This window comes from Bolinopsis microptera, chromosome 2 (assembly GCF_026151205.1).
Source record: "Bolinopsis microptera isolate Bmic1 chromosome 2, MBARI_Bmic_1.0, whole genome shotgun sequence".
NCBI classification, from domain to species: domain Eukaryota; kingdom Metazoa; phylum Ctenophora; class Tentaculata; order Lobata; family Bolinopsidae; genus Bolinopsis; species Bolinopsis microptera.
Genome location: NC_087073.1, coordinates 12,996,373 through 13,061,521, shown reverse-complemented (window position 1 = coordinate 13,061,521; position 65,149 = coordinate 12,996,373). Strand labels below are relative to the sequence as shown.

The following is a 65,149-nucleotide window of genomic DNA, read 5'->3' as shown; positions in this document are numbered from 1 at the left end:
GCTTCGACATGACGCCGCGCAAATTAATGTGCTATCTTTGTTTCAATTGTCATGTAACAATTTTGAGACAGTGATAAAACAAAAATTTTGTAAAACATATAATAATAAGCAATCCTTGCTTATTATCCATTTATCAATTACGGAATAAGTGTTTGGGCTCAGCGCTCAAAGACCAACCAAACGATAAGCTATTCATAATTAACTCAGAAACGTTGTATAAAAATTCTTTGAGAGCTCAATGCATACCTCGACAAACATGCCACTTGTGCACGAACCAGACCTTATACAAAACAGAGGCTAGGAGCTGCTTTTTTCGAAAAAGAGCACACCAAGCCCATTTTAATCGACTAAAATTGCTTACTTTTTTCGTGCAGCATCCTCTCAATCCTCTCAATCATCTGGTGGTAAGAAATGTGGTAAGAAATGTGGAACTTATTCCTTGATTCACGATGTCAATCCTTCGCAGCTCGGTGAGGCCGTTCCTACTAAATCGCTCGCCCAAATTTTAAGAAAATTCTTGTGAAAAGGCCTTTTAGGCAAAGTGATCTGGATCGGTGTATTTTTGGAAACTATTTATTGTGGCTCTTACTAATTCGCTCGCCCAAAAATTTCACGTGACTTTGGTTTTTATGGTTTTGCAGCCGTACAAAACGGAATATTTACATAAACCCTAATCCCAACCCTAACCCTAACCATAACCCCGGAGCTAACCATAACCCTTACCACAACCCTAACCCTAACCCGAGCCCTAAACAATCGAATTCATGGTTTACTAGCCTGTCACGTGACCAAAACGGTTTTTTGCCCATAACTCTCCGTGAAAGCATTTTTACCCTACGTACCATGTGGGGTGATTCGGAATCAGCGTCCTAAAATACACCGATTTAGATCAATTTCACAACCAAAGGGCCTTTTCACAAGAATTTTCTTAAAATTTGGGCGAGCGATTTAGTAGGAGCGATTTATTGTTATTAAAATGCTCATTGTAGCCAGTTATTTTTAAAAAGATTTTCATCATCAATATATCAAATTACGGTATAATAATAGTACCGTAATATAAAACTAACTTTAACTTTTCATCCGGCATCAATATGGCTTTCGGAAAAATCACTCCACAACTTATCTGATGTACGATCTGATGGACGAAATATATATGAGTAAATCTAAGTCTTATAAACCAGGAATCATCTTTCTTGATCTTAAGAAGGCCTTTGACACAGTGAATCATGAAATATTGCTTCAAAAATTGGCATATTATGGAATTGGTGGCATTGCTTTAACCTGGTTTAAGAACTTCTTATCTTGTAGATATCAATGCACTAGGATCAATGGCAATCTAAGCTCATTTTTAGAAGTTCTGAGTGGTGTACCACAAGGAAGCATCATTGGGCCTATATTATTTAGTATCTTCATAAATGACATCATTTATGCCTGTAACCTATCTAAGCCCTTTCTATTTGCAGATGATGGTGCACTATTCTTTGATCAAACCTGCAGAAGCACATTTATAAACATGAAAATAGAACTTATGACAATCTTTAAATGGCTCAGTGTTAATAAATTATCACTCAATGAAAAGAAGACTGAATTCCTATTGTTTGATTCTGTTGACCAACATGATGAAATAACCATTGATTGTAATGAGGTAACTTTCACAATCAAGGAGTGCAAAGAGACAAAATATCTTGGCCTCATTCTAGATAGTAAATTAAACTTCAAAAGCCATGTAGATTATATTATTAGGAAGGTCATGAAGAGAATTGGTGCCATGTATAGAAGTAAAGCACTGCTACCCATTAAATATAGGAAAATGTTTGCCAATGCACTCATGTTGCCACAATTCGATTATTTAGACACGATCTATTGTAGAGCTGGCAAGACAAAACTTGCTGAACTTGACACTCTGTACAAAAAGGTAGCCAAAATAGCTCTCAACGTTCCAAAAACAGAGAGCAGCCTTAATGTTTATAGAGACATGAAATGGTTACCACTCCATCTTAGACGACAACTCCATCTGTCAAATTATATGTTTAGAATCATCCATGACAATTGTCCTACAAACTTTATGAACAAATTTAGTTACATATCAGGAGGTAGTAGGAGCGGCGAAAGCTGCAACCTTTATGTCAATAGATCAACATCACATAAAAACTTTCAATACTTGGGGGCAAAATGTTGGAATAATGTTCCAACAGATCTACGAAATCTGCCCGATGTTGAAAGCTTTAGTGATTCGTATAAGAAACAGCTACTATCATCTATAACAACAGACCCTAATTATACCGTCGACAATTCATATGACAAATTTTACACTGCAATCATAGTCGCCGATAACTAAGTAACTTCTAATTCTTTTAAATCTGAGGCATAGGATACAAGGATACAAGGATACAAGGATACAAGGATACAAAAGTGATAATTATTTTATTGAATTCACAATAGTTATAATTCTGAAATAATTTAAGGTTACACAATTCTAGTTATTTACAAATGTGTAGGGATAAAATAGAAATGTTTTATAATACTATTTTTGAGGTCCTATAGCATTATGCATTGGCCAGTATTTGAGTGGAAATCTGGGCTCTTATAGTGGCATATATAAATGATGTATCGAAAAGATATTCCCTTTTTTACCACCTTACCATTCTGATTGATTTTGCACATGACTGACATGTTTTAACTGGAGAAGGGGTTCCCACAGTGGTAGTTTTATAAACCACTTTTAATTTATTGACCTATTATACTTAGTGGTAGTTTTATAGACCACATTTAATTTATTAACTTATCATACTTAGTATTTTTTTTTGGTGACTGTATCACCCAGTTTTAACATTTGATAATTGTACAGTTTATTGACGACACATTGACTGAATGTTATTTTATATTCTAATTTATATTCTAGATATTTTATTTATTTTGCAACAGACGACAACTTCCTGTTTTTTCTTCTATATTAGTTACTCATATCTCTTGTACAGACTTTTTTACAAGGACATTGACAAATGATACTCACATTAGGCATTCATTATTGCATCTAAATTATTTCACTTGCATTAGGCTTAGAAATTTATTCTCTGGTCAACAGATTTCAAATGTTTAATTAATTTGTAGTATGACAGTAAGGTATATAAGAAGTTATTTAATTTTGCTTGGGCTATTATATTGACTAGGTATTGAGGTTTAATGATGATATGGAATTTGAATTCTATATAAATTTACACTATGTGGTTGGGGCATTTTGCATAGTAAATATGGTTACTACTCATATATATCATATTATTTGATTGGTATTCGATTTCTGATTATTTCTCTAGGAATATGATTATTATATCTCAATTTGGCTTTAGGTAGGGTGCCCCGCTAAAAGAACTGGATTCTTCCAGGAAGCATCCCGTGCACAGAGCTTGGTCTACATATATATTAAATTATTAACCATTCATTCTGTATGTGCACGAAAATTTATTTCAATCAAAACTGTTTTTTCAAGAGTTCTGTTGCTTACAACATTGACACTTTTAGGTTGTAGGATTACTTTGTTGGTTGTAAGATTACTCTTGACTCCTAGTTTTCTTTTGAAATGTTTAACATAATTGAAAGGTTTAACAAAATTTCAAATCGTTTTATGCAATAGTATTTGTTATACTCACAATCAATTCATTGCAGGAGTATTCAGAAAGCCTTGGTGCAGCAACAAAAAATCAGCGAGGAATCCAGGAAGAAGAGTTTCTGCCGACTAATGCTTCTTGGGAAAGTTAAACAAGCCACCAAATTTGTTGACAGTTCCAATGACACCTTAGGAGTTCACAGCCTAACAGCAAACATTAAACAGGTCCTTGGGGAGAAACACCCTCCAGCTGTTAAAGCAGATCCAGTTGTTCTGCACCCTCACAGTACTCCTCCACCTCAGGAAGTGATATTTGAGAGGATTGACGCAGAGACTGTCAAGAGGGCTTGTTTATATTTGGATGGATCAGGCGGCCCAACACTAACGGACTCAGATTTGTGGAAGCATATCATCTGCAGCAAATCATTTGGCAAAGCATCAGTGACACTTGCTGAGTCTATAGCAATTGTTGCAAGGCGCCTTTGTAGAGAAGATATCCATCATAGCTGTCTGAAAGAGTTCACTGCATGCAGATTAATCCCTCTTGATAAAGGCCAGGATAAGAACGGGAAACCTGGTGTAAGACCAATTGGAATCGGCGAGATATTGCGCAGAATCATTGGAAAAGCAGTTATAATGTCTTTCAAAACTGATATACAATATGCTGCTGGCCCATTGCAGACCTGTGCAGGGCTCAAATCAGGAATAGAGGCTTCCATTCATGCAATGAGACAGATCTGGGAAGACAGTGACACTGAAGCAATACTACAGGTTGACGCTGATAATGCGTTCAATCGTCTTAATAGAGAAGCAGCCCTTCACAATGTTCATGAGATCTGTCCTCCGCTCTATCAGTATCTAAAGAACCACTACCAAAAGCCAGCAGACCTGATCATTAATACTACCGAGGACCACTACCAACTTAAGTCTGAGGAAGGTTCAACTCAGGGAGATGTAGCAGCAATGGCATTCTATGCGTTAGGGATCAAGCCTCTAGTAGATGACCTAGCCACAGCCTCCAAGCCCAGTGTTTGCAAACAGTCTTGGTATGCAGACGACAGTAGTGCTGGTGGAAAGATTGAAGGTATTAAGATATGGTGGGATACGCTGTTGGAGCAAGGACCAAAGTATGGATATTACCCAAAAGCCAGTAAGACCGTCCTGATTGTGAAGAATAGCGAGGACCTAGATCTTGCGCAGAAAGTATTCTCAGGCACTGGTATTAAAATTGAGTCTGAAGGAGAACGCCATTTGGGTGCAGCAATTGGCAGCGAAGCTTTTAAGAACAAATATGTCTCAGATAAAGTCCATAAATGGTGTCAGGACATCAAGCTGTTGTCATCAATTGCTGTTGAGGAGCCCCAAGCTGCTTTGACTGCATATACTAAGGGAATTTGTCACCGGTGGACGTTCATTCAGAGGACCATCCCGGGTATAAGTCACTTGTTTCAACCATTGGAGGATTGCATCAGAACAGATTTTATTCCAGCAATCTTGGGTAAGAACGTGTCAGACTTGGACCGCTCCATATTTGCATTGCCAGTCAGACATGGTGGCCTAGGTATCTCCAACCCAGTTGAAAACTGCAATAGAGAATTCACAGCCTCAGTCACCATCACAAAAGACCTCACAGACCTGATTATCAACCAGCAAAACACCCTTGAACATTACAACATGTCAATTCAAAATGACACTATAAAAAGTCTCAAGGCAATCAAGGAGAAACACTTATTTACGGTTAGCAAATCAATAGAGGACAGTGTAAGAGATCCCAACCTAAAGAGATCTCTCCAGTTCATCAAAGAGAAAGGTTCAGGATGTTGGCTTACTGCACTTCCATTGAAGAGATTTGGCTACTCCCTGAACAAGATTGAGTTCCGTGATGCTCTGTACTTGCGTTATGGTTGGGAGATCCCAAACACCCCATTTCACTGTGCTTGTGGAGAGAGAAATAATGTGAATCACACACTTATATGCAAGAAAGGTGGCTATGTTTCTATGAGACACAACAACATCCGTGATCTAAATGCAGAGCTGCAGCGTGAAGTATGCAGAGATGTAGTGACTGAGCCAGCATTGATACCCCTTGATAATGAAGAAATTGTTGGTACCAATGCTGATAGAGCTGCACCTGATGTATCCTCACGAGGTCTCTGGAGCACATTTGAACGAACATTCTTTGATGTCTGTGTTACCCACCCCAACTCACCCACATATGACAAAAAAGATATGGAACAGATCTATAAAGCTCATGAAATGAGGAAGATGAAAAAGTACAACAACAGAATCATCCAGGTGGAAAAAGGCACCTTTACCCCACTTATATACTCAACAAATGGCGGATGGGGTCCACAAGCCACAAGATACCACAAGAGACTCGCTGAAAAACTATCCCAGAAGAGAGGAGAAGACTATGCGGCTATTATGTGTTACATGCGCACCAGGATTAGATTCTCAATCCTCAGGAGCACCCTGATAGCGGTCAGGGGTGAGAGAGGGAGACGGCAATCGTATACATTGCCAGTCAGTGTAACTTCGTTTAACTTGATACCTGCCACCATGGACTATGAATGTTTCTAGACACTATCCTTTTGATATTGAGATATTGGTATCTCAGATCATGTGTACATCGTTCCTTTTTTTATGACACAGTAATTTATTGACACTCACAGCTATAATTTTAATCATTGAATCAGTATTTTTATCTATTAACTTATTACACATTTGTGCTCTGCTTTAGCATCACTTGGCTATTTTTTAAAAAATTGTTTGTTCGGGCCATGACCTTATAGTCAGCCAATTGGCCATTGCTATATTATGTGTATATTGTTTGAATATTCTTTTCTCAATTCATTTACAGATCACAGCATTATGTCTAGCATTCAGAGAAGTGTGCTAATGATATCCATGGTTCAACTTGCCTGTTGTAACTTCTTGGATATAGAATACGATAAAGACCCGAATCGCAATGTCCGTTTCTCACTTTACAACAAGGATGTTTTCAATCACACATCAAAGCATGACCTAAGGAATATTTGTGAACACCTACAGTCCCAGAAGATGGAGATGATATCAACCTGGAAGGCACCTGTTTATGGATGGTTCTCAATAAAAGATATATATCATGAGTTTCTGGTTTATCAAACTAAAGGTCCTTCTGATGTAACATCTTATTGGTCGATTGGAAAAAATATGGAAGGATTTGATCTGCAACTTAGCTCAAGAATATCAGATGTTGTACAGTACGTCAATTACAAAACCCGAGCATTTTCTTGGAAACCTCAGATGATCAGAGAATTCAAGTTTTCTCATCCCACTGCTTCAGCTCGCTTGTTGCATTTTTTGTGATGGTGGACTGAGCCTTGATGCAAAACAGACTGCACTCTACAACCCGTTTTATCATAATTGTCAACATTATGCTGAGGATGTATTTAAGATGGTGACCTGTACTTGAATAGAATTTACTAAAATTTTAATATCGAAATCTGTTAATTTCTATAAATGCTAGTTTCTAACTTTTGTTTTAAGGAGTTAAAACGCTTAACATTATATATATAATGTGTAAAATATATATATAATGTGTGTCAAAGTTTCATATGTTGTTTTGTTTGGAATATTAATGACTAATATATTGACAGTAAGATTGGTTTTTCAGTTATGGTAATGCTGAAATCTTGTTTCACTATAATAATTATGTCTACTTCACAATTCAAAAATCTGTTAATAGCTTTGACTTTGATTTTTAAGGTGGGTTTTTATGCAATTTCCTTTATAAATTTAAAGATATATTAATCCCCACAGATATATGTCACATTAACTTATTACTATTTATGATTGATTTTGGACACGAAGGGAAACACACAAATTTGGCTTGGCAACTTCGTTTAATACATCGCTAGAGCCTACAAAAAAGAAATAAATTAGTCAGATAAAATCAATCATAATACTCAGTCAAAGAGATTCAAAAATTTATAAAAAGGTCATGATTAGAGCTTTAGAGAATATTATGAAAGTCGATCAGAAATTGGAATACGATAAAATTGTTTCACTGTCAGCGTGGTAGATAAAATTTTAAAGAAAAATGACGCAAAATTGGCACAAAATTGGTAAAATTAATAAATTACAGATATTGGTAAAAACCACAAAAAACTATCTCTTAATTTCCATCCTGTTTAAACCCCAAACATTAGTCCTAAACTTTGCACAAAATCTAGCCTCTTCCCTATCTAATAGGTAAGGTTTAGTCTTTTTCACAATCCCGAATTTGAAACAGTCAAAACTGAAAGTGTCCTTGTGTACATCGTAACAATGCATTGATAAGGCTGAGTGCTCGTAGAGGGCACGGTCGTCAATGTTGAACTTGTTCCGGTGCCCATTGAGCCTAATGTGGAATGGAGGCAACGTCTGCCTAAAGTAAGTGTCCTCAGATCCCTCAATAGCCCTACACTGCTGGCATTGTGCAACGTAAATAATGTGCTTATCTTTGCACGTGAGGGATTCGTCTAGATTAAGCTCCATGCCGTTGACCATGATCTTAGAGTCAAGATCGAACAATACCGGGCAAGTCTTGCATCCAGGGGCTGAGCACTTCTGTGATGTTTTTTGGGGACATTCAGCCTTATTTCCAAGTTGTCGATTCTTCACTACCCTGTTCCCGATTGAAGGATGTTTTCGTGTGGCAAATATTACTATTTATTAATTTATTGACATTGTCATTATTTTATTAAATAATATAATATAAAGTTTAGTATCTAAGTTTATAAGTTATATGTTACAGAGTTTGGTAGAAGTTTAGAGTTGTGTGAAATTTTATGCTATTCCTTTCTATTCTACCTCATCTTATAGAAATGCGTATATAAATTGTATATTTGTACACGTTTTATCCAGTTTCCATTTTCACAATTTATTTTTTTTGCTAACCATCTATTTACTGTATAAATCAAAAAATCAATAAAATTATGACTGCAAAAAGTAAAATAAAATGGCTTTAAATTGTTTCTTCTCAATCATTCTTTTAAACTGATAAACTGCAAGATATATATTGGAGATAATATACTGGACTTTTTTTCACCATTTCTTAATTGTTGTTTCAGTATGAATGTACTGTCATCATCAGTCAGCCAGTTGTTCAAGATAACATCACGAGTTTGTCAAGGTTCAATATCATCTCAAATTGGAGTAGCATGTATACACACTTCAAGTGTGTTGGAAGGATGGAACCGAGGAGAAGGAAGGACCAGATGGAAGTTTCAGCCAACAACTCTACGTCGTAGAAAGCTTGACCGTGGTCGTACTTACTGGACCAAGACTGATTTTGGTAAACGTTTGAAACGAGAAATGAAGGACAGGAATCTTATGTTATCAGATCCATGGGTACAAAACCAATTGAACTTAAAGTATTTTGATCATAAACCTAAATGGAAAAGAATATGAATCTTTCGTTGGCTTGTTGATTCAAAGTTTCAAATTGTGTTTACATCATTTTAAAATATGTGGTCTAGACATAATGATGCAGTGTAACTCACGTCACTAGTTGGTTTTTAAAGAAGATTGGATGGGTGAACATTCTCTAATGTATTTTCTTATCTTGTAATATCAACAGTGAGAAATGTAATTTATTGCTAGTTTTAATTACTACAACAAAGTTTGAAAGTTTCCCCTATTATTCATTAACAGTTACTAATCACGTGACTTTCTTACTTTCATTTAATAGGCATTTAAAGTTTTACAAATGAATATCCTGATGGAAATTGTGATCAATTTGATATAAGCTTAAATCGATCACATCTGATATGCTGCCGTTTTCTGACAAATGTGCTTAAAGACCATTTTTGATATTCTGAATTCTTTAACCCAAATTTGGTTTTTGGGTCAAGAACTATCCCTGAAAACCATCAGAAGCCATTAAAACAAATGGCTGGCCTCCAAAACCCCCTTATGAAACCGCTTAAAATGCCAATATTTGTCATAAATGTGTCAAAGGTGCTTGAAAACCTCGGATTTTTGAGTGGTCTTTAAGCACTTTTGCCAGAAAACGGCAGTATCATACCTTTTATGAATGATGATTATTGACTAGTATAATTAGTATGATTAGTATGATTAGTATAATTAGTATGATTAATATGATTAATATGATTAGTATGATTATTACAAATCAAATAATTTAGCAGTACAGATTGATATGCTAAATGGATGATGAGGAAGATAACACAGTTACCGAGTTTGTAGCAACATCTACCGCGCAGCTATTTAATGTCTACACTGCAACTGACCATGCAGTGGATCCTGAGGGCAAAGTGCTGCTCCAATACATAAAATCAGTCCTGCTAGAAGCTCTCCACTCTGGTAAACCTCATGAAGCTCTGTCTCGCGAGATAGTGAGCACGTTGTCACGGCTCATCTGCGCAGGTAAGAATCCTGAAACAGAGCTGCCCCTTCTGAAGAAGGCACTTGGAGCTGGAGGTCCTTGTGGTAAGATACTCCAGTACAATGAGCCCACGTTTAGCTGTTTGGAGTGCGCGCTGGACCGCACCTGTGTCATGTGTATGGACTGTTATTACGCGAGTCCGCATCACACGGAGAAACACAACCTTCACGTCAACACTTCTCACGGTAGTGGAATGTGTGACTGTGGGGATGTAGAGGCTTGGAAATATGTGAGTTTAATTTTTGCCTTTTATTAACTTGAAAACTGCTTGAAGGTGGCTTTTTCGTCGAAACTACAATATGGAATGCACTGATATTAGAGTTGTAACGCATTTTAAATGTTGTTAATAATTATACAGAGGTTTAATAAAGGCACGTTACTGATCACAGATGATGTTACCATCGTTAGGTATTGTTGTGCTCATCAAAAGTACTTAATCTCTCATAAACAATGATTTATGATAGCTAACATGCTAATACCTGAACACAGGGTCACGCCTGCTCAGTACACGCTGGCAAAGGAGACGAGGAGGACGCTGCTGTGGAGATGAAGCTGCCTCCTAAAGTCAGGAACATTGCTACTATTGTCTTCAAGGTATGGTTATCTCTACTTTTAACACAACTATTTTATCTATTTCAATGTTCTGCAAACAACAGTTGTTTCGAGAGAATTATATGCAAACTCCACTCCTGACTAATTATAGATTTAAATTTCACAGTGGTTTAAATTACTAGAAATGTCATAACAATTAACATTATTCAACAGGAATTGTTAGAGCTGGCAATGAAAGCGTTCATTGAGAAGGGAGAGAGTTATGATGAACAGTTCGAGCTCCCCCTGGCAGTGTTACCAGCCTTTGGGGACTGTGTAGATGCCAGTGACAGGTGTGTTAATTCAATTTGGTTTGGACACATAGTAAGACAGCACAAATATAGGTGAATTCTTCGTATATTTACATCACTAGCCTATAAAAATAAAATTAGGTTAGACTAATGAAAGCAATTTAAAAGTTAACAACTTGAAAATTTAAAACAGATTTTAATCTGAAACTTTACTAAAGAGCTCAATGTGCTAGGTAGAATGGACAACAGAGCATAACAGATTATTCAGCGAGTAACTACAATCCTATTTAACCCAAAAATATTAGTTCTAAATTTTGAAATAAGAATGCTCTCTTCTCTATCAAGTGCTGTTGGTCGGACTTTTCTTACTACACCTAATTTAAAAACTCCCATAGTGAAATCAGATTTATGCGCTAGAAAACAATGCATGGAAAGTGCCGACTTCTCAAATGACAATTCATTATCAATTTTAAACTTGTTTCTGTGTCCATTCATTCTGATATGAAATGGAGAAACCGTTTGGCCGAAATAGGTATCGTCTTTTAGGCTCTGGGGAAGTTTATTACAAATTTGGCATTGGGCGACATAAATTATATTGCTGTCCTTACATGTCAACCGGAAATCCAGAGTTAAATCCAAACCATTGACAGTGATAACTTCGTTGGAGTTGAACAGTTGGGGACAGGTTGCACAGCCTCTCCCGCCACAGTTTTGGCTGACGGTGAAAGAATCCGTTTCGGAGCACGAACTGAGTTTTCTATTGCGCACTACTGTGTTGCCTATAGATGGCTGTTTACGTAGTGCAAACAATATCTGTACGTCTCCGCATAATTGTTTGATGTCCTCACTAGTAGAGTGTACCAACTTCCTAAGTTCAGTGACCTCTTTGAAAAATTTCACTGAAAAGACAACTTTGTCAGTGATTGGCTTCTTATCTTCCCTCTCATACAAATCGTGTTCTATTGATCTCAAGACTGCTTCAGGCTCTGTTTCCGTTAAGGTCCCCTCCTTGTGTCCACTTTTCATTAGGTCTTCTTTAAGTTCCTCCAGGTCCTCCACACATGTGTGATCCTGCGAATTTCGCTTGATCACTCGGATCATCTGTGAGAATACTACTGATTTAAAGACGTGGTTTGGGTGGAAACTATCAGTATTAAGGTAAAGCCTGGCATCAGTCTCTTTCTTAAATAGTCTGTAGTCGATGTTGTTGTTCTCCCCCAGGGAGAGTTCTACATCCAAGTAGTTAACTGATGGTGTGTTAATTATTATCTCATTATAGATTTTATAGAGTAATAATAGTTCGCTTTTTGTTGCTTAGTTAATACACTTCTAGTCGATCTTTAGCTTTCAATAATCTTATTTTTCAAAGAGATAATTCCTGATTCAAAATTTCGTATGTGGAAATCCGAATATCTTTCAATATCATTTATATTGCTTCTTTTCTGTAATTAGCGGCTTTTTACCGCGAAAGAAAATGACGCATTATGAGTTCAACAGAAATGTAATCTCAATTAATTTAAGCAACAGTTGAAGAACTGGATTCGCACGAGCGTAATTGTTTTATCACGAATTTCAAGTCACGAGGTGCAGGTTGATTGTGCCACACTACGTGTATTATTATGTATTTAAGCCCATTTATCGGTTTCCTGATGGAATCCTCTAAACTGGCACAGACTCAATATGGAGTTATATAAATTACAATGACTAAAAGATAATTTCCTCTCCAGATACGTAACAGTGATCTATAACGACGAAGTTCACAATTTTGACGAGGTTATCGCACAGTTCAAGCAGCTGCTGAAGAGTTCACACAGCGAAGCCTCTGCCTACGCCACGTCTATCGACAGAGAAGGAAGGATGCTGATACGGACTGCGGGCAAGGAGGAATGTCAGGAACTTACCAGACAGTTCCTCAGTTACAAACCTGGAGAACATTCCAGAATCAGATTCAACAAGGAACCTTTAGTCGTGAGTAGATAACAGCATGAGCATAGTCCCTACTTTTGCGTCGCATCAGGTGTTTTCCCATAGCATGGTGTTAAAACCATCAGAGTATAAAATTTCCTTTCCCTTAGCCAAAAACGAATATGCTTTTGATTTGTTTGGAGAGGCGAATCATACACAGTTTAGGCTCTTGAAATCTTCGAATTAAAAAAAACGAATATGCATTGTGCAAAAATATGAAATAAAGGATGTAGTTTTGATAATGTCTGAGGCGTATATCATCTGACAGCATAATGATGGTATGAGGGTAATATTTCAAATTTATAGTACCATATTCAGTATAACAGTACTTTAAGTGATATTCAGTATAACCATTTAAATGTTTCAGACGAAATCAATGCCGGAGTTTGTGTTCGTTCTCCAGAATATCATGGTGGACGTTGTGGACTGGTTGTCAGATCTAGCTCGATTAAATGCAGCTTTCAAACGGATCGCTTGTAACGTAAGCAGCATCTCTTTTCTGGAACATTCTGTGCTGTGTCACACGAAGTATTGAACCACATTAAACAATCTTCATGTTTCGCCTCTATAATTTACCTTATATGGACTACCATTTCATTTATTGTCAGCATTTTGCTCCCCAAAGTTCTTGACAGTTGATTAGAATGATCCTGATCTTTAGTTATTTGACAAGCTCCTCTCACTTCTCAGAACTACCCAGTCACCCAGTGATCAATAACTCAATTTATCAACCTCCCACTTGAATTAATCGCCCACAAATGACAGGTGAGTTTCAAAGAAGAAGACAACTCGGAGTGTTTTATTGAGCGGGTAATGTTACACGAACCTTACTTCTGGAAGAAAGTAAAGTGCGCCTGGCATAACCTCTTCATGTCAGCTTACTTCGGGGATTCTCTCTACAAGAAGGATATTGGTGTGCTCTTCATTAAGAATTACAGCGCGGTCTTTAGGTGGGTTTAGTTTTAGCACTTGTAGTAAACCTGTTCAATAACAATGTTGTTAAATCTTAATTTGTATGATGTATTTCCGTAATTAGCTTCTGAAATTATCATTGAAATTTTAAACTGAAATTGTTCAATATGACAGCAGTAATCGGTTTCTAATTAAGAGATAGTTCTGGACAATATATACAATATATAGTATTGTACTAGATAACTGCTTATCACGTGACATGACCGTTCCCCCTGACCAGGTCGTTTCTGGAGGATGATAAGGTCAGAGAGTTCCCCTACTGTATAATATCGCTCACAGTCCAGCTCTTCACTGTGCCCTCCATCTCCAATATCCTCATGACAGAGTACTCCGCACTGGAAATCATCTTCAGGCAGTTCGTGGACTTCTACAGCAAGTTTGTTAAGCAGGAGTCTGGCATCTCCAAGTTCCAGAACCTTCAGTCCAACTCTACAATCTCTAAACGGCGCACACGGATAAACCACGTGCTACTCGACGCTAAGTACATTCTTACAAACATTCCTGATGAGATTCCATCCTCGACGGAGGACGCGTTTCTGGCGTTCTTGCAGCTGTTCGTGAACTTCATTTCGTATATGCAGGAAATGAACCCTCACATTAGAGAAAGTGGTAACCACATTCTCCGAGAGAAGGAGTGGGACCAGTACTTCATCCTCGAGATATCTGAGATAAGGCAGATAATGTCGTATGTAGCACGGTGGTGCACGGCCACCCCACGTCTCTTTGTTAAGTCTCTGGAAATCTTGATTAAAGCGCAGCTGGATAACAGTGAGAAGTTTGAGTTATGTGACCCAACAGCTGTGACCTCTACAGTTTCCTTGGCATCCCTCGTTCGCTCCCTGGGTGGTGGTCCACTTACTGCGCAGTGGGAGCAGCAGCACCGCCAACTAGGTGATCAGCCTCTCTTTGCGCGCAAAATGTGCTACGTTCAGCACGACATGTTCAAAGATCCCGTCTCATTCCACATCCCGGTGACCAGGTTGTTCTCCATAGTGTTCTCTCACTTCCCCAAGTTTGACCTGCCACTAGAACTGCTTCTGAAGACCTTCACTCCAGAGGAACTGTTGGACCTACCTCTCCGGTCCATCCTCCTTAGTCAGCAGATTGAGGCGAGCATGTGGAAGAGAAATGGAACAACAATGGAGAACCAGAGTATGTGTTACAGAGATCACTACAAGTCTATAATGTGGGACAAGGATTTACTGGCGGTCCAGCTACTCCTCACACTCTGTCACCCAGAGGATGCAATACTGAAGATCGTTCAAAAATACAAGATTGAGCCGTATCTGGTGCTTCTCAGCTCCGAGACTAGCTATGATCCTCTTCTCAGAATGGCTGAGGCTTTCTCTTCTCTTCTTCTCTACGTTATTTGTGAGAGGTTTAGGCTGAACATTAGTGAGGCGAAGGAGTGTGATATTATTCGTAAAGATGCTGTTCACATCCTGGCCATTAGTAACGTCCCCCGAAGTAAGATAATTAAAACTCTGGAGGCTAACTTTGACCATTTTGAGGAAGACATTACAAAGACTGACGAGATTGATGAGATACTTGATATAATAGCGGAGAAGATCCCGGTGAAGGATGGAGTGAAGACAATGCTGAAACTGAAGCCAGAGTACTACAACGAGTTTACTCCCTTCTACTACCACTACTCTCATGGACAAAGACAGAGTGCTGAGAACACCTACTATCAGAGACAAGCTAACAACACTGAAGGGTTCAAACCTCCGCCTCTTCCTGGCTTCACTAAACTAACAAGGCAACTGAGACATTACCTTACATGTCCCATCATACAGCGCTTTATCTACGTGGTGCTCAAGAGATTCAACAGTGACACCTCCGCGCTCGTCTCAGACCTGCTCCTTCATCAAATTCTCTACTTGACCATGTTCGGAGTGTTGGACGAACTGAACACCCCTGATAATCCTCTCCCGGTAAAGTTCTCTCACTGTCTAACAAGACCTGACAACCCAGCGTACCTGATCCAGGAAGAGGGAGAGTGTTCTATTGTATCCCTCCTTAAAAACCTCCTTTCTGTGGACGTGAAGAGTGTTAACGAGATAAAGCCTCTTATCCGCTGGATCTTGAAGACGTGTGATATTCTGACTGACACAGCCAGCACGCCCGAGGGAACAGAAAGTGAGACGATTGTGGAATCATCCCCTAAATCAGGAGCAGATTCCCACAAGGAGATGATGAAGAAAAGACGCGAGCATCTGATGAAGAACTTTAAAACACAGCAAGCCAAGTTCATGGTAGAGAACCAGGAAGCGTTTAATAACATTGCTGAGGATGAGAACAAAACGGAAGAGGAACTGATGGAGACAGGAGAGGAAACAGAGCACTTCGTGTGTGGTCCAAACAAGGGTCCAATACCACGACCAGAGAGCAATATCCTGACCTGTATCCTGTGTAAGGACAGTGAGAAGGTTAACACTGGTTACAGTACTATGATGTACGGGTGTTTGATTGAGAAGAGTGTGGTGCTGAAGACGGATAAAGATAACGAGATATCAGATGATTACAGGATGAGTTATCTAGTAGGAGGAGAGAACCTGCATATCCAGTCATGTGGTCACCCAATGCATCTCAAGTGTCTGCAGTCCATCATGAAGCTGTCTCCTGCTCTCCAACACCTCCTTACTATGACCGGAGCTGATAGGAACCGCTACTCCTTCTTCCTCCCCAAGGGAGAGTTCTCCTGTCCTTACTGTAAGATGGCAGCTAACTGTGCTCTGCCAGTTGTGGGTTATGAACCACGTGACGTTCAAGATATCTCCACTGAGGACTTCCTTAAAGATGTGATCTACAGTTTGGAAGCTAACAATGATATAGAACTGATGGAGCTGGAGTTCTCTGAGTCCCCTGCCACAAGGAGCCCTACAATGCCAACTATAGTTGGTTTAGATCACTTGGCTGATGCACAAAACTTCATGGAAATTCTCAGAGATTCGATGCTCCATGACAGAATCAACCGAATGAGCGAAGAGCTGCCAGCAGCTGAATCTCCTGGTCCTGACCAAGTGGACCCTGGTACTAAGTTTAAGGAGGACATGAGACGGTTTTACCGGAGAGCAAAGAATATCCTGGACCAAGACGCTATTGGAGCTAGGTGCTATGCACCCTTCACTTTGAAGATGATATCCTACACTTTCTCCATGTTGGAGCGGATACTGAGGGAGAAGCCCCTGTTAGCCGGGCTGGCCGAGTACCAAGAGGGATTCTTCGAGTCTTTCCTCCATTCTCTTCACAAGAGCATGACGCTCAATGACCACCTCTACAACCAGGAACTCACTCGGGAATTGCTCTACGTTTTCTCCGCTCAGGTCTCAGATAGTGTAGATTTACCCAGTATCCTCAACACTGATATCTTCACTGTGTTCGTCGCTGCGAGGTTCGTTATCTTCAACGAAAGTAAGAGTTACGACAGTGCAATGGTTGAGTTGTGTGTCATTGCAAAGATCATCAAGATCCTACTGTCAGTGTCCCCGGACGATCTTGTTGGAGCTGACACTGGTGCTGATGACAGTGATGCTATTCAGCTAGCTACTTTGTGGGGCTATGTTAGGAAAATGTGCGGGCTCAGTTCCACTGATGATCCCTTTAAGTGCCCAACTTATCTGGTGTCTAAAGTACAGCTCAATCTACTTCCTCTCCTCAGAAAGTTGGCGCTCTTCCTCAGATACGCCACTTCCATTACAGGCTGTGCTGCAATGAAGGAGATACAGAGCCCACAGGGAGAGTTTAATCTGCTTATGCGTTATCTCAACATCTCGTCTCTCACCAACCTTCTTACTATCGATCCAGGCTACAAGCTGGATCTCATCCAAAAGTGGTGCCGGTCTTTGAACAGGGACAAGTTTATGGCAACTGTAGAGGTGAATAAAACGAAAAGGGAAGCAAAACTGATCGATTTACCTACAAATTTCGTCGATTTATTGGTGAAGGCATCCAAATACACCTGCCCTAAGATCAAGTTTGGTAAAATCCAGACGACGGCAGTTTGTCTAATTTGCGGGGATTTGGTCTGCTTCCAGAGCTATTGTTGTCAGGAATCTATAGGCGACAGTAACTTCGGACCGTGCAACATGCATGCTCACCGTTGCAGCGGAGATTTGGGAGTTTTCCTGACCCTGGAAAAATGTCAGGTTCTCTTTCTCCCCCTCAGGACTCAGGGTATTTTCATTAACGGACCTTATGTTGACAAATACGGAGAAGGATATAAATACACTAAGAATAAGGCACTGACTTTGTCCCCTCAAATCTACCGTAAGATAGAAATGATGTGGATCAGGCATGAGATTAGACCAATGGTAGCACGGAATAGCGAGGGGTTGGGTTTCTCCAGAATTGAACAGATCGGCCTTATGTACTGAAACTTTCGTTTTTGGGATGTATATTTTGTGATACAACTTCTCGTGATGCATTCAACTTATAGTTTTAATCACTTTAACTTAATTGTGTATATTGATTGTTTGGTTTTGCATTTCCATTCATCTTACGCGTTTATTTATAATCCTATTTATAGTATCTGAGTTACTTAATTCAAGATAATGAGTTCAACGTGATTTATCATGTTTTGTTGACAAGGGCTATGATAATTTGAAGATGCACTTGATAACTATATGGAATGCTGTTAAAATGTAGTAAAGTTAGGTCTCACGATTTCATATCTGTGCATAACGTTAACAGGTTAGTGAAGGTCGCGATAACATCAGGTCATAAGTTATACGTAGGTCTACTTCTTATTTGGCTGGCACGCGCGAGCAGAATTGTAGTATCACGACTACTTTGCGCGCACGAGCGATCTTTGTGAGTGAAACTAGCTAGACTGTAACGTACGTACGTACTAGATCAGACTGGATTTTATCTCCCAATAGTAATTCCTAATATGGGTATTTTTAAGCCAAAAAACAGACAGGTGCAGTGCCTGGTCGATAACTTTGCTTTGACCTCGGGACGGGAAGTAGTTGAGTGCGTCCCATAACATGCTGGTAATTAAACTGCCAGCACACAGAACAACACGTGGGGTTTAAGTATTGACGTTGGTATTGTCCTATCAGATACCACTAATCACACCATCCAACTGCTTTATCCGATCATAAAGAACTTCCTAGTTGTGTGCGCGGTTCAAATAGTCCCCCTTGGTTGTAGCTGAAGACTCGTTAGGCACATCTAGTCGCCAACTCTACTCATTCTTAATATTTAATGTACCAAAAACACGATCACTCCTCCTATGATAGGTATTTTTGATTTTAAATAAACATTTAGACAATAAGTTGGTCGCAGAAACGCAATTTGCATACGGTGCATGTGTTTGCATAGCTGAAGTTCTATTAAAAACATCACATTTCACACTATGGGTGGGTTGGTATTAGTCAGTTGTAACGACAACGACATGGCGAATAAAGCTACGAACGAGGGGCCTTTTCGTATGGCAGCATTGTCGGGACATAACCCAGTACATATCACATATGCACTCGTGTTATTTTCGCAGCTCTAATGAGAGCCACTACCATTCGCACCATGGTTTTGGTGAGTAAAGGCTTCCTTTCAGTTTTGGTATTTTACCCAACTGGGATTTAAACTGGTCACCTCAAGGCCAGGTCGGTAAGGAGTTATGTGAATTATAAGCCTCAATAGAATAGATTTCTTTATGGGATCTTGGTAAGGGCCAGGGGTCAGATCATGTCTTAAATATACGGTCCAGTTTAGAAGGTACTTGGCTGGATATTAACCAGAAATTTCAAGAGTAATCAAGACCCAACCCCCGCCCCCCCCCCCCCCCCCCCCCCCCCCCCCTTTCGAATATTTTCCCTGGAAATAATTTTTCCTTACGTTTCATGCTACCCTGATCATGATGAGCCGAAATCATTGTTATGATATCCGGCCAAGCACCTTTCAAACTACTTACTATAGTCGAATATCCGATCAATTTCTAAATTTTATCACTATCAGAGTGAAATTTGAATTAAAATATTGTCAAATTGTTATAATTCTAGAGGGTAAAAAAGGACATTTTTATTACGTAATCAACGAACAAACCCCCCCCCCCCCCCCCCCTCCCCCGTAGTCAACCGTAAGCATTCGGAAAACCCCTCTCGGCTGATTATGTGAACGAAAAATGTGAAGAAAAATCATACATTTTCTGACGTCTAAACAGGGGTTGAGAATTTTATTTCGTTATGATTATAATAATTAATACTGTGTATTTTAGTTGCCCACGTCAATATATATTGCCCACGTTAATATTGTTGTCATAAGGGGTCTTGATTACGGAGGATTGCCAAAAAGTGGATTACGCAACATGTGAGCGACCACTTGTAAATGTATTGCGAAGTTAAGTAATAGATATGAATATTAATTTTGTGTAGTAATATCTCATAATAGGAATCATCACGCCATATGTGGACCGCTCCGTTGATTGTGCCATTCAATGATTGAATGAGAGTTTCTAACATCACATATTCAGATCAATGAAGGCTTGTATGGGGAGGTTAAAGCTTACAAAATTTTAGTATTCCTATCATATTGATAAGAAATGGGCCACGAGCAATAAATTGCACGAAATATTTGCTATCACTTCTAAATGTATGTATTTAACATGACATAAAGATGGGCCATTGTTTTGCAGCCTCCTGAAACTTGAGTCTCACGTTAATATTAGATCTCCTGGAAGCAAGTCATAATGAGAAGGAATAGTGCACATTGATAGATCTGTTTGTAACTGCGGCTTCATCAGAACTATGTAGTATCACTTGTCCGACTGTTAAACTGCTAGCAGACCTATTAAACGTTATAACGTATGTCTACATACAACAATCACTTGAATGAAAAGGCTAATTAGACACGGTGAATGATCGACCGCTGAGCGTGACTTTACTACTTCAATGGAGTCAAGTTTGATAAGTGATCAGTAATGAACGGACATTTAATAATAAAGAAGATAATTCTTATTTCAAATATAATAAATAGTGTATTGTTCTGGCAACCGGTTTAATTAAAATCGTACAGTTGATACATTCAAATAAATCCATGTGTTAACGGAACAAAGTGTTCTCCTGTTTCTGATACAGCAGATTCGGTATATATTAGATTGTAAATATGAGGCTGCGTAATGATTTAAATTATGTTTATCTCAATATTAAACATACATGTAATAGGCGAAATTATGCATAATATATAATACTGACATATTGACTCGTTAACCAGAATCAGATGGCGATTCACAAATAATCTTGTTCGTTCATATTTGTCATGGTTACAACATAGTTGTCTATAAAGTTGTCAAATCAGATTTTCTCGTTAAGCAGTCCAGTTTACGTAGAGAGGGATGCTATCAGTATCTGTCTCTAATATAATCAACTCTTAATAATATGGCAAAACATACATTGGAAATGATGTCTTACAAGCCCTTCATTAAAGTTTAATGTAAATAAAGCAGGAAACCAAGCCACAAACTGGAAATCAGTCTGTAGCCCTGAGACTTGACAGTTCCATCTGGAACACACCCCGGCACGTCTCCCGTCCACCGTTGCCCTGAGTCACAAGTCAATACCTCTTTCCCGTCTAACTTAAAGTTGGGATCACACCTGAAGCTGACTCGTTCACCTATTGAGAAGGTCACAGTGCCGGGGGTATATATTGCAACCCCGTTTTTAATTTCTTCTGTTAAATCCCGGCAGCCGGCTGAAATATCGACTGTACTAATATGGCAGAAAGAGTTAAAGTCTATAAATAGTCAGATTGTGAGTGAGTTTATGGTAGTCGGGTGGATGACGGATGTATGACAATTTGGAAGGTTCTGGATACTCTGCAGTTAAAATACTCTGCAGTTAAACTCACTAGCACAGTTAATAAGTTGTAGAAGGATCGGCGACCACCCGAACTCAGTACAGAACACGTTTTTCTCTCCAACATCCCCAATCTTCTGGGAGTATCCGTCCTTACATTCTACACTTATCTCCTGTAATTTAGCGATGTGAGTCAGCTGAGCACATAGCACAGTGGTACTGGAGATGCAACCATAGTATAAGTTTCTAGGCGAGTAGGCGTGTATCATGTTTGAGAAAATATAAAATTATGGCTCCTAAATTAATACTAATATGGAGATTAAAACCATTCACGTTTTCAAGCTTTCGACTGATCAGCACACACCCCTGACTGAGCACTGGATTATGCAGCAAGATGGTTTTGTACAGCTAGTTTTTAAACATAGATTCCGATTGTAAAGATTTGCTAATATCATGGTGATAAGTTATGATTGTGTAAGTTCTTACAACTGCAAGAGCAAAGTATGTAATAATATTACCAAGTCAGCGTCAGCTGCAATAGGAACCCCCTTAGAGGCTAGACCCATAGAACGTTGAGTGTAGTTTGGGGCCCAGAAGTTAGTATAATCCTCGGGTATCGGGGCGCAGCCAACTGAAGGGGACAAATGTTAGATAACTGTGAAATTAGCTCTAGTGTTACTTAGCACGGTGCGTCCTTCAGTTATTTTACAATACGGAATACCTTGTCCATTCCCAGACCTTCAACTTAATCCGTTTTAGAGTAAACTTGCAGTTGCGGACTGTGGACTTATAGTTGTAATTATTACGGAATGTCCGTGAGCTAGAAGTTACGGAATTTTCAAGAAATGAGGGTAACATAAATGTGCAGTTTGGAGCATGTCATCCTATTGAACAGTGATTAGTGATAACACTGCTGATTGTGCGTTTAGGGATTCCGTTGTTTGATGGAGCTACTATGCGCATACCGTTCTTTGAGTGCTAAAGGTCACAGTGGAATGAATTTGAAACATTTCTAGACCTATTCATCCAGCATTATGTGTGATATTTATACTTGTAGCATTAATTTAGCCCCCACTCCCCAGTGTGATACTAGTCATGTTGGGGGACATCACAACCAACAATCCCCCTCCATCTCACATCTAGAGGATAGAATAAAAACTAAACCAACTAATAGTAATAGCTGGTTGATATCCGGTTGGCTATTTCAATCACGAGACTAATAAACAGCGAACTACTCCAACATTTGATAACTGAACTAACCTTCACACCAAGAATCTTGTCCGTTAAAAATGTCAGGTACAAAATCGTTTCCGGCACACTTCACCACGATCTGCTGTTTCTGTTCTCCAAACTTGTCCACACTATAAATTGTAAAACTCTATTCAATTTAATTAGAAAGCACTGCTTACAGAAATCTTGATTCCTCGCTGTATCACCTTTTTAAAACTATGCTAAAAGTAAAGATTTGCAAATCTTGAATTTCTGGGTCTTGCTTAATCATCCCTAAAAAGGGCCATCAAATAAACTACAAGTTTGATAAATTCCTAGCTCCATCACACTTACAGTCCTAGTTCACACTTACTCAATACTCACTAATCTATTCGGGTCTGGTCCACTGAGTTTAGAGCTCTGATGTTATTGGTCCAAGTCCGGTGCTTCTGGTCTATAGTAGGTTTACAGGACAAAGTGAGAACTGTTCCTGTTTCCCAGGTTACTGATCTCATTTGTGAACCTAGGGTGGTTTGTAGTAGGTTTACAGGACAGAGTGAGAACTGTTCCTGTTTCCCAGGTTACTGATCTCATTTGTGAACCTAGGGAGGTTTGTAGTAGGTTTACAGGACAAAGTGAGAACTGTTCCTGTTTCCCAGGTTACTGATCTCATTTGGGAACCTAGGGAGGTTTATAGTAGGTTTACAGGACAAAGTGAGAAATGTTCCTGTTTCCCAGGTTGCTGATCTCATTTGTGAACCTAGGGTGGTTTGTAGTAGGTTTACAGGACAAAGTGAGAACTGTTCCTGTTTCCCAGGTTACTGATCTCATTTGGGAACCTAGGGTGGTTTGTAGTAGGTTTACAGGACAAAGTGAGAACTGTTCCTGTTTCCCAGGTTACTGATCTCATTTGTGAACCTAGGGTGGTTTGTAGTAGGTTTACAGGACAAAGTGAGAACTGTTCCTGTTTCCCAGGTTACTGATCTCATTTGGGAACCTAGGGTGGTTTGTAGTAGGTTTACAGGACAAAGTGAGAACTGTTCCTGTTTCCCAGGTTACTGATCTCATTTGGGAACCTAGGGTGGTTTGTAGTAGGTTTACAGGACAAAGTGAGAACTGTTCCTGTTTCCCAGGTTACTGATCTCATTTGTGAACCTAGGGTGGTTTGTAGTAGGTTTACAGGACAAAGTGCTAAAGTGAGAACTGTTCCTGTTTCCCAGGTTACTGATCTCATTTGTGAACCTAGGGTGGTTTGTAGTAGGTTTACAGGACAGAGTGAGAACTGTTCCTGTTTCCCAGGTTACTGATCTCATTTGTGAACCTAGGGTGGTTTGTAGTAGGTTTACAGGACAGAGTGAGAACTGTTCCTGTTTCCCAGGTTACTGATCTCATTTGTGAACCTAGGGTGGTTTGTAGTAGGTTTACAGGACAAAGTGAGAACTGTTCCTGTTTCCCAGGTTACTGATCTCATTTGGGAACCTAGGGTGGTTTGTAGTAGGTTTACAGGACAAAGTGAGAACTGTTCCTGTTTCCCAGGTTACTGATCTCATTTGGGAACCTAGGGAGGTTTGTAGTAGGTTTACAGGACAAAGTGAGAACTGTTCCTGTTTCCCAGGTTACTGATCTCATTTGTGAACCTAGGGTGGTTTGTAGTAGGTTTACAGGACAAAGTGAGAACTGTTCCTGTTTCCCAGGTTACTGATCTCATTTGGGAACCTAGGGTGGTTTGTAGTAGGTTTACAGGACAAAGTGAGAACTGTTCCTGTTTCCCAGGTTACTGATCTCATTTGGGAACCTAGGGTGGTTTGTAGTAGGTTTACAGGACAAAGTGAGAACTGTTCCTGTTTCCCAGGTTACTGATCTCATTTGTGAACCTAGGGTGGTTTGTAGTAGGTTTACAGGACAAAGTGCTAAAGTGAGAACTGTTCCTGTTTCCCAGGTTACTGATCTCATTTGTGAACCTAGGGTGGTTTGTAGTAGGTTTACAGGACAGAGTGAGAACTGTTCCTGTTTCCCAGGTTACTGATCTCATTTGTGAACCTAGGGTGGTTTGTAGTAGGTTTACAGGACAGAGTGAGAACTGTTCCTGTTTCCCAGGTTACTGATCTCATTTGTGAACCTAGGGTGGTTTGTAGTAGGTTTACAGGACAAAGTGAGAACTGTTCCTGTTTCCCAGGTTACTGATCTCATTTGGGAACCTAGGGTGGTTTGTAGTAGGTTTACAGGACAAAGTGAGAACTGTTCCTGTTTCCCAGGTTACTGATCTCATTTGGGAACCTAGGGAGGTTTGTAGTAGGTTTACAGGACAAAGTGAGAACTGTTCCTGTTTCCCAGGTTACTGATCTCATTTGTGAACCTAGGGTGGTTTGTAGTAGGTTTACAGGACAAAGTGAGAACTGTTCCTGTTTCCCAGGTTACTGATCTCATTTGTGAACCTAGGGTGGTTTGTAGTAGGTTTACAGGACAGAGTGAGAACTGTTCCTGTTTCCCAGGTTACTGATCTCATTTGTGAACCTAGGGTGGTTTGTAGTAGGTTTACAGGACAAAGTGCTAAAGTGAGAACTGTTCCTGTTTCCCAGGTTACTGATCTCATTTGTGAACCTAGGGTGGTTTGTAGTAGGTTTACAGGACAGAGTGAGAACTGTTCCTGTTTCTCAGGTTACTGATCTCATTTGGGAACCTAGGGTGGTTTGTAGTAGGTTTACAGGACAAAGTGAGAACTGTTCCTGTTTCCCAGGTTACTGATCTCATTTGGGAACCTAGGGTGGTTTGTAGTAGGTTTACAGGACAAAGTGAGAACTGTTCCTGTTTCCCAGGTTACTGATCTCATTTGGGAACCTAGGGTGGTTTGTAGTAGGTTTACAGGACAAAGTGAGAACTGTTCCTGTTTCCCAGGTTACTGATCTCATTTGGGAACCTAGGGTGGTTTGTAGTAGGTTTACAGGACAAAGTGAGAACTGTTCCTGTTTCCCAGGTTACTGATCTCATTTGTGAACCTAGGGTGGTTTGTAGTAGGTTTACAGGACAAAGTGAGAACTGTTCCTGTTTCCCAGGTTACTGATCTCATTTGTGAACCTAGGGTGGTTTGTAGTAGGTTTACAGGACAAAGTGAGAACTGTTCCTGTTTCCCAGGTTACTGATCTCATTTGTGAACCTAGGGTGGTTTGTAGTAGGTTTACAGGACAGAGTGAGAACTGTTCCTGTTTCCCAGGTTACTGATCTCATTTGTGAACCTAGGGTGGTTTGTAGTAGGTTTACAGGACAAAGTGAGAACTGTTCCTGTTTCCCAGGTTACTGATCTCATTTGTGAACCTAGGGTGGTTTGTAGTAGGTTTACAGGACAAAGTGAGAACTGTTCCTGTTTCCCAGGTTACTGATCTCATTTGTGAACCTAGGGTGGTTTGTAGTAGGTTTACAGGACAAAGTGAGAACTGTTCCTGTTTCCCAGGTTACTGATCTCATTTGTGAACCTAGGGTGGTTTGTAGTAGGTTTACAGGACAAAGTGAGAACTGTTCCTGTTTCCCAGGTTACTGATCTCATTTGTGAACCTAGGGTGGTTTGTAGTAGGTTTACAGGACAAAGTGAGAACTGTTCCTGTTTCCCAGGTTACTGATCTCATTTGTGAACCTAGGGAGGTTTGTAGTAGGTTTACAGGACAAAGTGAGAACTGTTCCTGTTTCCCAGGTTACTGATCTCATTTGTGAACCTAGGGAGGTTTGTAGTAGGTTTACAGGACAAAGTGAGAACTGTTCCTGTTTCCCAGGTTACTGATCTCATTTGTGAACCTAGGGAGGTTTGTAGTAGGTTTACAGGACAAAGTGAGAACTGTTCCTGTTTCCCAGGTTACTGATCTCATTTGTGAACCTAGGGAGGTTTGTAGTAGGTTTACAGGACAAAGTGAGAACTGTTCCTGTTTCCCAGGTTACTGATCTCATTTGTGAACCTAGGGTGGTTTGTAGTAGGTTTACAGGACAAAGTGAGAACTGTTCCTGTTTCCCAGGTTACTGATCTCATTTGTGAACCTAGGGAGGTTTGTAGTAGGTTTACAGGACAAAGTGAGAACTGTTCCTGTTTCCCAGGTTACTGATCTCATTTGTGAACCTAGGGAGGTTTGTAGTAGGTTTACAGGACAGAGTGAGAACTGTTCCTGTTTCCCAGGTTACTGATCTCATTTGTGAACCTAGGGTGGTTTGTAGTAGGTTTACAGGACAAAGTGAGAACTGTTCCTGTTTCCCAGGTTACTGATCTCATTTGTGAACCTAGGGAGGTTTGTAGTAGGTTTACAGGACAAAGTGAGAACTGTTCCTGTTTCCCAGGTTACTGATCTCATTTGTGAACCTAGGGTGGTTTGTAGTAGGTTTACAGGACAGAGTGAGAACTGTTCCTGTTTCCCAGGTTACTGATCTCATTTGGGAACCTAGGGAGGTTTGTAGTAGGTTTACAGGACAAAGTGAGAACTGTTCCTGTTTCCCAGGTTACTGATCTCATTTGGGAACCTAGGGAGGTTTGTAGTAGGTTTACAGGACAAAGTGAGAACTGTTCCTGTTTCCCAGGTTACTGATCTCATTTGTGAACCTAGGGTGGTTTGTAGTAGGTTTACAGGACAAAGTGAGAACTGTTCCTGTTTCCCAGGTTACTGATCTCATTTGTGAACCTAGGGAGGTTTGTAGTAGGTTTACAGGACAAAGTGAGAACTGTTCCTGTTTCCCAGGTTACTGATCTCATTTGTGAACCTAGGGTGGTTTGTAGTAGGTTTACAGGACAAAGTGAGAACTGTTCCTGTTTCCCAGGTTACTGATCTCATTTGTGAACCTAGGGTGGTTTGTAGTAGGTTTACAGGACAAAGTGAGAACTGTTCCTGTTTCCCAGGTTACTGATCTCATTTGTGAACATAGGGAGGTTTGTAGTAGGTTTACAGGACAAAGTGAGAACTGTTCCTGTTTCCCAGGTTACTGATCTCATTTGTGAACCTAGGGTGGTTTGTAGTAGGTTTACAGGACAAAGTGAGAACTGTTCCTGTTTCCCAGGTTACTGATCTCATTTGTGAACCTAGGGAGGTTTGTAGTAGGTTTACAGGACAAAGTGAGAACTGTTCCTGTTTCCCAGGTTACTGATCTCATTTGTGAACCTAGGGTGGTTTGTAGTAGGTTTACAGGACAAAGTGAGAACTGTTCCTGTTTCCCAGGTTACTGATCTCATTTGGGAACCTAGGGTGGTTTGTAGTAGGTTTACAGGACAGAGTGAGAATACTACGAAAATTACGATTGTTATGATGACGGTAAACCAGTTTTAAACTGGTCACTAACCGGTGGAATCCCGAATAACTTTTGCTGCTTGAACCAAGAGTCCGTCTACAGCAGGAGTACACTCTGTTTTTACTCCTGTAGAATGTAGATAGAGGGTCATGTTATGTACAGTTTAATTTAAATTACTGTAGATAGTGAAAGTGAAACTTATTTATTCCATTATAGGGAATGTATTATGTACAGTGAAAGTGAAAGTTATTTACGTCTATTAGTATAGGGGCCATAGCCCATATTATGTGCAATGGAAGTGGAACGACCATCAGATGAAGTCCGTTATGATCGCGATTTGGATCGGTCAATAAATTGTAGATGGAATTGTTTGTAAAATAGGGCCAAATGGCAGAACTGAAGAAGAAGAACCGCTTTAATAACCTTTGGTATCCGCTGTTTTGGGGGAGATTGGGGAGAAACCTCATTTCGAAGCGACAAGAAGCTGGAAGCGGCCAGGTACGGCTATCCGACAAGTGAAGATTACTTTCCCGAGCTGCAGAATTCGTCATATATTCGGACGGAGCTGAGGCTAGTTGAGATCCACATGGATCTGTTCAGATAGATCCAGCGAAGAGCGTGCAACGAGAAAGCATCGGGTCACTGATCTGAAGAAGGAAAGGGCTGAACACACTCACGTCGACCACTACATCCGGTACGGGAAGGTCTGTAGCCGTGATAAAAAGATACCGCATTGACCATGAACTAATTCATGTCTCTAAAACACTTATCAGTACGAACGAGTACTACTACTATATGAGTTTCCGGTACGGGTAAGTTATCTGTATTTTAGAGACAATCGTGTGTTTACATACTTTTCAAAATCATTTTCATACTTCTCACAATCCATTATTTTATTCCCAGATGAAAACTGGGAGTGACATTGTTGAGACTTTTGGCGGCAATAAAACTTTTTTGTCCTTCTACATGGCTATATGCATTTCAGTCCATTTTTATATGTTTGTTCGATTTGCTGTACATATGTATATTTGCTATTTTTTTTGGTTAGGTATCAAATCAAATCATGTATACTTCGTCCATTTGTTTATGTCAGCATCCAGGATTTTAATGTGTCGATAAGATCACATTTTTCTAGAATGTAGAATTTTCTGACATTTTCTGCTGTTATAATTTCCGTGATTTAAACACTGTTTTGGACATATTGGATATTAATATGTCGAATTTTCCCTACGGACGCAATCACAAATTACATATTAGTTATTACGCATACCTACATGATTCTTTATCAGCTACTCCTGGCTGAGGTCAATTTTAATCTTCTGAGTCAGCGACGTCTGATATCCGAATAACTGAGTTGCTCTTTCTAAGGAAGCAGACTGCAATGAGCATGACCAAGTGTGTGCGAGAACTTCGAACAAGTTTATTTTTCTTCATCAATGTTAATATTTAATTGTAACTACCCCTAGTTATGAACATCGCGTAGATCGGCGACTTCGACGTATTGTATAATATAACTATATTGCTTTTTCTTACGAAGCAGACTATTAAGTATTAATATCTCCTTTATCAATCTCAATTCTAGGTTAAAACTGGTTTATATCAAGGTTATACTGGTTTATATCAAGCAGTTATATTGGACCTTCAATACGTTCAGAGTTGTGATAAAAGCTGATACAATGGCTGAGGGATGTTACCGGTAAAATTTGATTGACGATGTCAACCCTTCCCGATCGTTGCTCTGAAAATTAACAGAGCAACGATCTCGTCAGAATGATAGTTTGCGCAGCGCGTCGAAGCGGCGAAGTCCTCCAACAGTAAAATTGTGTCTAGACGACGAACCGATGCATTCATGATTTTACCTCAACAAGTAACAAGTAAATAAACTCCACCACTGATAGATATAGAGTCACGTAATTTTGTTGGGACAGCTATCAGCGGCTAGACCAATCAAATCTCAGTACCAAAACAAATGAACGCCTCTCACCAGTAGTAACCAATAACCATAGTAAGTGTAACCATGGTACCCACGTGCATCTTATCTCATCGAACGCTAAGATTTACCAACACTAAATCATAAATACTAGGAAGGAAGATTATGGACAAACCTGAACTCAGCATTGAGAAAAGGAAGAGAAAAGACAACATGGCTATCAAGCGATTATATACGGAAAGAAAAGCAGCTGAGGAAATATGTGGTGAGTTTTATAATATAATGGGGCAGGTAAGTGTACTTGTATACACAAGACAGGCATGTGTGATCAGGATCAGGAAATTATTGCAGCACTTTACACTTCCAAGTTTACTACATTTGTTGGTTACCTCAGGCTGCTCTACTATGACTATAAGTATACACTAAGGTAGGCACTGAACGATGGAAACTACCAGATAGATAGTCGCCGAGTACGTTGTTCACACAAGGAGTTTATCTTTGCGATTACTAAAAACGCAGTTATGGGTTTACTGTTTAGTTCACTTAAAAGATCATTGAAGAGAGAAGTTGGATTTAAAGAAGTGTAATTTACAGATGAGACCGGGAGTTTGGATAAATGTTCAGAGCTGTCGTTTGTGACACATACACATTATTGTACCTAACTGTGACGACAGTTGAATAGCACCTACAATCTACATGGTATGTGCTACAATAGTCACGTGGTAAAGCTATATATAGAAGTCACTTAGTCACGAGACCATTTAGCACGCATCATTTAACGGTTTTTCAATGACAAAGCAAATAAATAAAAGGGACGTTCGTTCCACCACACGTCTTTTAGTAGTTATTGTAATACTAATTGGCATGGTACTAAGCTGGCACGGTACTTAAGTTTCAACATAGTTTCAAACTTTCAAAGGATGGTTTCTCAGTATCTATAAACTTCCGCGAAACTGCACATAGTCCAGTTTCTATAGTTCTATAATATGATGGACTACTACTTACTACTATAAAGACTAGCTCTCACCCAGGATATTTAAATGTAGAACATGTTATCAGCAGCTTTAATAGCAGCTTGTTTAACTTTAATTAAAACCACTATGTTTTTCAAACCTAGTATACCATGGACCCAGGATAAGGAACCTTTTAAGGTGTTATCAGTATGGACGAAGATTGGGCTTATTGTGATTGAACTCATCATTCACTACACCTTATATATTTATAATGATAATGTTTTCTTTTTAACTTTAACTTCCAATATAGAACTGAAGTTGCTGGTTGTACTTGTAATCCTACCTAAAGTAAATAAGTAAATTGTTTAGAGAGTTCAGGTACTCACGTCACCGGCCACAATACCTCTTATTTTACCGATCCCTGAATAATTGGTTCGAAGCTAATATTCCGACAATTTTCCGGACGGTCTCTTCGAATTGTGGCTTTAGTTTAGTAAGCAACTACTTCTAAAATCACTCCTTGTCCTTTTATACCACTTATCAGAGGGTAATCCGTGTTCTTAATCGTTCAATTAAAAGTAATCGCCGGACCAATAATTTAATCGTTTAGTCCTGATTTGTGGATTATACGTTGGTGTGAACCGCATTGTCATGACAACGATAACTCTCATAGTTACAATAACTCGTACAATTTCAGGTGGTAAAGAGGACTGTGGTTACGAAAACAGAGCCCACGTGACAACCCACCTACTTCATTCTCCGCGGTTAGTACTTTACATTTCCTCCAATCACACACCAGCTCCAACCTCTTGTCCAATCACAGAACAGGACCTCCCTGTCGTCTGCCAATCACAGCCCGTAGAATAGAGTCGTTATACTTAAAGGCGTGAGGTAGTTAAGCACTATATTTCGAGTTTAATTGCCATGTCACGTGATATGCTCTTCCGCCTGATTTTAGCCAATCTTGCGAGGTGGAGTGGGCTAGGTTAGCAAGGTGGAGATTGTGGACTGTATTCTTCAGTCTTTCAAGTACTTTTGTCTTCTCATGGTAAGGGTGTTCTATGCATCGTCGTAACTTTCTGATGTTATCTTAATAAGTCTTGTTAGCGCGCGTAAAACCTTCCTGCAGCTAGCCCGCCAGCTAGGTTATCCGATAGTACTGTAAAAATAATCGCTCTAAAAATTCTTTCAAGAAAATTTCTGATTGTTTCTCTGAATGGACTCTGTGACGTCAACGTCCTAATGAAGGTCAATAGATAAAGCACGTATCGTAATTTTTACGTCATACTCATATATTCTGAAATTGTGTTAATTAAATTGTATTTGTAAAAAGGCTCAAAGCCAGCCTTTTTACCATTAACAACTTTTTAAATTACAGTTTCAACTCAATGTGTACACTGTACATGATCGAAAGGTGTGATGAATTTTCATGATCCACAGCAGTACAGTTTTACTGTTGCCTCACAATGGTCAATTTAAAGAGCAAACTTGAAGAATTCTTCACCTTAAATTCGCTATCATTGCCGATCTACAGGGTGAATTGCTCACTCACACTGTAGTTTTCACGTCTAATTTTAAACTTCGGTTACCATGGTTACTATGACCACTTGTACTGACACACCTTGTTGGTTATGCAGTAAATAAAACGAAATAAGTAGCTCTCTGTTTAATCTAGGGGACGGAAATGAAATGCTTTCTGCACCTTGGCCTTAGTTATAATTTTATGTTATGCTGTATTATACGTTCTGCATTCGAAGTACGATCATCGTCAGAACGATTGAAATATCACCGTCGACCCACCATTAAACTAAGGTTAACAATTAATTTAATAGTTAAAGGTAATGTTGTTACTACTTCATACTTGCTCACCGTTTGATCGGCAGTAAATTGCCTTTTAACTATTCGACATCTCAACGAATGCTTATACAATGTGTTTAACGATTTTAAAGCTTTGACATAAGGATTGGAAGCTCACCTTTTGATTGGCAGTAAATTGCCCTGAGGTCCTCGTTGTCACTTTAATATTTCTCTCCGCTAAATGGTGCACTCCGGGAGCCGCTTTGTGACTCTTTTAATGACATTGTGATATAAACTTATAAAGTACTTGTAACATCTCTCTATTTGATATAAAGATATGAAGTACTTGTTACATCTCTCTATTTGATATAAAGTACTTGTGACATCTCTCTAGTTGATATAAAGTACTTGTAACATCTCTCTATTTGATATAAAGTACTTGTAACATCTCTCTATTTGATATAAAGTACTTGTAACATCTCTCTATTCGATATAAAGTACTTGTAACATCTCTCTATTTGATATAAAGTACTTGTAACATCTCTCTATTTGATATAAAGTACTTGTAACATCTCTCTATTTGATGTAAAGTACTTGTAACATCTCTCTATTTGATATAAAGTACTTGTAACATCTCTCTATTTGATATAAAGTACTTGTAACATCTCTCTATTTGATATGATTATTTATAATATGATTTCAATGAATGCTAATATAGTGTGTTTAACGATTTCGAAGCTTTGACATAACGATTGGAATTAAATGGTTTAATGAGATGGTTTAAAGGGTTTGTCAATGTTGACAAGGCATTGTGCGGCATTATATTTGTTTGGTTGTAATGTCTTCAAGCAACCAGACTGACTGCTTTCTTTCGAATTAATGGAATAATTCTTGTTCAACAAACTTGAAGGCAGAACTTTTTCGTATTTCAAAATTAATCCGGTCTTAAGTTTTGTCCATGGTTTGTTGATTTTGAATTCCGCGTGCCGTGCATAGTTTCATTTAGCTGTATCATTGGTTAAATTGTAATCAAGGAGGGTCACGAGGGTGAAGTAACGGAATACCTTGTAATATCTAAGTGATTTGAGTTCATGTTGACATACTCAAATTGTTTGCTACAAGAAACGTTGAAGGTATTCTACTGCTTTTGTGTTGATAAACCATTTGCTGCAAATCGTCTTCGGGTGACAGATGACATCTAACTCTTCCTGTAAGTTACCTAAATCCAATGTGAGCTATATCGTTAGATAACTGTATAATCTGGCTAAAAGCAGAACTGAGGCTAGCTAGGTACTCAGAACTAGCTTCTACATTAGGCATCGTAACATTGGACTGTGTTATGCTATTGAGATTAGCTGGAGACCTAACACTGTCTTCACTTGTTGTCTACCGCGGCTCAGCGGTCACGTTGTCATAACAACTGTTCACGTGACCACACGTTGTTATAGCATCTGGTGTGTCACGTGTTATGCCTCGTGTTAGCTGTCTGGTAACTGGTTTGTCTACAGAGACTGTTCCCATTATATCATAACACTCTTGTTTTTTCGGAATATTGCATTTTAGACGGTTTCTGAGGTGACTTTTGCTGATATTTCATCTTCGATAGTCTTTTGTTGTTGTATTTATGATTTAGTGGTTGACAGTACTCTTTTGCCCTAAGCATGAGAGAGGGAAATAGGTAGAATGCGAGATCTACCTATTCAATTTAGGTAACCGCTGATTGTTCATTTACTAAATATCAAAACAAAGGCACGTAACGTTCAGAGCACCAATTTCACGTATTCGGGGAATGAAGGCATAAAACTGACAGTGAAAACAAATATAATATGATTATTAATATAACAAATATTCAGATCGGTGAAGATTGTAAGGTTTGTACACAGTGCAATGGTATGTCAACTACCGGTCAATTCATTGCTTATGTACATGAAAAATATTTCGAAGGCACACTTTCTTTAACTTTCATTTCCTTTCATTTTAATGTATTCATAATAATATTCAGGGATCTTGTACAGGCCTTTTTTGTCAGTTCTATAACAATAGAAAAAGGGATATTAGGTCATATCATTGACAAAACTGTTAAATTCAGAAGCGTATCCATAGATATTGATGAATTTGATACAGAAGGGTTATTCCCTCACGGCTCACATATCACAACTATGTTTGTCCGTCAGATATTAATGTCCGTCAGATGATAAACGTGTTTGAGAGCCCTCAAGGACCGTTATATCATATCTTGGGATTCATGAAAATGTATGGGGGCTAAATAAAAGTTTTGCGGTCTCCTTGCGCAGCTAAAACGATAAAATGTGATCATGCCTTTTTTGTAATGAATGGGGTCAAGAATTAGAATTTAAGAACACAGCTCTCATCTCATGTTATCTCAATAACAATTCGTTATGTCACGTGACATGGGTGTAGACTAAAATGAGGATTTGAGGGTAGAAATATAAAATTGTTGGCTGATTTAGCACCTATTTAATATTCGCTGAACTCAGCCATGGAAATTGCTTAATAATCGCTGATTCTTGCTATCTCTGGGTCTTTTGTATTGCTGTAATTGTTTGTTTGCACATGAAAGGAGGATTCAAACACCCCTTCTGATTCTTCTTCACTCTAGTTTCAGTTTCTAAGTAACTCTGTGAGAAGAATATTAAATTATATCGTGAGCTTGGAAGTATTTTCCATACACCACACGTGTCATGAAATAGTCCCATGTGTCATGAAATAGTCTCACGTGACATTAAATTGGGGAATGTACTTGTTTTACCAATTCCTACAAAATACAGTGCCTGTTTGTCAGATTAAGTGGTGCAAGACCAATCTCCATCTGGTATCTCAGCGAGATAAGGTGTCTGTGAGCGGCTCCCCTACAGGCAGCTTATATAATGTCAGTTCGAGCTATGACTGGTTGAGAGTCGAGGTGCTAGAAATAGCGCTCTGATAAGCTCAAACTGAGTCTTCTTATCGTGCCGTGGAAGCCGGGAAGACAAAACAAGCTCTCATGAGTTAAATCGCATTGTTTGGGCGCGATTCTAACATGTTGCTGCTCCACAATGCTACTCATTATGCCCTCTATGGAACCTTTCTAAGGTGCATCTTTTAACCCCTCCTTATTAATAATAATCTAGTTTTATTGTTCTGCTCCGAGTTCTCCTTGCTTTTTTGAAACACGCGTTAAGGGAGAGCTTTTTTCTTCTATTTACTATCTTCTCATCTCGAGAGAGGCTGACACGTGACCAGTAACTCGTGCAAAGCAAGCCATTCTTCTCCCCATTTCTCATCCATCATCACTCGGACTCTGCTTCTCGGAGGCTCTCCAGTGCCCACGTGCGCGCGGCAACTCATCTCGGAGGCTCACCGCCTCATTGTTCAGAGTTTGAGTTGCTGTTGAGTGTTGCAATTGAGTCTCATGGTGTGGGCACGCATAAATCATCATCCTTTTTCTCATTATCATGAAGCTACAGACTAACCATTTAAATTGTGGGTAGGCTAGAAGTAGAAGTCCGGCTATAAGGATTTAACTTACACTCATTTTTTGGTGTTATATTTATAGTGGTCGATACTTGATTTTACTTTTTAGATTAGCAGCATCATCTTCAACTTACCACCTTGCCCGTTATATGTATGTGCTGATTGAGTTTAGAGCTGTCTGGTCTTTTTGTTGTTATTCAATAAGCAAACATTATCCAGCATACGCATACAGTCTTCAGCAAAAAGGGGGTATTAAAAATTCAATTATAACAACCGACAGCAGAGTTTTTCCGTTTGCGCGGTGTTAGCAGTGATGTTGGTCACATGATCAGTAAACTTTCCCTCTGATTGGTGATATGACCGTGTGTTCCACGTGCATTGGCCGGGAGACAGGGGTTAGTTACCTTGGTGACAAGGTGAGGGATTCTCCGGGTACACTGACTGGACATCTAATCGAGTTAGGTTTAAGGATATAGGGGCCTGCTATTGGTCCAGTACAAGTTATCTTATTAAACTCGCTCCAAACAACCGGGGTTGCAAGCACTGCTTAACTGCTCAATTGTTGTGTACCGTCTAAACAAACAACCTGCTGTTCCCCGTATAACAAACTCTTCCCCTCATACTCTGATAACGTAACTTCATTTTCCAAAGAAGTTTATGCGTGCTTAATCCCTCGAACAACTTTATATCGTCCAGTGCCTCTCTTCATCAGTCTCAACGATAAATGAGTTTGACTAAGCGCTATTGGTTCTGTTTTCCCACATTTTATCGATGCTAAGTATAATCGTTTTGGCGCTCCAAATATGAGATTATATCGTTTTAATATCGAAACCGACCTGTACAAATTTAGCAAAAATCGTTTTATTGCAAATATAAATACTAAATTATAAACATTTTGCTAGGTGATTGGGTAACTGGAAATGAAATAATGTGCTTGTATACCGCCCATATGGTTAGCAACTGACACAGGTGTCAGGTACTAACCATGTCAGAGCGGTTCTAAAGGGTGGGATGAAAATATCCAGCAACAAACAACTAAATCATCTCAAAAAAACAAATCTATTCAGAAAATATTACTTTAATTATATCATATAGTAATCATAGTTTGTATAGAAACATTTCTTTAATAACAACTAAGAATACATTTTTAACGGGTGGTTTTGCTAATAAGTTGGTGAAAGACCAAGAATTTTGACTTTTTGGGCGCTCACTTTTCCTAATCTGAGGCCACGTCCGTTAAATATTTCACGTGTATTGAAGCCCCTCTGAAGAAAGGAACAGGGCATAGTATTCATTCGTTTGGGAGCTTTATTAGATACTGCCCTCTTAAGAACAAAGAAGCTTCAAGACGGCGCCATCCTGGGGGTACCACAGTGTCTGGGTGATGTATGTATAGTGTAGACATCACCCCGGTAGGCCGCTTGGGAACTTTGAACGATAAGCAGATATTTCGCTGAGTGACGGCATTGCTTTTTGTGTGCAACAGTCGTTATTTATAGTTCATGATGCACTGCGGATGTCTTAATGGCGATAATTTCTCTGTTAATGTTAAATTTGATTGTAAATTTTTATGGAGCAATGAAAAAATCTGGAACTTTCTTATTGTTTAGGACTCTTCCACCATTACTATTAGGATGTAGATTACATCATCCCCTCAAACATTTCGTATCGAATGTTTATTGCGATGATAAATCTGCCGTATAATTATTAATTGGTCAATAACCACTGACAGATATCCAAAGCACACCCTGACTCCTCCGTTTTATGGTCATTATTACCCAACCTTCTCAGCATTTCCTCCCTCATCACCAGACACCAATTAGAAAGGACAAAACCAAAGCACCGAATCATGATGAACCTTTGTTATTGTAGTCACAGTCAATGCTAACTGTATACATAACCACCGTTTAACACAATATACAGTACCACGATGCAGCCCTGTTCCCCCGGGCCAATCAGGGATGAGGTGCCGCGCGCACGTGGGCACTGGAGAGCGTGTAGGAGTAAACAAACAGATAGCTCAGTGTTATCTTAACAACACACCGCGGCGGACAGACAGGAGCTACATAGACAACTGTGAGTTGTTAACTCCTCCGTGCAGAACTGTTACAATAACACAACTCTGTTGTTTGCTTTACTCTACTCTCTCTACCTAGCAATCCTTCATTACAGTTAGTACCAGTTCACTGGTAGAACCATCTCCACCTGTAACAGTCACCACCCCCAACAGTCACCACCCCCAACAGTCACCACCCCTAACAGTCACCACCCCCAACAGTCACTTTATTATTGTGAGCGGTTGTTTCTGCTAGTTGTTGTTGTTGTTGTTGTTGAGATCATGATCAGACCTCTAACTCCCTCCTGCTTGTTGTTAGATTACAGCTTAGAGATAATGACCAGGGTCCCTCCTCCTATACTGCTTGTTGTTAGAATGATAGACCGGCCAGGCTATCACACTGTCAAAGTGGCACATTAATTGATCGTAACGCTCCTTTATCTTCCATCCTTCCCTAATTTCTTAATTTCAATCAAATTATTACTTTCAAAAAAGCCAGCTGGCGTAGGAGTTGGTGGAGCAGTTTACCAATCTGCTAATGCTCGAATCAAGCAAGTAATTGGTAGGACGTTCCACCGCAATCAGACCCGTCTAAAGAACGCCTATTAGCTGCTGGCTGACCCCACCCACGTGACCAGCTATATCGCACGTGATCATGCGCGAGCTACACGTGTCAATTTAGTCGTACAAGCACCTAACAAGGCGGTCCTTGTTACTCGAGTTAGGGTGCATGACAAGCTCCCTCTACTCCAACATAACTCCTCCACCAATGGGAGAGCTTGCCACTTTGGTCGGGCCAATGAGCGGGGAGGAACGCTACGTGTTGGAGAGTCACGTGGTGTGTTAGGTAATGGCTGGTGGGATGTTTTGTGCTTGACGATGTGATACTTGTAGAGGTGGGGATCGTTTCTTTTATAGTGCTCCTCCGCGGGAATGGGGGTAATTGATAATTACTGCTCATTTGATCATGTCCCGTGTAGAAGATCGCTTGTAAGTGAGACGGAGTACTTCAGATGGATCACCCCCAGTTCCCCCTGCTCCACTCCGGGGCTTGATCCAGGGTCACGTGACCCCACGCCCTCCCCCCGGCCAATCACGCCGGGCAGTCCTCTACGTTCCGAATAAAGCTGTTATGCGATATATTTGTGACACACTGTAACTTTGTGCCAGATCAGTGCTATTTGTTTAGTGGCAACAAGTTTCAGCTCACCCCGCCCCGGGCTAGTCCTGCTTGGAGAGGTAGAGGCCCGCTAACTAATCTCGTTAGCTCCCCACTCTTACCCATCGCAAATCAAATTATATCTTTAGCCGCATCTCTCTCTGGTTCATCAGCTAACCAAAGCTATTTGAACACATATCGATACCTCCCACACCTTGCTTGTTATTCCCCAGATCTGTAACCGACCTTCGTCCACCCGTATTGTGGATCGGTCCTGACTAACGTGTTACCGCTAGTACTTCTTGGGTCTAGCAGAACTTGTACCTCGCTCATAGTTGTTATCAGCTGTTGAAGTGTTGTTTTAGTTGGCGTTAAGTTGATATTTTATTGTTTATTAGTTGATATTACTGCCATGTTACTTTTACCACAGTCCGCTCTCTCTCCTGGTCGCTCTGCTCATGTCGTGACTCTGTTAATTTAACAAGCTCTCGTTATTCTATTTCTAGACCCGCTTGATCTGAGCTAATTATATTTGTACATGTTTCTATAATGTATTATTTGGTGATATTTTGAGATCGTTTACTGTGGACCACAGATTGGTTATCCGTACTTTCTTTATTTCGTGCATTTGTATTCCAGGATTTGTGGAAGTTTTCAAATAAGTTTCCTCAATTTTAAACGAGCAGATAACGAATTATTCATATTTTTTGGTACTTCCCGACCTCACTATTAAATCGTTCCAGATACTTTTTACATTTGTATTTTCTTTCCATTGTTTCGCCATTATAGCCCCGATGGCCGAGTAGCAATACTTACTCAGGGTTCAACTTCAATGCTATATGAGAAAGCATTAGATGCAAACGGCTTACCGATTCAGCAGTAACTATTCCAAAGTTCACTATCTGAGGGCCTAACAGAATGTAATAAAATTCAATAAAAACTTACTTTGTAATTCCTCGGTAATACTATTAATACACAGTAACTGAGTTTCTAGGAAAGTGAATGAGCTGTTGTATCCGCTGTTAACGATACAATCGTTATGCAAGTTTCAACTTACGTAGATCGCTTGAGTTAGAGCAGAGAGCTATAACACTTGTATTATTAATGATTGTTAAGGGTCGCAAGCAGCAAGGGTGATCCAACGATATTATTAGTACGTTCTTACAACATTATTTGCGAGGACTGATCTTTTAATTCAGCACAAAATATTGGGTATCTATGGTTTATAATGCATCGACTATTTTTCAATTTATTTAGAACAGTTTCAACGAGTTTCAACGATCTATAGTGCTGTTGTATTACAAGAGTTAAGTTATTCGGGATTAAAAGCGCCCCTATTTCTGAAAAAAAATAGGTGCAAAAACTTTGATGCACACAAATATATGCACACAAACAAATAAGATGCGCGTCTGAACCAGGTCGAGCGATTTAAAATGATCAAGATCACTATTGTGAAACTTTAGGTCATGAATATTTTTCGAATGTCTTAAAGCTTTACTTTTTTATGGAATATTATTTAAAATTTCAGACCATTTTGACAGAAATAGTTTTATCGAGCAATAAAACAGGGAGGACGAAAAATATGAAGTATAAAACTATACATGATTCGGCTGTCCCATACAAACAATACAAATACAATCTTGCCATAAAGAGTTAATAATTTATTTTATCTTTTCTACAGATTTTGATTACATCATGTTTGCAAAAATTTCTTTGAAAATTGCTAAACGTACGTGGGTTGTGTCGTGAAATTTTGTATCATCACAATAACAGTTTAATAATAATAACCATGAGTGCCTGTTCGCCGTGTTAGTCGATAAAATTGCTAACATTTTTGTGTTGGAAATTTCAATGGACAGTGGGTGGATACCACATCGGCGCAAATATGTTCAATTTGACCCATGACATTTTAATCCTAAGCACCTATCAAGTAGATTCAATCCTGCCTTTCAGAAAAGTTTTGGTATATCAGCCGGCTATTGTCCGGATATAATTGAAAGAAACATTATGCTGAAACTACATAGGAGTAGTTATAATAAGAGAAGTTAGGGAGTTGTGAGAGCTATTGTCCTATTTTTTGAACGATCTGCGTCGATAACACAGGCCGGTGGGAAGAAGCCCGCTCTGTTTTACCTGCTTTGTTATAATACTCACTCTTATTATAAAGCATGCCTCATTGTGCTACGGATTATCTATCCCAGAAACAATTGTTCAACTCGTCTCATGTGACCCTGAACTGTGCTCTGATTGGTCGCCTTGTTTCCGTACTCGCCGCTGATTGGCCGAGACTGATCCCAGAGATTTTATGTCGCAGCACGTGGGTGTTGGAGGTGCTCGCTTGTTAGTCGCCTGATATTCTCGCTGAGTAACGGTTTGATCTAAGCGATTATCCCTCCTCAACCTGGATTGAACTCTCGTATGCTATTGTTGACCCTGGTTTTTATTGCAATGAACCATTCTTTTATACTACCCATTATTAGATTTCTTCAGCTTGGCGGCTGATGAGTCTCATTGTTCTTCTCAATCTCTCTAACACCAATCATCTTGTCTTCACTGTAGAGAGCGTTATTATTGGTTCCTACTCTGGTACCTCTCAGTATTATTGTCTTCACCACAATGCAACTCTCCCTGTTTTCTCCATTATTCCCACTAAGTATTTCTCATAAACGTACAGATCGTGACGTGTGGAGCTGAAACATGGCCCACAGAATCTGACTTAGAGTGCGCTGTGCCGTCCCTCGCGTTATTTGTGTGTAAAATGACGCAATGTTAACTAGAATTATCGCAACTAAAAATAACGCATACTGAGTGTTTTCCTTGAATAACGAAAATTCGGCTGATAATAACCGCACCTATCGTGAGGAGACTTTAAATGCCGACTTTGTGTCAGTACAGGTAGCTGATATTTTCTGAAAATATCATTTAATTTCAATAATTACTCTTCGTGTGACAGATATCACCCTTATAAAACATATTGTTGATAAATCATTTGAATTCTTTGCGTTATTCTTATGAAATTGACAAGTCACAAAGAAATTTCATAACAGTTCCTTCTGATCTTTAAAACTTCTTGTCATTTATTTAACTGCGATTACGCTGCTACAAGATCCAACAAATGTTTATCACATCCTAGTTTGTTAACAACTGTTTAACTTTGTTAACTAAATCTGAGCGTTTTATTTTCATCATTTGGTAGTTTTAATCGCATTTTCCGTATAAAACTTCTCGAGAAACGATAATTTTCATTTTCTTGGAATAGTTCATCATGGGCAATTTTTTCTATCTATGCTTGTGTGCCTTCTCAGTTAACCAACCTTACCAGTGGAAATGGTCACTGACCTCAATGGCGATCATCCAATAGAAAATCACAAAGGCCAGGTTCAGCACAATCTGGCCCTGTTATATCGTCACACTCACAGCTGATTATTATAACTGCATATTGAAACTAAATAAAATTTAAATATTGAATCTAATCACAGAGATGTGGATAACACACCCATTTAGAGTACTCTAAGTGTTACCTTTTAGTTTACTCTCAATTCCGGGAATCTTCCAGTACCTCGCTTAGTACCAGCCTCAATTAGGCCGGGAAGCATCTCGATCCGATTCTGTGAGTTAATGGTTTGCTGGTTACCCCATACAGCTTCAAACCAGAACCACATCATATTAATCAATATCATACTATTACTACTATGACTCTAAGCGATCATTCCCGGCCATGGCTTTCCTAACAAGCTTATTTAATATTCACCCTAAGATCCGGCCTCTCTCTCTCTCTCTCCCCCCCCTCCATTCTGTCTCTCTCTCTCTCTCTCTCCCCCGGAGTGTTTAGTGGTCTCCTGGTCGAGCTCTGCTGCCTCTAAACTCCCTATAAGCTGGGGGATGGTTAAATGGCTGTTAACCTTATTAGGGGTTTAATGAGTTATCCTGTAGGTTGGCTTGTTAACTATAACGTAAACTGTACCGGCATTTAACGCAACAACCGAGGCTCTGACTGCAGCACCGAATTTGTCTTCCCTACAATTGGTTATGATTCAGCTTTGCTTGTAATATATTTCTACTGTTCCGATGTTTCTTCTTCCTTTGTTATTCACAGGTTATTATTATTTAATGGTAAAAATAAGTTTAATTTACCCAAAATTAGTCTAGCTCAAATTCTGAACTCGTACATGAATTTTCATCCAGTTTGGCCCATAAATTGATAAAATTTCAATATTTTTGAATGAGACTAATTTTATATGAAAAGTTAGCCTAAACTACAAATTATTCTCTGTGATTTATAACTCAAAGACCAAAAAGGAAAAAAAATTACCCCGCCCCCTAGTGGTGCATCTCATATCATCAGGAGACTTCTTCCTAGTCCAGGACTTAACGACATGATACATCATGTACTTTAATAGTTTAATCGAGAAATAAACTTGTTAATATAATAACATATGGACCGAATCTTGCCTCACCACTATTCTAACTTTATAACAGTGATAAACGGATGAATAATGCTCATTATGCCAATCTGCACTCTGCAGTTTTACCAAGATAAAAACTGAACGGTCGTGTTTGCCAGAACTGCGTTTCGTGGCGCTCGGATTTTGCTGCGAGTTAATAAGATTCCCTGCTTTACCCATGATAGATCAAATCAAATCTTATGTCATCTTCTGTCGTCAGAGGCAAAAGTTTCAGACTTTGTGATTGGTAGGTCGTTTACCATTCTAACTCAAAACTAAAAGGTTGTTGCATTTTACTTGTAACTAAAGCAGGGAATTGCGACTGCTTGCAATGATATTTATCGGTTATAAAACGTATACAAATTTTCGTCGTGTTATAAACCTTTTGCGCTACCCGTGTAAATGAAATCAAACGTTGTTGTGTAGTTCATTCGTTAACCCCTCCGACGGTAAACGCTTATAATGCGACCATAAAACTCACTTTTAAACTCTGTACGCGGTTACTTTCTGCGGATGCTAAGGCGTTTATCGTTTTAGCCTCTCAAAACTATTGACCTTCTTAGAATCTCAATTCTTCCCCTTAAATTTGATTTACTGTATTTTTGGGCATTTTAAAGGTGACCCTGGTGCTTGGTGGCGTACTTGTCTTTCCAAAAATGGCTAAACGAGTTGTCCACCCATGAGTACTTGAATAGTCGTAACCTCTATTCGTAACCTATACAGTATATAATTGCTGATCAAGATGATCACAACCATAGCAGCTAGGACCTCTACAATGTGCTCTATTTTAACCGTCCAATTTACTCGTGCCGCGTTGATAGTAGTAGTACTATAGTAGTGCTATCTATATTCTATAACACACACAATGAGGGCTCTGTGGTTAATTTACCGGCTGATTCACCCAGCTAGTACAAAACAAATGAAAGTGAGGCTGGTTAAAATGTGAAAGTAATAACGGCAACATCAGCACGTGCGTTGTGGCTTGTCCTAATTTGTGGCGGGGTTGCCCCTGATAATTGAGATACCAGCACGACCCCTACAAACCGCTAATACCCCAGCCACTTCTTCTAACCCCTCTCCAGGTGTTTGTTCCTAAATTGAGGGAAATTGGAGATATAATGACGATAGCTAGGTATTAGATTTATTTGTGGTGTTTCGTTAAATGATTCGTGATCTTGTTAATAAATATCTGACAATTCAAACTTGAAAGGTTGGTGAGGAAGCGATTTTTGTTTAAATTACCATTTAGTATTTTGTTTGATTAATGATTATTCGACCACTTTGTCTTTGACAGTAAACCCTGTGGCAAGTTCGATTGCCTCTACTTTTATTGTGAATCAGTTACTTGATAAGTTTGTTTCTAAAAATAATCCTCATTAAATTTAAACGGTTTGCTAGTCTAGCAACACGCACACTGCACAGCACACATGCTGCTGCACTGATAAACTCTAACTCGACTATATAAAAGGAACTGCTACTGTTCTCAGCGAGCTTGTCACGTGTCCGTTCCTCGTTGTCATGGGGACGCGTGAGCGCGTTACCCCCTCACATGCCAGTTAGTACAATGGAGCAGCTAATTGATTCGTGTCAGTGGTGGAGTTGTCAAGTGTCGGCTGCCTGACACGTTGTTAATGGCCCAAGAATCTCGGTTGCCGCTCTAGGGCTCATTGAAGGTGAGGGCAGCTAAAGGTGCCTAACAACTGCCCTGCTAATGGAATAAAGTGCTCCTTTGTTACGTGCCCCCTTTATTCCCACTGTTACTAGGCCCCTCCTCAGAGTGAGGGAGCTTACAGAAAGTTGCTTGTTCTCCTGATCTCGTACTGACCATCATCTGACTGCTTTCTCCACCTTGTGTTTATACCCACCTGCTTTTCAAAGTGCCTCATTGCCGCCCAAGATTAATAAGTTACAAATACAGCAACTATCGTATTAGGCTGTTTTATTTACCCGGCGCGGGGGCCACTGAGGGTGTTTTATTTACCAAGAGCTCTGCTGCGCAATCCAATTTAGAAAATCCCGATAATGTTCAGCTGATAAAGTAATCACGGATTTGCCTGATGTCTAGTTGCACGTGCAATTTGTCTAGTTGCACGTGCAATTTGCCCACTTGTGATTTGTTGGTCCGGGGCACGCACGTGACGACTCCTTGTTCGTCTAATATTAACAAGGAGGTTTCCACCGAATGTCCTAGGTCGCAAAAAGGCTAATAGGATGAAATTTTCACCCTCCTCTGTCGTCGTTGTCCTCGAAATCAGTGGTGGAATTTGCTGAATCCTTGCTTTAATTCAATCTCTAGCCCATCTGATTCAAACCTGGAGCTTACGTGTGACTTTTTAACCTCGGGCGTTAAAAATCCCTGATTGCAAAAAACAGCCCATCAAGCGGGCGTCGGTAATCATAACGTTCTCGCTCAACTGGCTGGAGGGGCCGGGTATTCAGTTCTCGTACAAGATTAATTTGTTACCCGGAGCTCTTTGGGTTGGGACAGGAGAACTGGGATGTGAGGAGTGAAATGGGGAGTGGGCGTTGGTGTGAATTTGATCGCAGTGATGTACGGATGGCCATGAAATTGCCCTCATTGTTTAGATTAAGGTTGCAAGCTTTGATGATCAGTTTAGTGATTAAATGGAGCAGAGAAATATTTTCAAGTTGGGACCTTATTGTCATACTTAAGTTAAGAGGTGATTGGAGTTTTGGGGACACACCCGCCAGGGTATTCCAGTAGAACGATCATCATCTCGGTAACATAACCACTTCGCTCTCGTCTACTGGAATTGTTAACTCACCTTATAGGGTTCCCTGATCACGTGACTCCTGCTTGCTCCTCATTGGTTGCTGCTAATCACGCGATCCGACATATCCTCTATGATTGGAGGGCTGATGTTATTAAGGTAATTGCTTGTGTTTGGTGTTTATCCGCGAGCTATGGCGGCCCCTTAAGTTGTTTACTTTGTAAAGCCCTTGTCATTAATTAGAAATCCCGGGGCATGCATGTCTCGTTTCTCACGCTCCCTCTCACACCGCCCTGTTTGCAGGTTAACCGCCTCGTTTAAATCACACTGAGCTGATCTTCCCATCAAGCAGTTGACATGATCATTATTGTTGATAAAACAAGATTCGTGTTCGAATTATATTTTCTGACGTGCTCACTGATTGTGTCTTGTCGCACGTGTCTTTGATCCAAGATCAAGGTGAATGAGGGTTGTTATTGGCCTGTATTATTGGTCAAGGTTTTAATTTTAAGCTTTCCTAGAATTTGCTATGGGCCCGTTAAGTCCTGATTGACATTTGAATCCCTAAATCGATCAATGTTGTTAAGGTTAGTTAAATCGCTTGTCGAGAGAGGTGTTGGATCGTTTAAATGAAAATGAACCATGCTCAACTGCATGGGTAAAAGTTAGATTTTCACAAGATTGATAAATATATAAGCTTATGATCTTTTTCCTTTGCAACTGCTCAATAAAGTTCCATTGATATGATGATGATTACATCTATAAGTGGCTTTGTTGAGTGTGACATTAAATTGGATATCTAGGTAACTTGCTGTTTACAACCTAACCTAATATCCCTCAAAGATTGTTAAATTCGTACTTGAACAGTTAAACCATAGCGTGACGTTACTAACTTTTTGTCCCAAAAGCATGTTATCAAATTACGGCGAATTTCCGCGAAAGTTTTTTAGTCACTTCGGTAGTTTGGTTACTGTGACGGTGATTTTATGGCGATTCCGTTTCTGCTATTTAACTAAGTTACTTAACTAAGTCGATCAGCTAAGACACTTAACCCACGCAACTACTAAACTAAACAACTTAACTAACAAACGTACATAACTACTAAACTCAACCACGATTTCTACCACGACATTCACTTTCACTCCCACTCTCGCTTAACACACTTGTCTTGTAGGGATGCACATGATGATGGAGAGCTCAGTACCCGCACAGACTACAGAGTTCCACAACGCAGACATGATGGACTCAACTGTTACCTCGGAGTGTGGAATACAGGCTGCTTCCGATACTGTAAGTCGGGGACTATTTTACGTGTGCCACTTTTGTGCGTATTTTTTCTGTGTGTTATTTTCTTGGGCTTTTGTTTTGTGCGTCTGTTCTTTAGTCTGTTTTTGTTTCTTGTGTGGTACAATGCAAAATTATCTTCAGTCTGATCGAGAAGTTTGCTTCAACAGTGCAGTAGAGATTATTTCTTTACTATTCGCCCTGGAGAGAAATATCAATCATAGCTTTATCAGTTATCTGTACCAATGTGTTCCATTGATCTTGACCAACGTTCAATCGATAGTCAGACGAATAATCGATTATCCCAGTTGAAATTATCATATCGATACTTTAATACCATCATGATTTCAATCCACTGTTTAAACACAGATTAGGTAAGACAATAAGGTTACAACAGTGGTCAGATTAACCGTGTCTCTTTAACCATGTCCGTTGATTGCTGAACAAGTGTTAAATGAAGCAACAGACAACTTACACCCCCGGATTTTCGTATTAAACAGGGTCTCCATGCATCCGCTCTGTTTGAGACAACCTGGAATGCGAGTATTTATTGTTCAAACCCAGCCACCAAATAGGCACAGTGTTTTACAGAGAAATACCTGGACTAACCTAGCATCTTAGTAACCCTAACATGACCCCAGGTTTGTAGAGGAGCGCAAGTGACTCCCCTGACTAGAGATGCAGGGTGCCAGTATGAGGACGCACCCGTTCCCATGACCTCAGCCAGGACCCCACTGATAACACCCCACATTATCAGACCGTCTCCAATAAAGCAGAGAGCTGGCAGTACGTCACCTCCTTCTTCGCAGGCTGACCAGGCTGCTTTCATGGCAGCAAAGGCTCTTCAGCAGCTCCGCCAGGTAACTGTCTTCATTCATAACTTTAGCTTCATTACCCGGGGGTCTGTAGTGCTTTTAGACAGCACCTCTTTTAAGAGACCTGTCTGGTCTGACAGTATTGTTAATCAATCTGTGAACTTACGGTTGTAGATTTGATCATTGGAAATTGTAACAAACCGACTTGACATGGAATTACTGTTCATGACAAACAAATGAAACATTTAACCTCTCTCGTGCCCAACAGACAAGTTACGTTTAAATTATGAATTGTCAAAGTTTGCAATTAGCAGAGCTGCCTCGTACAACATCTGACAAGTTAATCATTTTTCACAGAAACCTGTCATAAGATCATCGCAGTCATCACATTTGGACACACGAAATGACATACAAACCTCAAACTCCCATCCCATGGGTCCCAATGAACTGACACGACAAGACCTTAGTGCTACACCAAATGGTGCGTTTTCTCGACCTGTTAAGAGGCAGCGGGAAGGTAGAGAGAGTAACTATGTTGAGAACAGAGAGAGACAACTGACTAGCAGTAGAGGGACTAAAACAATTGAGAGTATAGAAACTGACAATACTGTTGCGAGTGAGAGTGAGAAAAGAGGGATTAAGAAAAGTGAGGATCATAGGACCCAACCAAGTGTGAACATGGGAACCCAGATCAGTAGAAATGGAGGATTACATAAAGCTGATGCAAAAATAGGACCGCATACAGTTCAAAAAGGAATTTATAGCAAGTCCAGTGAGTCAGTGTTTGGTACCAGAAAAGCGAGAGAAAAAGAAAGGAACAGTTCAGTGAAACCATCTGATAGTGACCCAATCAGATCACATCTTCTGGACACAAACAGGTTTTACAGATCCCACTTGTGGAGGGAACTTCCTTCTAAACATGGAGACAGATCTTTCAGACCTGTCACACCACGGTCTCGCCTTACTACCAGAGATCCTAACAATGTTACCTGGCACCAAGACTCACCACGACAGATCGACAATATCAGGACTGACAGAGCATTCAGACCGGTTACACCGAGAAGGCAGCGTTATCATGACCCGTCAACATTTCCTCAGAGCCCTACCAGGTGCAGCGCTGTACTGCCCTCTCCTGAGTCCATTCTCCAGACCCAGATAAAAGCTCTCCAGTCTCAGTCTTTACACGAGAATGTCATCAACAAGGATCAACCCAACGGTGAACTACTTCGTGGACTAGGTTAGTTAAAGTTTAATAACATCAGTCCCTTCTGTTTAAAAATACGATTTGAAGTAACAAGTACAACTTAATAACTGCCCCCAGGCCTTCTTCGAGTTTCGACTTCGTGTGTGTCAAAGTCTTGTTATTCTCCCGTTTTCGTTTACTATTTAACTATGGCGCTTTCGCGTTGGTTCCGTTGTTGGTGCCAGTTGTGTGTGCAATAGTTTATTTTAAGATGTTACAATCTGCAATATAAGTATTTAATCTTTTAGATAGAATCTCTTTGATCATCTTGGCTTGTTAACTACTTGTCAATAACTAGGAAAACGATTTCGAAATGATTCATTTACTGAAAATAAAATAGTTCCTGTTAATATTACATATATTACAAACCAAGTCCCCATACATCATAGTCCGATAGTTTCTTATATCTAGTTATACGTAATGAATTGACAAAATTCCACTCCTCATTAGTTCAGCCCTACAGTAATAGCATACGTTTGTTTAATTCGCTCTCTTATCTGCTTTCTTATCTCGCCTTGTTTAACGGCGAGATATTGTGCCTCTCACCTTGTAGCTTAGCCTTACATCATAGCAGCTGTGGACGACACGGAGATTGACAGTATTATGTTTAAAATTGAGGCTCGGATGGCAAAATCTATGAATCAGTTCGGTTGTGAAGCACCAGTTGACATGACGTCTGTACTGTTCAAGAATTTTTTGCTTCAAAGGTCATTAAAGGAGAAAGAAAAGTTTGCAGCGTTTCTGGCAGAATCGTTTCATTTGGTTCGCTCTCAAAATGACAAGTTAAAGCAGATGAAAATCGGTCTAAGCTCAACCAAGAATCAGTTGATTGAGAATCAGAAATTGGTTATCAGCGCTCAGGAATCAATAATTAACTGCAAAGAGAAACAGTTGCAGAAACAGTTGCAGGACCGTCGTTAAAGACACGGTTGAAAGTCAGTTTAAATCGTACAGCGATGCAGTTCAGGAAAAAATCATGGTTTGTCAACCTGAAAGTTCAGTTACCCCCGAGACTTTGAAGGATCAAAGAAGTCGTCAAGTCTGTGGTGCAAGCAGAAGACCGGAGCAAAAATATCATGATTTTCGGTTTGCCTGAAGATTCCAGTAAACACTTGAACAGAACTGTCGGAGACATATTTGAGGAGATTGGACTGAAACCAGCAATGGAGCTCAGTAGAGCTGGCAAGTTGAAGGATAAGACTAATCGGCCAGTCAAGGTTACTCTGTGACAGAGTAACCTTGACTGGCCGATTAGTCTGTCCAGTTCCAGTTCCAGTACAGCCTATCATATACTCAGTCAATCTCGAAAGCTGCGACAATCAGCGAAGTTTAGCTCAGTCTTCATTAGTCTAGGCCGCTCATTGGAGGATCGAGTTAAGCATAGAGTTAGACTTCTTGTTCAAAAGTTGCAAAAGAAGAAGAACGCTGAGCCAAACAACCACCACTGTATCAAAGAAGGGACAATTCATACTGAAGAAAAATCAGTGAGAGAGTGATGGCTTTTACTAGAGTGTATTTTTTCAATAAATGTCTTGCTGTTATATTAGGGACGATAATGTTTGTAAGGGGATGGGGACTCGTCCCATTGTGATAAACAATTTTATTTGTCGAGTTATTCTTTCTGGCCGTTGGAGCATACAAAACTTTAAGTTTTCGCAATATTTGTCAGATGAGGTTTAAATTCCGTCGTTAAGTGCTGATCTACACAATGTGGCATTTTCCTATTAAGAGTACAGTGCCCTCGTGAGGGATTATAACTATATTTATTATATATTTGTTAAGATTAAAATTGGTCATTAGAACCAGCCGGGCATCGTCTCGGTTTACAATCAATCAATCTCAAATTTTATTACAAATTTTGTTTCAACAAATAGACCAGTCTGTATGCTTCCCTTCATTACAGTTCTTAGTTACATTAATAAATTAACCAACTGATATTGTTCTAGGTGAAGGTAACGATTCTCTGATGTCCCTGTTCCAGCCGGGACTCATGAACTCTCTACCACTCACGTCGTACGCCTTATTGCTTGACATGATCAATCGTCAGAGTCTCAACTCGGCTACCAACGCTTCACTTCTCAACCATATCAATCAGGTGAATAATAAGGCGGCGTCGGTGCAGTCTGATGATTAGTTTAGTCATTAAAGAGTGGTGTTCAGTGTTCTTGTTCCTAATTCGTTAATCTTCTGATAAAAGAAGATGATATATTTTCATCTTTCGCGACGATAACCGTGGGAGAATGATTATGATGCCTTTTCTGTATGTCCTTATTACGTTACACAAAGAATATTTTCAAATATTTGCAACATCTAACCCTCATCAATATTCAGCAACTGGCGAACAAGCAGGCAGGTCGAGGACACAATATTGTGAGCTCTAACAGCGTCCTGAAACCAACCCCAACTCTGCTCACCTCCGGTGGACTGTGTACTGGTGGACTTGTCAGCACCAGTCTCAACACCAGTGCTTTGAACTCGAGTTCTTTGAACTCTAATGGCTTGAGGAACAGTGGAATGTTGACTCCCACCACTCTTCCGTCTCCTCTGCTAGCAACCTCCTCACCCTCTGCTACTTTCCCTCACGTTGGAGGTATGTAATATGTATGAGGTGTCTTCTGTCTTCTGTCAACTTCTTACTTCCTAAGACAGTTTCATAATTAATAGAAACGAGTATCTTAAGTGCTATCCCTGCCAAACTAATGTGGGCTAAAATAAACGGCATAGGATGACAGGGGTGGGAGGCTGAGGGGAACTTCGAACCCCTTTCGGCTATTTGGTAGCATTAGACTATTAGGTAGACTATAGTAGACTTTTAGGTAGACTATTGGGTAGAACGTAGTGAAATCACACATGAGGTATAGTATTTTTTAAATACTTATTTTATTTCAGGTTTTCTGAACGGAATGAACTATATAAGAAGTGGATCAAGTCCCCCAGTTAACATCCCGACTATGCTGAGACATTCCAACGTTAGTTATGGTATTATTAATCAATTAATACAAGTATCTAATTTGCCAATCCCTTAACAGAATATCATTGTGTACTTAGAAAATCGGACAGCCGTTAATGATTTAATCTAAATTCAGGGCAAGCGAGGTTTGACAGATTCCTCAGTCAACAGAGAAGTTGACATTGAGAGTTTGGTGGACAGTGTGATAGATGAACACATGAACAACAAGCCTGACTCTAACTCCAACAACCGTGAGTACCTTCACGGCTCCTCCACATATCCCCTCCCTTCCTTCCCGCCTCCTCCACATATCCCCTCCCTTTCTTCCCGCCTCCTCCACATATCCCCTCCCTTCCTTCCCGCCTCCTCCACATATCCCCTCCCTTCCTTCCCGCCTCCTCCACATATCCCCTGACCCCAGATCTAGTTGTTATCCTTTTAGTGTTTATAAACGATTATACGGACTCTGAAACGTACTTATGCGTACTTTGAGTCACTAGGTTGTACAATTTGTAAACCTCCCCTGGCGTAATCATTTAGAAACCCGGCCTTCCCTCCCCTCAGTGGTTACGTAATATGTGAACGACCCGGCCCTTGCATTATTGTCAACAAACCAGCTACACTTCGTGGGAGGGGCTGGTCTATTATTTTTGCTGCTATAGCAAAGATATTCAGAGAACATACTAGGCCTCTGTTTTATTCTCCTAGTGATTGTATCAGGTGTTGTAGTATCTAAATAATCTAAATAATAATCCACCATGCATCTCTCCGTTCCTAATTTCCCTGGCAAATAATTAAACTCTCAACATATTTAACACCTATTATAATTGTAGCTGCATGAGTATCACATGATATCCTGGTCTATGATATGTGTATTTGCGGTTCTGGTCCGTTGACAGGTGGCTGGACGATTGGTAGCAAGCAATAACCATCCAAAAGTCCCAGGCTCTTAGCGAATATAAACATACTCATTAAACGCTTGGTATGCAAAGATTAGTCCTTCAATACTTGTTTGTACAGAGCTCTGTCATCTCTCCCTTAGTTATAAAATACTCTACTCTGATTGGTCAGATGAATGAAATACTGTCTCCTGATTGGTTGCATTAGATCACGTGATGAGAATAATAAAACATTACTGGTCGTGACGAAAGAAGCTGGGTTAATGGTTTCGATGATATACAGTGAACACATTTATTGTCCTAGTTAAGTATTTATTTAAGGGTAGCCGGCTATGCCATTAGCGGACCACTGTCCCAACAATCCCCACTAAAATTCCGATAACTAATTTAATAAACCAGTTCATTTACGTCAAACCGTCCCCGCCGCCACCCACTACCCTTTATTATTACTTTAGTACCTCTAATGGTTATAGTTATGGTATTGTTAATTTATTCTAAATAGTAGGGGTTGATAGTAGTATCGCTAGTCCACTAGTACATTAACAGATCTGTAGAGATGGTCACGTGGTCCATTAGTGTGCCTTGTCCAGCACCCCAGCTCCGCCGGAGGACAACAGTTGATATAGATAATCTCCGTTTATCTGCAGACATGATCTCTAAATAGTAAAACGTAACCTTAAAGTACAGATTAGTGCGGAACCATTAGTACAGATTGTCCCAAAGTTTGGACCCAAGGCTATTAGAGCTTAACTTGTTAAGTGGGTATTTTTAAATAACAGTCTGAATTTCAGTGAACGAACACCTAATGGGAACGAAGAATTGTCTGTATAATAGATCTGAGCTGATGAACGGTTAGTTGCACCTTGTTCAATGTAAACGAGCACTTAAGCACTTATTTTAACCAATGAGAAATTGAATTGACCTCGTTTCTTCTTGAAAATAGTGAGGACCGTGCAAGAAGTTCTGTAACACGGATATTTTCAGATTACGAGATGACACCTCCGTTCAAGAGGAGGAGGAGGACAGTGTTTACAGAGAAGCAACTTCAGGGCCTCGAGGAAGCATACGGCAAATCCCAGTACCTGGACAGAGAATCCCGACTGGAACTGTGCAAGAAGTTGTCTCTGAGTCTCCACACTGTGGTCTACTGGTTCCAAAACAAACGAGCCATCAGCCGGAGACGAGGACAACCTATGGAGAACAACGGAGCTAACAGCAACAGCTCCTCCATTGAGAACATTCACGCGTACACCTCTGATAACGTGAAGAGCTTCAAGACTTCTCCTTCTTTCAAACGCTCTCCTCCCCACTCCCCCATACAATTTGTGAGTTGGTTGAAGATTGAATATTTGCCAACCCAACGATCGTCATTTTAATTCTTGGAAAATTCTCACTTTAAATGATTCATTACATAATTGACTCCGCTATTTTAAGCTCCTGAAACTAACTCCCATATTTGCACACAGGGCCACTACACAGCGACCAGTTCCCCAATAAAGGTTGGCTCCAGACCCAGAGTGAGTCCCACTCTCCCCTCCCTCCTCTCCTCACCCCCAGCTCCCGGTCTCATGAGCTCACCTCCCTCGTCTGTCATGTCAGCTACCCTGACTTCTGCTATCTCTCAGAACGTCATGAGCATGAACCAAATGGTTGGAGCTACTATTTGAGCTGCTGTTTGAACTGTTCCCTGTAGTAGGGATGTTGAAGTGACTCTGAGAGTCCTGGAGATATTGAGGCGGGTCGAGAAGAAGATAAGAAAGTAAAAGCGTTCTATGTTTTAATGTTAACTTAATTAGTTCATCTTTGTAAAAATTCTTTCTGAATGTAAAACGAAGAGCATTATATCAATATGTCCAAACAGCTCATGACTTTGGTTTATAATTGTTGATTAACATCTGTTTCGACTTATAGTTATAGGATCATAATGTAAATGTTTGAATCTAGTGCTAACTTTTGACTACTATCTAACGATTTAAAGAATTTGCTATTCATTACATTTGGTTTAATTAATTACTCAGGCAATTTGTTTGCACTATAATCAGTTTTCTGACCTTGAATTTAAAATTTGCTCTGTTTGAAAGACTCTCAATTAGGATGTCATTGTTAAGCTCAAGATTATTGTGGTTGTTATGATACAACTTACAGTCCAAATTATATCAAACCATCAGTTGCATGAGCGATTGAACATCTGAAACGTTTCTTGATGGTAGCTATACAATATCTTTGTTAATAGATGGTAATTGATAATTGAGCTAAACGTTATTCCAAATTCCGCTTTTTTGAGCTGACATTCTGTTTTTATTATATGTTTTCAACAATAATGGTACTAGTTACTTTTATTAACTTGATAGTTTTAGAAACTCGTGAGCATAATCTGGGATTTTGCTCCTTATAGCAGACTTTATAATTAATTAAAATTAAGCCTGAGCGGTTTTGACCTTGACTGGTGGTTTCTGACCTTCAAATTCATTTAAGGTCAACGCAACCATCCTGTTTTACACACTCATCAAATACCAGAACATAAATTCAAGTTTTGCTGTTCATTAATGCTGAATTCGTTGTTAATCAAGATTTGCTACTCTTAGAGTAGATCTGTTTATTTTGAATTATCAAAAAATTTATCTTATTTTATTGTGTAGACAAATTATGTTAGTGTTTGGACCAAAAACCAAAAGGTCCACCTCATAACGTGATGGAAAATTGGTATATCAGACAAATTTAGCTGTCAATGAACTTGTACAGGCACAGCCGTAAAAACGCGCTTCCAGTCTCATATATATCCATGATTCCAGGAAGTGTAATATAGTCATCTACTGGGTCATCGAATAGTTCGACCGCCCTTGTAGCATTGCTGCTTCCTTGTTCATACTCCAATCCAGCAAAGAATTTTCATTTGGGCAGCTGTAGTTGCTCGCTGATGCCTGATGGGTTATCTGGGAACGATTTAAGAATGAAGGAATGCTTTGAGCCGCTACCAATACTTCACAATGTTAAACAACCCAAATCATTGAGGTGAAAGAACACTGCACTCCTTCAATCTGTTGTATGTCTAGGATTTTCCTTAAAAATTCTGTCCCATTTTCAAATATGAAATTTTCTGAACACAATTTGACAGATTGGATGAACTTTTTGCCCAGAAACCAATTAGTCAGTTAATTGATGATGGTATGAAACCAAATTGAGGTAATGGGAGTCAAAATCCCTAATAAAATTGCAAAATCATATTGTCCCAATCTCTGTCCCATTTTCAGTTTTTAAAGATGAAATTTCCAGGACCGAAATTTTACAGTTTTTATTGATTATTTCACCTGCAACCAATTAGTAAGTCAACTATAGATGGCAAATAACACTATTGAGGTGCTGGAAGTTTGATTTCGGTCGGAGGAAGCCCACAGCAGAAAACTTAACAAAACCAAAAGTTGTATTTTCAAAATACTGTCCCATTTTCGAATATGAAAGTTTCTGAACACAAATTTGACAGATTGGATGAACTTTTTGCCCAGAAACCAATTAGTCAGTTAATTGATGATGGTATGAAACCAAATTGAGGTACTGGGAGTCAAAATCCCGAATAAAATTGCAAAATCATATTGTCCCAATCTCTGTCCCATTTTCAGTTTTTAAAGATGAAATTTCCAGGACCGAAATTTTACAGTTTTTATTGATTATTTCACCTGCAACCAATTAGTAAGTCAACTATAGATGGCAAATAACACTATTGAGGTGCTGAAAGTTTGATTTCGGTCGAAGGAAGCCCACAGCAGAAAACTTAACAAAACCAAAAGTTGTATTTTCAAAATACTGTCCCATTTTCGAATATGAAATTTTCTGAACACAAATTTGACAGATTGGATGAACTTTTTGCCCAGAAACCAATTAGTCAGTTAATTGATGATGGTATGAAACCAAATTGAGGTACTGGGAGTCAAAATCCCGAATAAAATTGCAAAATCATATTGTCCCAATCTCTGTCCCATTTTCAGTTTTTGAAGATGAAATTTCCAGGACCGACATTTTACAGTTTTGGTTGATTTTTTCACCCGCAACCAATTAGTAAGTCAACTTTAGATGGCAAATAAAACGATCGAGGTGCTGGAAGTTTGATTTCTGTCGGAGGAAGCCCACAGCAGAAAGCTTAACAAAACCAAAAGTTGTACTTTCAAAATTCTGTCCCATTTTTAAATATGAAATTTTTTGAACACAGATTTGACAGATTGGATGAACTTTATGCCCAGAAACCAATTAGTCAGTTAATTGATGATGGTATGAAACCAAATTTAGGTACTGGGAGTCAAAATCCCGAATATAATTGCAAAATCATACTGTCCCAATCTCTATCCCATTTTCAGTTTTTGAAAATGAAATTTCCAGGACCGAAATTTTACAGTTTTGATTGATTTTTTTACCCGCAACCAATTAGTAAGTCAACTTTAGATGGCAAATAAAACGATCGAGGTGCTGGAAGTTTGATTTCGGTCGGAGGAAGCCCACAGCAGAAAGTTTAACAAAACCAAAAGTTGTACTTTCAAAATTCTGTCCCATTTTTGAATATGAAATTTTCTGAACACAGATTTGACAGATTGGATGAACTTTATGCCCAGAAACCAATTAGTCAGTTAATTGATGATGGTATGAAACCAAATTGAGGTACTGGGAGTCAAAATCCCGAATATAATTGCAAAATCATATTGTCTCAATCTCTGTCCCAATCTCTGTCCCATTTTCTGTTTTTGAGGATGAAATTTCCAGGACCGAAAATTTACAGTTTTTACTGATTATTTCACCCGCAACCAATTAGTAAGTCAACTATAGATGGCAAATAACACGATCGAGGTGCTGGAAGTTTGATTTCGGTCGGAGGAAGCCCACAGCAGAAAACTTAACAAAACCAAAAGTTGTATTTTCAAAATTCTGTCCCATTTTCGAATATGAAATTTTCTGAACACAAATTTGACAGATTGGATGAACATTTTTGCCCAGAAACCAATTAGTCAGTTAATTGATGATGGTATGAAACCAAATTGAGGTACTGGGAGTCAAAATCCCGAATATAATTGCAAAATCATATTGTCCCAATCTCTGTCCCATTTTCTGTTTTTGAGGATGAAATTTCCAGGACCGAAAATTTACAGTTTTTACTGATTATTTCACCCACAACCAATTAGTAAGTCAACTATAGATGGCAAATAACACGATCGAGGTGCTGGAAGTTTGATTTCGGTCGGAGGAAGCCCACAGCAGAAAACTTAACAAAACCAAAAGTTGTATTTTCAAAATACTGTCCCATTTTCGAATATGAAATTTTCTGAACACAGATTTGACAGATTGGATGATTTTTTTGCCCAGAAACCAATTAGTCAGTTAATTGATGATGGTATGAAACCAAATTGAGGTACTGGGAGTCAAAATCCCGAATATAATTGCAAAATCATACTGTCCCAATCTTTGTCCCAATCTCTGTCCCATTTTCTGTTTTTGAGGATGAAATTTCCAGGACCGAAAATTTACAGTTTTTACTGATTATTTCACCCGCAACCAATTAGTAAGTCAACTATAGATGGCAAATAACACGATCGAGGTGCTGGAAGTTTGATTTCGGTCGGAGGAAGCCCACAGCAGAAAATTTAACAAAACCAAAAGTTGTATTTTCAAAATTCTGTCCCAATATCGATTATGAAAGTTTCTGAACACAAATTTGACAGATTGGATGAACTTTTTGCCCAGAAACCAATTAGTCAGTTAATTGATGATGGTATGAAACCAAATTGAGGTACTGGGAGTCAAAATCCCGAATATAATTGCAAAATCATATTGTCACAAGACCGAAATTTTACAGTTTTTTACCTGCAACCAATTAGTAATTTGAATTGAACTTGACTAACTAAAACTTCATACTCAAACTTTTCCCGTCAAAATAATCCTTATATCGAAAAATCCCCCCTCCCCCAAAAATTAACTCTGAAATCTCAGCTCACTCGCCCAGGAAACATTACTGCCTGGCGGGCTTGCCAGAGGTGATAATGTTTCAATAGCACGTTTGTCGTTACTGGGCGGCGCTCAGCCTGTCATTCCGCCTAATCTCTGTTGTGATTATGAACATAAATACAATAGCCTGAGGTCCCCATGCCCAGGTAAGTTTGTCGTCGCGCTTGATCATTGATTCACGATGTCAATCCTTCCTACTAGCTCGGCGAGGCCCAGTGGTGAATCTCGCCGATCAACGGAAGGTGGTTGCGAGAATATGCGCGGCGCGGCCGCCCAATAGTGCATCGCGCTACAATCGTCGCGCGTGACGTAAAGCATAAAGCTCGCTGCTCGCAGGCGTTTTACAATTTGAATTCAGCCATGTAGTCATGCAATGACAACCACATTAATTTGCAAAGTCATAAAGCTGCGACCTTTTATTTGGCCCAAAATCATACTTTTCGGGATAACTCAAAATTTACAATACCCCTAATTTTCTTCGCATAGCCATGTGTGATGTGTATACGCGTACTTGGTACTGCGTGACGCGCTTTTTTCACAAGTAGAATTGAGAATATACCTTCGGCGGTCGCGCGCTACTGCAAACGAGAGGGCTCTGGATAGAGCATTTAATTTTCCTTCTGCATTCTGGGGCCGGGGAGGTAACTTGACGGTTGTTACTCGTCTAAATTTCTTCGAAGTAGCGCGCGCCGCTTTCTTCTCGAAATGTTATTTAGCCCGATGGCAAGTGCTACGAAGTAGCGCGCGCCGGGCCAGGTTATTAACAAGGGTCAAGGAGGTAACGTTCAACGTTACTTTTACAAGGCGAACATTTTGCAAAAAAACCGGAAGAAAGTAAAGAATTTTGTCAACACAAAAGAGGATCCCTGGATTTTTTAAACTTCATACTTTTCCCGTCAAAATAAGCCTTATATTGAAATATCCCCCCTCCCCCAAAACTTCCCCCCTTCTCAATTTCCTACTATATACCCTCTCTTGCAGTAGCGCGCGACCGCCGAAACAAGCGCGTCACGCAGTACGCGTATAATACACATGGCTATGTGAATATACCTCCTCTTTGTGCTTTTTTCATCTGCAGCTGCCATGAATATTTCATAGTTCACATGCAGCGCTGCATGTGAACTATGAAATCTCGGCTCTCTCGCCCAGGAAACTTTATTAATTACTGCCTAGTGGGCTTGCCAGAGGTGATCATTTTCCTTTTGGGGCCGGGGAGGTAACTTTACTTTTATAAGCAATAACAAATAAGGCGAACATTTCGCAAAATACCGAAAATCTCTAGCTTTTTTATTTTCGAAGTTATGAGTTAGGCCCCAGCCAATAAGGTTTCCTGGGAAAACGGATGTTATTCGTCTAATTTTTTCGTATCGCGCTGATTTTTTTTTCAAATTAATGTTAGCCCGAGGCAAGTGTTACAACGTCTAGTAGCGCGCGCCTTGTAGCGGGATGCACTACTGGGTCGCGTGCGCATCAAATAATGCTTCTCGCAACCACACACGTATGCAGATCGGCGAGATGCGAAGGATTGACATCGTGAATCAAGCGCGCGCCGGGCTAATCCATTGACTATGGCCAATTGCTCTATCCAGAGCTCTTGCGCTTGCAGTAGCGCGCGCCCGCCTCACGGATTGACTTGTGAAACAAGCGCGCCCGCAGCGGCGCGAAAGCACATGGTTAGGTGAAACTATGGCCGACAAATAACATAATCCATAAACAATGGACAACTATCTTCTGAACGGAAATTTGACACATTAAATGGATTTCTGCCCCACCGCTTTCTTCTCGACATATTTTGAATCGAGTCAAAGTGCTACTACGAAGCATATTGATTTACGGGTGATACTCGTAAAATATCTGTTTCATATATTGGAACAGGACCGTCGACGAGTCCAACTCGGCGCGCGTCCTGGTAGGTTATAAACCTACAACATATTGATATAGCGTACCGTGCGCCGGGTCAGTCCAATTCCATTAATAATTAACAATGCACATTGTAGCGCGATGCACTACTGGGTCGCGCGCGCATCAAATAATGCTTCTTCGGTAGATCGGCGAGATGCACCACTGTGCCTCACCGAGCTGCGAAGGATTGACATCGTGAATCAACAATGCACAGTACTACTACTAGTAGACAATAACCTAAATTGAGGTACTGTGTACTAAAGTAAAAATACCGAGCGTGCTAAATCACTCTACAGTCGATTTTCGAGATTGTTCTAAATCAAAATGGGCCTCTGACAGTTGAAACCAACTTCAATCGATGTATTTTCAGACCACAGACGCTGATTCCGAATCACCCCCATGACATTATATAGGCCTAGAGTTAAAATGCTCCCCTGACGAGATATTGCCGAAAAACTGTCTCGATCACGTGATATGATTATGACCGTATTGGTATAACGCTATAAGGAAGTTAGTCTAATTTCTCGTTAGGGTTTCAGCATATGTTTTTGCTAAGGATTGGGTTAGGGTTAGGATCAGATTAGAGGGTTCCGATTAGGGTTTCGAATAGTCGTTCAGGACCAGCTAGATAACGGGTTGAGAGTCACGTGACAGTCGAGTGTAGAGTGATTTATCGTCATCCTAAAAATCCCTTAAAATCCATTGACGCTCAATCTGCTATGAAGTTGAGTATAAAACACAAAAGCAGGTTTTAAAAAATCATTTTGCTCTGTGCGTTCTCAGTTCTGCAAAACCAAAAACAGCCAATTATATTTATAACCAAAAATAACTAAACAAGTTAAAATTTGTTTTGGCTCATATTTTTTTAAAACACAGAAAATTTTGTGATTTATAACTGCTGGCCTAGCGTATATATGTATACAGCGTAGTTACTTAAAATCGGCTCAGAAACTAGCTTTAAAATCGAGGATCGCGGTGAAACTTTATAGTTCATTTATTGGGAAGGCATCGAAGTAAAATTGTTAAGGCTTGCGGTTTTAGTTACGGAATCAAATAATCATTTATCAGTACCACCATTATAACGGTTTTGGCATTGCGGTGTTAGTATTACTGTCATGTCAGTGATTATTTGGAGAATAATGCACATTTAAGCAAAATATTTGTAAAAATAAACAAGATACAATGATACAATAAATAAAATCAAATACCTATCATGTCAGCTATAAATGGTAGCTAGAAGTAGAAGTACGTGTAAAAATGATTGCAACATTTATTTACGATGAAATCAAAAGTAAAACGTCAATGTTATTTTCGATCACATAATCAGCCATCGGTCAAATTCAAAAATATCTAGGAAGCCGAATCCCAATTTGGATTTGGCAAAGTCCAGAGTTGCGGCGTCATTTTTTGTGGAAAATCACATCTTTCCCTTTTTAAATCATGGAATGGTATGGGTGAAAAGCTTAAATTAGTTCGTTAATATACTGAAAGTGAAAGAAAGGAAAAGACAAAAACTCTGACGCATTAACAAAAACATAACCAATATTGAATGGAAGGAGTGTGGCGAAACTTTAATAATAATAATAATAGTGTTCAGCTATAATTATATCTGCCATGATTATTCTTATCTCAATCATTAATGCTACAAATCTGCAATCACGCAGTTTAACTAATAATAAACGGTAACGAATATCATCATAATCATACTCAATATCATATTATTCATCCGTCAGACTCATATCATTATCACAATGCTGGCAAGCATAACCGTTGCCCTTATATTCACAACACTATGTACCCCCTATACTATTATATCCCCTTTATTGTTTTCCAGGCATTAAGACTCATCGAAAGTAGTTCAGCAGGTATATTTAAGTTCAAAACATTCTAATTCAATGTTAAAGATGACAGGAATAAGAAATAGTTATGTGGAGGTTTTTAAGAAATTTGCGCAAAATACGCGCCAGCATGTTATACGAAATTAGGTAAAAAACCCAAAATCGCCATATTCAGGTGCCTTAAAAACCATGTTAAAATCGAGTTAGAGATCTGAAACTTTGCAGAGCGTCTAGACCTTGTCCAAATCGACTGTAAAAAAAATTTCATGTTGCAGGAGTATCGGGAAGTGGGTTTTCTGGAACCCCTGTTTTACAACAGATTGTCGTGAAGCTATATATATATGTATAGACGCTTTTGCAGTAAATTGTAGCCTACATTTAAGTGTCCGTAGATTCAAAAGTATAAAAGATACAGTCATTTCGAACCACAGGTTTTAAAGATAATTGTTTATACTTTAGTTTACATTATATCGAAAAATAATTTATCGTCATCATCATCACTTGATGACGTCATCAATTTAAGTGTTTTTAAAACTTGATTTTTGACAAAATAACAACTTTTAAAATCGATTTTAAAGCATTAAGGAGTAATTTTATTCAAAATCTGAGGACATTTTCACCTTAGATAATTGTTCAAGCATTCTGAAAATCTACCGGAAAGTTTTCCTACCTTGCTCCTTCATAAAGATATTCGCTATTGAAGTTTGTGCTTTTTTGAAGAATAATTTTATAAAAACACAAAAGTTGTGAATTAGTATTCTCTGGTGTTGGGCCATCCCTTGGGTTGTGGAGCTCAATTTTGCTTCCTAAAGGTCTAAATTGTGTTATAGGCTAGTTTTAAAGTTGAAAATCGAAAAGTTGCACACGTGGGGACACGCCCAAATTCATTTAAAATAGCTAAAATCACTAAAAATTGTTATTTTCACGATTTTTACCAACTTTGGAGTCCCGTTGTGATCCAAGTTCTTTTTGAAATCTTCTGAAACTTTTCATGCTTATCAAACTATATATTAAATAACACTATGCAAAAATTTATGGTGATTCAATATTTTATGCGCACGCAACGTCCGCTCAAAGTTTGCACGTGCGAAAGGTGAGAATTTTGCTCATTCGTGATTTCGAATATATTCTGCTTTCCCACGATATTAAAATGGCATTATACATGAATTTAATGCCAACTTGAATGAGTAAAAAGTGCTATATTCAGTCTGTTATTGACAGATATGCCTACCTAAACACAAGGAAACGTTTTCAAAGGTAAAATTTCGAAATCGTTGAAATTACCTCCTTATTAAGTTTCGACTGTGTAAATTATCCTGACATTATAGTCAAAAAGAGATGATATTTGACCAAAACCCATAATCATGGGTAGAGTGAACCGCTGCCAGTGTCTCTCTTTTCCAAACAAAAGAAAATGATATTAATTTGAGGAACCGTCCGCAAATGCAAATTGATACCGAGAATGAAATCGGTCGCTCGCTTTTCCCATTCATTCACGGCTTACGTATTGTAATAAAGCTTATTGAATGGGAAAAGCGAGCGACCGATTTCATTCTCGGTATCAATTTGCATTTGCGGACGGTTCCTCAAATTAATATCATTTTCTTTTGTTTGGAAAA

At 39.5% G+C, this 65,149-nt stretch overlaps 3 protein-coding genes across 4 annotated transcripts; 2 read left to right on the top strand and 1 right to left on the bottom strand.

The window, feature by feature from the left end:
* Positions 1–9,741: 9,741 nt before the first annotated feature.
* On the top strand, positions 9,742–18,306 carry LOC134811516 (E3 ubiquitin-protein ligase UBR2-like). Its single transcript, XM_063818362.1, has 7 exons — positions 9,742–10,260; positions 10,521–10,625; positions 10,797–10,915; positions 12,601–12,841; positions 13,206–13,319; positions 13,604–13,788; positions 14,031–18,306. The coding sequence occupies exons 1-7, from the start codon at positions 9,793–9,795 to the stop codon at positions 18,184–18,186; spliced, it is 5,388 nt and encodes a 1,795-aa protein (XP_063674432.1). The 5' UTR covers positions 9,742–9,792; the 3' UTR covers positions 18,187–18,306.
* A 2,437-nt stretch (positions 18,307–20,743) lies between these two features.
* On the bottom strand, positions 20,744–28,219 carry LOC134826805 (uncharacterized). The gene is made up of 6 exons (XM_063839303.1): positions 28,120–28,219; positions 23,197–23,335; positions 22,864–22,964; positions 22,122–22,234; positions 21,656–21,776; positions 20,744–21,499 (listed from the first exon to the last, which is right to left on the bottom strand). Exons 1-6 carry the CDS (start codon positions 28,217–28,219, stop codon positions 21,237–21,239), a joined length of 837 nt encoding a protein of 278 aa, XP_063695373.1. The 3' UTR covers positions 20,744–21,236.
* A 1,931-nt stretch (positions 28,220–30,150) lies between these two features.
* Positions 30,151–56,135, top strand: LOC134811198 (uncharacterized). Of its 2 annotated transcripts, XM_063817955.1 has the most exons (13): positions 30,356–30,425; positions 30,593–30,697; positions 31,649–31,715; positions 47,789–47,904; positions 48,540–48,758; positions 49,812–49,950; positions 51,903–52,051; positions 52,288–52,546; positions 52,846–52,925; positions 53,043–53,157; positions 54,597–54,656; positions 54,790–55,130; positions 55,272–56,135. In XM_063817955.1, exons 4-13 carry the CDS (start codon positions 47,791–47,793, stop codon positions 55,470–55,472), a joined length of 1,677 nt encoding a protein of 558 aa, XP_063674025.1. In that variant the 5' UTR covers positions 30,356–30,425; positions 30,593–30,697; positions 31,649–31,715; positions 47,789–47,790; the 3' UTR covers positions 55,473–56,135. The 2 variants fall into 2 exon arrangements, with proteins under 2 accessions (XP_063674024.1, XP_063674025.1); XM_063817954.1 differs by lacking the exons at positions 30,356–30,425; positions 30,593–30,697 and adding an exon at positions 30,151–30,263.
* Positions 56,136–65,149: the final 9,014 nt, after the last annotated feature.

Coding starts and splice junctions, on each gene's coding strand:
- LOC134811516 (XM_063818362.1), top strand. CDS start 9,793: ATGGATGATGAGGAAGATAACACAGTTACCGAGTTTGTAGCAACATCT. Junction 10,626..10,796: donor TTGCTACTATTGTCTTCAAG/GTATGGTTATCT, acceptor ATTATTCAACAG/GAATTGTTAGAGCTGGCAAT. Junction 12,842..13,205: donor TCAACAAGGAACCTTTAGTC/GTGAGTAGATAA, acceptor TAAATGTTTCAG/ACGAAATCAATGCCGGAGTT.
- LOC134826805 (XM_063839303.1), bottom strand. CDS start 28,219: ATGACCCTCTATCTACATTCTACAGGAGTAAAAACAGAGTGTACTCCT. Junction 23,336..28,119: donor AGTTATTCGGGATTCCACCG/GTTAGTGACCAG, acceptor AAACCACCCTAG/GTTCACAAATGAGATCAGTA. Junction 21,777..22,121: donor TTGCAGCTGACGCTGACTTG/GTAATATTATTA, acceptor GCTAAATTACAG/GAGATAAGTGTAGAATGTAA.
- LOC134811198 (XM_063817954.1), top strand. CDS start 47,791: ATGCACATGATGATGGAGAGCTCAGTACCCGCACAGACTACAGAGTTC. Junction 49,951..51,902: donor TGAACTACTTCGTGGACTAG/GTTAGTTAAAGT, acceptor ATATTGTTCTAG/GTGAAGGTAACGATTCTCTG. Junction 52,052..52,287: donor TTCTCAACCATATCAATCAG/GTGAATAATAAG, acceptor ATCAATATTCAG/CAACTGGCGAACAAGCAGGC.